The sequence below is a fragment of the Phocoena sinus genome, chromosome X, assembly GCF_008692025.1.
Source record: "Phocoena sinus isolate mPhoSin1 chromosome X, mPhoSin1.pri, whole genome shotgun sequence".
NCBI classification, from domain to species: domain Eukaryota; kingdom Metazoa; phylum Chordata; class Mammalia; order Artiodactyla; family Phocoenidae; genus Phocoena; species Phocoena sinus.
The window spans coordinates 39795885-39867973 of record NC_045784.1 but is presented as its reverse complement, the minus strand read 5'-3'; the positions used below and the strand labels follow the sequence as shown (position 1 = coordinate 39867973).

The following is a 72089-nucleotide window of genomic DNA, read 5'->3' as shown; positions in this document are numbered from 1 at the left end:
GTTTGAAGAGCAATGTGGATATGTCTATTGGTTGAGTTTACTTATTTTTATTGAAGTATAGTTGATTTACAGAGTTGTGTTAGTTTCTGGTGTACAGCAAAGTAACTCAGTTATACATATATATTCTTTTTCATATTCTTTTCCACTATGGTTTACCACAGGATATTGAAAATAGTTCCCTGTGCTCTACAGTAGGACCTTGTTGTTGATCCATTCTATATATAAAAGCTTACATCTGCTAATCCCAACCTTCCACTCTATCCTCCCAACCCCCCTCCACCTTGGCAACCACCAGTCTGTTCTCTATGTCTGTGATTCTGTTTCTGTTTCATAGGTTCATTTGTGTCATATTTTAGATTCCACATATAAATGATATATGACATACATTTTTAGATAAAGATATGGCCCTGATTTTCTTATTGTCTTAGCCCTTGGTGTGTTGGGATAGAAAGGGTTGCAAATCAGTGATCTTGATACTTTGCTTCTTTTAACAGGGCTCTGGTTTCATTTGGGTTTTAGGGGCCACGTCAAAGTATTGGCTCAAGTTGATCTTATATGGGAATAAATAAAATTCCTAATTCTTTTTATACCCAAATGACCTTGTCTTCTCCATTCTGAACTTGTATAATGGAATTATTTAAACTAAACGTGAAAATGTACATTGAATTTATTCCTCTTAAATTTCATCTTGCTTATGGGGCACATCATTTCAGTCTGTGAAATTCTCTCTATAACCTCACACTGAGGAAGTCTTTGTATCTTCATTTAAATTGCTAGTAAAAGTGCTGAAGATAACTGACCAAGAATAAGTATGATCTTAGAAATTTCCACCCTGGTTGGTGTTGATCCATTAATTAAAACCCTGTTGGTATCGTTACTTAATCAGTTACAAATTTGATAATTCTTCTTGAATGCCAAAGAAATTTCTACATTTTGTCCATGATATTATGAGACTCTGTCAAATGTCTTACTGAAATCAAGACACTTTATTTCCAGTGCTTACCAGTGTGCCCGACACAGTCTGGCACATAGGTACTCAGCTTAGAGTTAAATGAATGGATATACCATAGCATTTCAGGATGACTAAGTGCATTCTGGAACATTTTACGCATCCTGTTTCCATGTTCTTGTCTCTAAAATAAATTAAAGAATATCTGCTGAACACTGGTTGGTAAGATAAGTGCAAAATGTGACAGATGTATTACTCATAAGAATACAGAAGGTCTACAATATACAGGACAGTTATGGGTTCCAGTTAACCACAGCCCTTTGACTGTGTTACTATTGTTGTTTTGTATGGTCTTGAAAAGAATGAAATACTGGTTTGTTTCAAGCACATTGTGATTCTTCTTTCCCCTCTAGTTCCCTGAGTTTGGAAAACAAAAAGGAGTTCAATTTCAAGTCAAATGAGTTCTCTCATTTCGTTTGTTTTGTTTGTTTTTATTTGTTTTATTAGAGGGAGGGGCTTTTGCTCCTTAGTAAATTAGTTCAGTTCATTCTAGCTTTGGTTCACAGCTTATGTCAACATAAGTTTTATATGAAGTGGTTTTTTTTTTTTTTTTTTGCGGTACGCGGGCCTCTCACTGCCGTGGCCTCTCCCGTTGCGGAGCACAGGCTCTGGACGCGCAGGCTCAGCGGCCATGGCTCACGGGCCCAGCCACTCCGCGCGCGGCATGTGGGATCTTCCCGGACCGGGGCACGAACCCGTGTCCCCTGCATCAGCAGGTGGACTCTCAACCACCGCGCCACCAGGGAAGCCCATACGAAGTGGTTTTAATCTCAAGATTGCCCCAGCACACTTTAGGGTTTCACAGTTCTTCCATTTGATATTTGACTAGAAAATCCAGGTAACGTTTAGTGAAAACATGAAACAAGTTTTAGTAAGAATAAAATTTGATTCTTAAATATATTAATGGCTAAAAATAAATTCTCTTTTTCTTCCCTGTTTTGAATTTTCATGGTATTACATTGTGCATTTAATCAGCCAAATTGGCATTAAGTTCTGTTTGGGTAGCAATTTCTCAATGTGTGTGTATGTGGGAGAGAGGGGAGTGCACTCGTGGCATCTGAGGTAGGATAGTTCTTTACTGTGTTAGACTCCCTCTGGAATTGCAGCATTTTTAGCACCCATAACCTCTAATTACTAAATGCCATTAGCAACAGCAAGTCATTGTGACAACCAAAGCACTCCCATCTATAACACCTTTCCAAGTGTCCCCTCAGTGGGCCCACCTGTTGAGGACCATTGGGTAATACAGGAAATAATATACACAGTACACTGAGAGTTGTTATACCTGGTTTCTGACCTCCACCTGTCACTATTTCCTTTATCTATATTTCCTGTAGTACAATTGATTTCCTTTATCTATATTTCTCTGTAGTAAAATTATGGGGTTGAATTACATGCCAGGATGCCAAATACTGAAGCCCAGGGACATAAATGACTTATTTGAATCTGGGGAGCAGCCCACTTGAACCTTTTACACACACATGTCTTATCTAATTCAATAGAATTTTAAATTAATTAGTTGGTTCTGTTAAAAAACAAAATTCAACCAAGTAAATTTGAAGATCTAATTGATTGTATTCAATGATTCATGAATCGGGCAGTATCCCACTTTAGCAACTAGAAGCCTGCTCAGAGGAGTTGTGCAAAATGGGAGGTTTTTATAGGAAGAAGGGTGGGGCAGGGGAGCTATTAGCAAAAGAAAAGAAAGAATTATTTTTTAGGGCAAGACCTCTCCTTTTGAGAGGAAGGGAATGGCAAGGGTTTTATCATGTAGATTGCCTCTTTTTCCTCTGGGGAATGGAGAGGGCCCAGCTGGTAGATTACCTCCTCGGTGCTGACCAGAAAACTCCAAAGTGGTTGATAAAGATTACATTTGTGGGGAGGGTTGCAACTGCAATTAAATCAGGTGTTAAATCTAGGTTTGGTATCATGGGCTTTAGCATAAGTGATGCCATTTTGGGCCTGTGGTTTTCTCTTTAACAGTAGACATGATTAATAGCCCACCCCGCATTACTACTCCTTTCACCAGGTTCCTGTTAGATGGGATTAGCACTTAAAAGTTACTAATGAAATGGAACACAGATAATTATATGATTATAAATTGATCACCATTAATTTTATTTAAGTCCCATCATAAAATTGGGATATTATGAAGGATGAATAACAAAAAGGAAAACGAATGTGACTGAAGCTATCTTCCCAACCCATGGTTGTTTTCAACAAGATATCTATGGTGCCTCCACACAAAAGGATTTCTTTTATTCTCATTTTTATTATGATATACTTTAAACATACAGTGAAGGGGAGCAGAATCTGCCACCCCAGAAATATAAGAGGATTATCTTGAGCTGGTTGTTTTTTAAAATCAGCAGACACAAGAGAAGCTCTGAAAACCAAGTAGAAGTTGCCTTTTGTAAGAGACATTTACTTTTATAAGAGAAATCTCCATTTATAAGGATGTCTCCCTCTGTATACCTGGAAAAGGATGACTAAATCTTTAGAAACTCTTATCAATGGGGAAATCAAGGATTTAAATCTGCCTTACAACCATTCCCTTGTTTACTGTGCTTTGTCTGGTAACTGCCCATAACTGCCCCACTTCCCATTCCCAACATCTTCTTTTGTCTTTAGCTGGAGATAGTAGTTAAGGTGGTGGCTTGGGCTTTTTCAGTAACTCAAATTTTCCCGGGTATGTCCCAACTATGCAGGAGGTATACATGTTATTAACCTTCTCTTTGTTTTTCTCCTGTTAATCTGTCTTTATTTCAGGGGGAACCTCAGCCAAGAACCCAGAAGGATAGAAGGAAAATTGTTTTTCTTGCCCTACAACAGCAAAATAGGAAAGAATAGGAAATTGAGCAGTTTCAACAACTCAACCTTTTGCTCTATTGGCTTCATTTCTGAACTATTTTGAAGTATGGATACCATGATACTTCACTTCTAAAAACTTTAACATTCATCTCCAAATACATAATGTTCTCCCACATAACCACCATAATACTGTAAACCTATGAAAATAAGCAATAATCCCTTACTATCATCAACTATCCATTTCCTTTACAAATGTCCCCAATTGCTTAAAAGTTATCTTTTATCACCTTTTTTTAGAATCAGAATCCAGTCAAGAATCATTGTAATCATGTCTCTTCAGTCTTTTTAAATTTATACTTGTTTTTCTTTTTTTAATTTTCATGACATTGACTTTTGGAAGAGAATGATCAAATATTTTGCATAATGTCTCACATTCTGACTTTGTGTCATTATTTCTCTGTTGGATCCTTTAAAATGTTTCTTTTCCCATGATTGATCTGTAAACAGGAAGTTAGATTTAAAGGCTTGATTTGATTTAGGTTAAACATTCTTTATAACAACATTATATAGGGGACTTCCCTGGTGGCGCAGCGGTTAGGAGTCTGCCTGCCAATGCAGGGCACACGGGTTCGATCCCTGGTCCTGGATGACCCCACATACTGTGGAGCAACTAAGCTGGTGCACCACAACTACTGAGCCTGTGCTCTAGAGCCTGCATACCACAACTACCGAAGCCTGTGCACCTCGAGCCCTGTGCTCCTCAATAAGAGAAGCCACCGCAATGAGAAGCCCACGCACTGCAACTAAGAGTAGGTCCCACTCACCACAACTAGAGAAAGCCTGTGCACAGCAATGAAGACCCAAACGCAGACGCTATATAGGTAATGTTGTATGCTTCATATACATCACATCAAAAAGCCATTTTTTACGTGTCCATTATTAGTGATGCTAACTTTGTTTGCTGAGTTAAGATGGTTTCTGCTCGTTAAAGGACAATTTTTGAAAAGTGAAAACTCAGGACTCTCAGACAAATAAAAAATGAACATATGTCAAAGATTTTATTTACCTCCTTAATTAACGAGGGAACCAGTAAGATGTTACAACTGGTTCAAAGGAAAATCCAAAGAGCAAACACATATACAGGCTGAATAAATGCTAAAATGAATTTGCTTAAATTGGTCAATATCCATAGGGCAACAACCAACTGTATTTCTACCAGACAATTTCCACTTTTATAAACAAGAATCATTTGCATTATTCTCAGTATTCTACAACTTAAAGAGTCATAAAATAGCTCAAAGACAGTGAAAGACCCAGAGACCCAATGGAATCAGATAACCTGAACAACATCTACTTTTCCTTTGAAGAATGGAATCTTTGGTCCTTTTCCAAGTCTTTCATAATTTTTCCTACATTCTAGATCTCTCCATTATAAAGTTTACATGTTTTTTCTTTTTAACTAGAAAATTATCTGTGGTGTTATGTGACTATCCAGTTCTCCATGAGGTAACGGAGACGTGATGTTTTCATATAAGGGTTTTAGCATCCATTGATGATTTTTGTCTGAATCTGTTATTTCACTGAGGGTAGCAAAATGGTGATTGTTCTAATGTTATAATTTCTTTTCCATTTATTAGCAGATATTTTGCAGAAATGAAGGACTTTTCCTTACATCTAGGACTATTTTACTACTCCTGAGATATAAAATGGAATATTATTTAGCCATAAAAAGAAGGAAATCCTGCTAATTGCAATAACATGGATGGACCTTGAAGATATTATGCAAAGTGAAATAAGTCAGACAGAGAAATATAAATACTGTGTGATCTCAGTTGGAGAAATGGGAGATGTTGGTCAAAGGGTACAAACTTCCAGTTATAGGATGAATAAGTTCTGGGGATCTAATGTACAGCCTGGTGACTGTTGTTAACAATACTGTATTATATACATAAAAGCTGCTGAGTGAATATATCTTAAATTTAAGTTCTCACCACACACACACACACACACACACACACACACACACACACACACACAGAAAAGGTAATTATGTGAAGTGATGGATGTGTTAACTAACCTTATTGTGGTAATTATTTTGCACATATACCTGTGCCAAATCATCACGTTGTACACCTTAAACTTATATAATGTTATATGTCAATTATATCTCAATAGAGCTGGAAAAAAGTAAAATTAACAAATTTTTACTTGTATCTCTTTTCTCTTTCACTGAACATCTTGGTTCCTAATAATATTAACATAATTATTTATTTGCTCTATCTTATACATAAAATGGTTTTTAAACCATAATACTAATGTTACTACTAGGAAAATATGGAATGAAATTGAAGATTTGTTATAGTTTTTTTATCTTAGAATATGTACCAATAAAGATATACAGATTTCAGCATTATAATGTCACACCAAATAATGATTTTCTCTGTGAGTAATATTACCTGATGTAAAGTTAGGTTCATTTGCTCAAATTTGTTTTCAATTTTAGGATTTTAAAAATATTTAAGTTTATTTTTGAATAGGTAGAACATTTACATGTTTCAAAAGCCAAAACTATACTCGAGAGTATGCTCATAAGTCTGCCTTCTATTCCTGTCTTCTCACCTCCCTCCCCACCCACAGAGTTAACCACTGTGATTAGTTTCTGGTTTATTATTCCAGTGTTACTGTTTTAAAATATATACATGCGTATATACATATGTGTGTGTATGTATTCTTATTTCTCCAACTTTCTCGCACAAAATATAGCACATTATAAACAGTGTTCTGCCTTTTGCTTTTTTAACTTGACATATTCTAGAAATTAATTCATATAATTATGTGAAGATTATAGTCGGTTGAATTGTGGCCCCCCAAAGATATGTGCACCTGGAGCCTCTGAATGTGTTATTCAGAATAAGGGTCTTTGGAGATGCAATTAAGGTAAAGATCTTAAGATGAGATCACTTTGAATTAGAGTGGACCCTAAATCCAATTAGGAGTGTAGATGTAAGAGAAAAGAGAGGGGTATTCGAGACACAGAGGGGAAGGCCATATGAAGGATGAGGCAGAGATTAGAGTGAGACAGCTACAAGCCAAGGGACACCAAAGATTGTGGGCAGTGACCAGAAACTAGGAGAGAAACATGGAATGGATTCTCCCCCAGAACCTGCAGAAGGAACCAACCCTGCTGGCACCTTGATTTTGGACTTCTATCCTCCAGAACTGTGAGAGAATAAATTTCTGTTGCTTTAAGCCACCAAGTTTGTGATCATTTGTTAAGGCAGTCACAGTAAACTAATACAGACATCTTCCTTATTCTTTTTTTTTTTTTTTCAAATAACTGTATAGTATCCCTTGTGTGGCTGTACAATGGTTTATTCAGTCAGTTGCCTATTGATGGACATGTGGGTTGCTCCCAAACTTTTGTTTGTACAAATAATGCTCAGTAAATAACATTGTGCGTGTTCTTTCAAATCTGCTCAGGGGTAATTTACATTTGACTTTTAGAAGTGAGATTGCTGGGTCAAACTGTAAATGCATTTACATTTTTGCTAGACGTTGCCAAATTCCCCTTCATAGGGACTGTAATATTTTGCGCTCCCACCAGCAATAAATAAGAGTGCCAATTTCCCCACAAGCTCACCAACAGAGTGAGTTTTCAATCTTGAATGTTTGCCAATCTGATAAACAAGACATGGTGTTTCAGTGTAGTTGTAATTTGCATTTCTCTTATGATGAGTGAAGTTGAGCATTTTTTTTTATATGTTTGAGACTCTTTGCTTTGCTTTTCCTAGGAACCCTCTGATCTTTTACCTACCTATTTTTCTAGTTTTTCTACCTTCTCAATTGTTAAGAGCTTTTGCAATACATAATTTGCAAATATTTTTTCCAATTCTTTTTTTTTTTTTTTGCGGTACGCGGGCCTCTCACTGTTGTGACCTCTCCCGTTGCGGAGCACAGGCTCCGGACGTGCAGGCTCAGCGGCCATGGCTCACGGGCACAGCTGCTCCACGGCATGTGGGATCTTCCCGGACCGGGGCACGAACCCGTGTCCCCTGCATCGGCAGGTGGACTCTCAACCACTGTGCCACCAGGGAAGCCCCTTTTCCAATTCTTTTACTTCTTTCGACAATATCCATGGCTTTTTAGCCAGCAAACTTTTTTTTTTTCTCCTTCAATTTTTAACATACAAGGATTCTTCATGCTCCCAGTCTAAGGGGCCTTCCTGAGCTATATTCTTCTCTGAATCATTGCTCACCAGTGTCTGATTTCTTTCTTCCTCTGAGCACTTCTCAATTAGAATCAGAGATTTTAGCTACACTCTAGCTCCTATCACTCCTTTTTCCTTTTATGTCTTGGATTGATTTCCCCGGAAAGCAGAGCCTGAGGCAGAGGTCGTATATGCTGTTACCTGGGGAGTGAAGTGGGGAAGGAGAGGGAGTCAATACAAGGGTGTGTTATCAAGTTGGCCACCTCGAAGTGCAATAGTTGGCTTGATCAGTGGGAGTGTGCCCTGCAAAAGCCCTATCAACTGCGTCTTAGGACCTCCTAGCTGGTGGGGTCAGGAGGAAGGGGGGGGGTCAACAAAGAAAAAGGAATGAATTTATCCACTTGCTGATTCTAGACTCTTAATAAGGTCCTGAAAAATAGTTTTCCGGTAGGATTATGGTTAGTTTATTCAAAAACAAACATGGAGACCACTCTTTCACCAGGTACCAGGCCATATTTCCATGATCAGACTTGACAATACAGGAATTTGCTCAATAGGATCAAGTGATGTATCCTTTGTGTAGGCACGTGATTGGAGAAGACTGGGAGGGAAGCACTCAGCACCTTGTCTTCAAGCGGAGGAATGGAGCGTGAGCAAAACCTCCCTATAGAGCAGTGACTTGTCACTAGGCCCACCAGTAGGGTTGGTCCTTTGAGTAAAGCAGTGTTTAACTGAAATCCCCATTCAGTAATGCACAACGTTGTGGATTATTTCTAAATCTTCATACAAGGCCTCAGTGGGGGAAGTAAGAGATGTTTCTTGATGAAGTCAGAGGATCATTGTAAGTTACTGGAGAGAGGGCAGGGCTGGATGAGGCATCACCAGGGTGTGGGGGAAGCATTGGGGCCTCACAAAGGCTCTGAAGAGAGTGACATTGTCTTAGTCTGCTGGGGCTGCTATACCAAAGTATCATAGATTGAGTGGCTTATAAACAACAGAAACTTATTCATCACAGTTCTGGAGGCTGTGAATCCAAGATCAGGGTCAGGTTCTGCTAAGGGCCCTCCTCCAGGTTGCAGGTGGCCGTTTTCTCATTTTATCTTTGCATGGCTGGGAGCTCTCTGGTGTATCTCCTATAAGGGCACTGATCTCATTCATGAAGACCCCAACCTTAAGATCTAATCACCTCTCAAAGGTCCCGCCTCCTAACACCACCACATGGGGGGTTAGGTTTCAACATATGAATTTTAGGGGGACACAAGGATTCAGTCCATAAGAGATGCTGACAGAGGAAGAGAGCAACAGAAAAGAAGTGAAGACAAGTTTTGTCTATGTCACACTGGGAGTCATGCCTGCCTGTCCTTCCCAGAGGACTCTAACGTTATACCCCTGAGTGGCCACGGTGCTCTAGTATCACTATGGAGTGGGGAAGAACACTACATAGAAATCATACCCAAGAGTTGTATGTGAGGCTTAAGGTATTAAAAAAGTGTATATGCGTTGGGGCAGGAGAGTGGGCAATATCTAGCAAAAATGCCAATTCATTTATAGATTGACCAGCAACCCCACTTCTAAGAATCAAATGTGAATCACATCTGAACAGATTTGGAAAATCATATGCACAAGGTTGTTTATTGAGTTTATTTGAACAGACAAAAGTTTGGGAGCAACCCACATGTCTGTCAATAGGAAATTGATTGAATAAACCATCGTGCAGCCACACAAGGGATACTAATCAATAGCAGATATCCCACAGACATAGATCTGCATATTCTTGAGAAAACTCCTTTGGAAACATTTAATCCCTCTAAATTAGATCAACAAGAAGCATCATGTTTGGAGCTTTAGAAGTTTTAAACTTTTTCAGGACTTGAATGACAGTAAAATTGCACTAATGGAAGACACCTCTTATACCAATCTTGGCCTCCACCCCACAGCCTTCTGGGCTTTTAATGAGGCCAGAGGAACCTTAGCCTCAGCGTATCAAAGGCTTAAGTCAAGGACTTAATATGGAAGATATTTCTCAGCTGTGACTCTAACTTGGTGACATCACAATTCAATATACTGAGCAAGGAAAGTGATAGTTTAAGACTATAATGCTCAGAAACCCAGGAGCATAAGAACTGAAAACATGCAAAAATTGAGGAAATTAAAAACTTTATGATCTTCAGAAGCAGGTAATTCTGGTATATATTCCAGAAATCTAGCTATTTCAAGATTTGAGAGCATAATATGTGTATTCCCAAGAAGACCTTGAAATATTTTCAAAACAGCAGATGTATAAATTCTTTTTAAAGGGTAAAGAATAAATGTTTTGAAAGGGAAGAACTACAAAAAGAATAAGAAAAATCTAGTTTGAAGAATCCTCAAAGGGATGGGCCTCTAGTTTTTAAAAAACAACTTCATGTGTGTTATAAGAAAAATACTTTTTATTATTTTGTACTTAAATGGAACCTTCCTTTGGGAAAATTATATATGCTTATAAGTAGCATCAAAGATAAAATCAGTTATTAAATTAAAGAACAGTAAACACTTCTCAACGTTAACACTTAGTTCTCCTTTTCTTGATTGCATGGAAGGGAAATATTGATAATTTTATTTTGGGGTCTGACTGCTATATCAGCATAGAGTATAAAGATGGTCCCCAACTTACAATTTTTCAACTTTATGATGGTGTGAAAGCGATACGCATTCAGTAGAAACTGTTACTTTGAATTTTGATCTTTTCCCAGGCTAGTGTTATGTGATGTGATACTCCCATGATGCTGGGCAGCGGCAGCAAGCCACAGCTCCTCGTCAATTATACACAATCATGAGCGAAAAGAACCAGTACACTTACAACCATTCTGCACCCATACAACCGTTCTATTTTTCACTTTCAGTACAGTATTCAATAAATTATATGAGATATTCAGCACTTGAATATAAAATAGGCTTTGTGTGAGATGATTTTGCCCTATTGTAGGCTAATGTAACTGTTCTGAGCACACTGAAGGTAGGCTAGGCTAAACTATGATGTTTAGTAGGTTAGATGTATTAAATGAATTTCGGACTTGGGATATTTTCAGCTTACAGTGAGTTTACTGAGACATAAGTCCTTTGTAAGTCAAGGAAGATCTGTAGTTTGATTAGACTTACAGAGTGGCTATTATGTTCAGAATATGCAGTTATAGTCTTCTCAGGCACCAGATTATACAGAGTGTCTAGCTGTATAATAAAATCAGTTTCTGATTTGTTTTGTTTTGCTTTGCATTGAGACCCTAAATGTAACATTGGAAGTAAATGGAATAAAATAGATATTTGGCATGTCTAGGACTTCAGTTATTGTTTTGCTTTTTTATTGTACTTGGACATGCAATTAAGGCTTTTTGGGAGATGCCCTTTTTCGAACACTTAAAAGAATAGAAACACTCCTACATATGGCTATGTTAACATATGGCCTCGCTAATGACAGCACAAACAAGACACCTACTCATCTCAAACAAGTTTAAGTATAAGGCATGAACAAATGATACAGTAGTGCTGAATGTTCCTGGGTATACCTCAGTGGGAAATAAAGACTTACATATATCAGGCTGGATGGACACCCAGAAAATGTAGGAGCTGAAGTGAGAAAATACAATCTGCCAATGATGTATGCTATTCAGGAGTTGACTAAATGTTACCATATATTATAAACAAGGAAATTGGGGCTGATATTCAGAGATTCAGTACTTTATTTTAAAAGGAGAATGAATGTAACCACACTTGGTTTAGCACTGAAAAATTGTTAGCCTCCCTCCTAAAATACTCTGCTTTCTTGGTGAAGAAAACCCCATTACACAATTCTCCACCCTCAGTAAATAGTTAGAGTTCACTAAATCTTCTTCAGTTAAATATAGTTTTTGTGATCTAAGGAATTTAGGTAGCAATGAATAGTTTTCTGATCTCACCGGATCAGTAGCACTTGTTCCTGCGCACACTTGAACTGTGGACTTTAAGTCTTGTACTAGCTCACCCTTAGTGTTATTTCAAAAGTTCAGGGACTCAGACGAGGGCTTCCATGTTCCTAATTTAAAGATGCTAGTGTCTAGGCAGCTCCCTCCCCCAGCTCTGCCAACCTCCGAACCCAGATACATATCACAGTTCTTTCTCTCCAAGCCAAAATTTCTGTCTGAGGTGGGGACTTAGGTGCAAGATTCCTGATTCCTGTTTCTCCACCCCCATCACTACTGGGGAGAAGTGATGATCTCCCAGGAAGTCCTTTGCTGAGAGTCCATGAGTCAGCAGTAACCCTCCAATTACTTTCCCCTCTCCACACCAAGGAGTACCAACCTCCCCTTCCTGAATTTTTCCTCTTCAAGGATTCTCGCCACTGCTGGACAAAGATTTGTTGCTTCAGTTCACTCCTTGCCCATTTTCCTCTTGCACCTCCTGTGGAGAGGGACCCTCAATTCAGAGATTCCTTCTGTAACAAAAAGATTATGGCATACAGACTGCCAACAAACACACGAAAGAATGCTCAACATCATTAATCATTAGAGAAATGCAAATCAAAACTACAATGAGATATCATCTCAGACCAGTCAGAATGGCCATCATCAAAAAATCTAGAAACAATAAATGCTGGAGAGGGTGTGGAGAAAAGGGGACACTCTTGCACTGCTGATGGGAATGTAAACTGATACAGACACTATGGAGAACAGTATGGAGGTTCCTTAAAAAGCTACAAATAGAACTACCATATGACCCAGCAATCCCACTACTGGGCATATACCCTGAGAAAACCATAATTCAAAAAGAGTCATGTACCACAATGTTCATTGCAGCTCTATTTACAATAGCTAGGATATGGAAACAACCTAAGTGCCCATTATCGGATGAATGGATAAAGAAGATGTGGCACATATATACAATGGGATATTACTCAGCCATAAAAAGAAACGAAATTGAGCTATTTGTAATGAGGTGGATAGACCTAGAGTCTGTCATACAGAGTGAAGTAAGTCAGAAAGAGAAAGACAAATACCGTATGCTAACACATATATATGGAATTTAAGAAAAAAAATAATGTCATGAAGAACCTAGGGGTAAGACAGGAATAAAGACACAGACCTACTAGAGAATGGACTTGAGGATATGCGGAGGGGGAAGGGTAACCTGTGACAAAGCGAGAGAGAGGCATGGACATATATACACTACCAAACGTAAGGTAGATAGCTAGTGGGAAGCAGCCGCATAGCACAGGGAGATCAGCTCGGTGCTTTGTGACCACCTAGAGGGGTGGGATAGGGAGGGTGGGAGGGAGACGCAAGAGGGAGGAGATATGGGGATATATGTACATGTATAACTGATTCGCTTTGTTATAAAGCAGAAACTAACACACAATTGTAAAGCAATTATACTCCAATAAAGATGTAAAAAAAAAAAAAAGATTATGGCACCTCCTTAATCACTCCACTATCCTGAGTAGATTCCACAGTGGCTCTTTCTTTCACTTCTAACCTTGAGTTGGAGAACGACCTTAATGCCTTGCTCATACCATAAATTTAACACCTCTATTGAGAGATTCAGATTCCATTGGTTTCTGGATGGTTTGCTTCTTTTACAACATCAGAAGCCTTTGGTCTTGTGGTAACTTAGTGGGTCAAAAGGGGTGGGGGTGGGAGCACTGATGAACCCGCATCTACTCATCTCAGCCTATTTACCTCTCCAAGGCCACGGTCAACACCCTTGTCACTGTTGTCCTTCTCCACCCTCTCCCCATCTGCCATCTTTTAGGTCATCTGCTAATCTCCCCATCCTAGCTCCCCCAAGCCTAACTCGGGGGCTTGCTGCCTGAAGGTCCTCCGTACCACCTCAACCCATGTCTGGCAGCCCAGATTTCTCCTCATCCTTCCATGGCTGCAGCCTCCCCAAGCCTCATTACTTTCACCAGGCAGAACCGACCTCTTGCCTCAGTGGGCCTTTAGTATTTGGATGGTACTGCTCTCAAGACTCAGCCTGTGGCCTGCGCCACAGTCTCCGCATATACTTCATCCCCTGAACACAGTGTAAAGTCTGTGAGGGCTGAGATTGTTCCTGATTAGGGTTCCATATTAGAATATCTTGTTCTATTTGAGTTTCAGATAAATAACAAATATTTTTTTAACATAAATATGTCCCAAACCTTGCGTTGGATATACTTATAGTAAAAAATTATTCTTGTTTATCTGAAGTTCAAGTTACCTGGGTGTCCTCTATGTTTATTTGCCAAATCTGGCAGCTCTAGGTCTTATTTGTCCCTGACCTCCCAGGGTCATTATTTGCAAAGGGGGTATGGTTTTTGCCTAACTCAGGAAAGGCTGAGAGCCCTTTTCCAGAAAAATAATGTGAAGCCAGAGACCGCGTGGGCCAGCTTTAATGGGCTCAATGCTTAGACTGAAGGCTAGCTCCAGAGGCACTGAGGACAGGTATGCAGCTCAAAATCTGAGGACACGGCCAAGGCTGGCACTTGGCATCAGAAATTCTATGGATAACAGTAACTCTGGAGTCTGTCATAATGTCCTGGCTACTCATCCATGTCCTTTGTTGATAGATCCTAATGGATTGAAAGGCATACTGCGTTTTCTTTGTTTTCTTGAGTATCCTTCTGAGCACAACTCCTGTTGTTTCAGACGTTGCTAGAGGAACTTCTGTGAGACCAGGGGTAATGCATTTAATACCTCATGCATTGATTTTTGATGTTCTGATTATGAATTCCCACTAGACTTTCCCTCCTCTAGCCAGGCAGGTGTTTTATAATTTATTTTATAGATGATTTTTCCACACGGACTGCTTATTTGTACTAGTCAATTTCAGTAAACACTGAGAGTGATCAGACACACATGAATATACCTTTATTTGTTTTCTGAGGCTGTTGTAACAGATTAACACAAATTTGGTGGCATTAAACAACTGAAATGTATTCTCTCACAGTTTGGAGACCAAAATCTGAAATGTGGCAAGGCTGTGCTCCCTTGGGGAACTCCAGGGGAGAATCCATTCTTTGCCTCTTCCAGCTGCTGGTGGCTGCCGGCATTCCTGTGCTTGTGGCCACATCACCCCAATCTCTGCCTTCATCTTCACATCACCTTCTCTGCTGTATCTGCGTTATCTCTCATTGGCTCTCACATATAAGGAAACATGCGATCGCGTTTAGGTCTCACCCTGATAATCCAGGGTTGTTGCTTCATCTCAAAATCCTTGATTTAATCACATCTGCAAAGTTGCTTTTTCCAAATTAGGTGATATTTACAAATTCCAGGGATGAGGTCTAGGTATCTTTGGGGGAACATTAGTCAACCTACTACAACACTGTATGAGTTACTCCCTTTCTCTCTCACAGAAGAGTTAAAACTGTTCAGAAAAGTCCAGCTACAGAGACCCTTAGGGTGGAAGGAGGAAAATGATTTAGGAAAGTTCATTGAAGGAAGAATAAAGCAGCAATTCTTTGCAGTCAGTGGGGAGAGGTTAATATAAACCCAATGAGATTGAAGTCCTGGTGGAGGAACATGTTTTGATTTCCTGAGCACAGGTCACACATTCTATGTCAGACAGTTTATTTTCTTTTTTAAAATATTACCCTGGGCTTCCCTGGTGGCGCAGTGGTTGAGAGTCCGCCTGCCGATGCAGGGGATACCGGTTCGTGCCCCGGTCCGGGAGGATCCCGCATGCCACGGAGTGGCTGGGCCCGTGAACCATGGCCGCTGGGCCTGCGCGTCCGGAGCCTGTGCTCCGCAATGGGAGAGGCCACAACAGTGAGAGGCCCGCATACCGCAAAAAAAAAAAAAAAAAAAAAAAAATATTACCCTGAAAAAAATAAAATAAAATAAAAAAATAAAATAAAATATTACCCTGGATGTTAATTAGACTAATTGTGGTGGTCATTTTGCAATATATACAAATATCGAATCATTATGTTGTACACTTGAAAATAATATAATGTTATATGTCAAGTACACCTCAATTTGAAAAAAAAATCACCATACAAGATACTTGAAGACTTTAAATGATCTCACCCACTCATTTTTATCTTATCACTTTATTTGGAAGTGAATGTTGGCTTTGAAAATATTCATTTTTTGCCTTTGTCCAGAAGTGAACCTTTTCAGAAGACAAATCATTATGTCATGTTGACTAAAAATAAGCATGAAAAGGTTTACTTTCCCCTTTAAAAGGTCTAAAAGAGGATATTTTTAGTACGTACCGAATTCTGTTAGTTTCTAAGGAAAATAAAATCAAAATTTAAAGTGAGCGAAAGCATTCTGTGGCTCTAGCACTCTCAAGCCTTGATCTGTGCTTTGAAGTTGGTTCTTTGACCCTGGATGAACCATAAAACCTTCTGAATTCTTCTTCATCCTTAAAGTCAGAAAGCCTGATTTAATTTTTAATTGTGGTATAAAAAAGCACATAACATAAAATTGACCATCTTAACCATTTTTAAAAACATTTTTCTCACATAAGCTATATTCACATTTTAATGCAATAGGTCTCCAGAACTTGTTCATCTTGCAAATCTGAAATTCTGTATCCCTTGAACAATAGCATCCCTTTTACCCCTCCCCTCAGTCCCTGGCAACCACCATTCTACTTTCTGTTTTTAAGAATTTGACTACTTTAGATACCTTAATTAGTGGAATCATACAGTATTTGTCCTTTTGTGACTGTTTTTTTCCCCTTAGTATAATGTCTTCCAGGTTTATCTATGTTGTAGCATGTGACAGGATTTTTTAAATGGCTGAATAATATTCCATTGTATGTACATACCACATTTTGTGTATCCATTCATCTGTCAGTGGACACTTGGGTTGCTCCCACCTCTTGGTTATTATGAATAACACTGCAATGAACATAAGTGTGCAAAGATCTTTTCAAGACTCTGCTTATGTCAGACATATACACAAAAGTGGGCTTGCTGGATCATGTGGTAGTTTTACTGTTAATTTTTTTGAGGAACCTCCATACTGTTTTCCTTGGTAGCTTCGCCATTTTACATTCCTATCAACAGTGCACAAGGGTTTCAATTTCTCCACATGTTCACCAACACTTGTTATTTTCTGGTTTTTTGACAGTGGCCATCCTAATGGGTGGGAGGTGATATCTCATTGTGGTTTTGATTTAAGAGGGCCTGATTTTTTAAAAGTAATTATTATCTCAACAAATTTTGATGATGCACACAAAATGTTTGGCACAATGCCTGGAATATAGCACTTGCTCAGTGAGTGGTGGTTATCGATAATGTCATCTTCGGTCATGGTCCAGGCATTGTGCTGGACGCTTGAGATTCATAAACAGGAAGACCTGAGGCCATTGCTCTAAAGAACCTAGGACAGTGTACATGGAGAGTATACTGGGGCTCCAAAACCCAAAAAAGAGAAATCCAAATATTTTGAAGATGAAAGAAAAGTAGTGACATTAAAGACAAAATTGATTAAAATCAAAACCAATATATTTAAGGGTGAAATGTGAGCTGTTATTAAGCCAAGCCAAGAAAAAGGAAGACTTTTAATATACATACCTGTATAGTAAAGTTAAAAGAGCAGAGTTAAATTTTTATACGCAGTGCATGTGCAAGATTCATCCTGAATATAATGTATGTGGCAAATTGGAGGTTGATGTCTAGAGCCAAAATAACACTTAGCAAATTCATTAATTTTGTTTAGGTTTAAACTGATATCATTAAGGTTAATACTTTCCTGGCCCTAAGTAAGATATCTTTATTTGGAAAAAATACATATATCATACCTGATAATAACAAGTGTTAAAACATTATGTGCTGTAAGATCATACTTTTCAAGCTAATAATAAATAAGCAAGTAGGTCATTTGCTACCTTCAACACATCAGCTACTTTTGAAATTTTAAAATATTGACCAGGCATTACTTTTTAAATTGGAAAACAACAATAAAGATACTGAAAAATTACAAAATTAATTCCCAGGGGAAGAAAACAGACATATTTTTATGCAAAACACTTATGAAAAAGTTTTTTTACAAGATAAAGACAAATCTCTAGAAATACTGATCAAGAAAAAATGAGTGAAATAAAATTAAGAATAAAAAGTAACTATCATTGGGCTTCCCTGGTGGTGCAGTGGTTGAGAGTCCGCCTGCAGATGCAGGGGACACGGGTTCATGTCCTGGTCCGGGAACATCCCACATGCTGCAGAGCTGCTGGGTCCGTGAGCCATGGCCGCTGAGCCTGCGCGTCCGGAGCTTGTGTTCCGCAACGGGAGAGGACACAACAGTGAGAAAAAAAAAAGTAACTATCATCAAGTTACTGTAGCAATTTAAAAATAGTAAGATAATACTGTTAAAAAATTTGTGCCAATAAATTAAAGAACGTATAAAATGGGTAATTAAAAGAACTTCCTTGGCAGTCCAGTGGTTAAGACTCCATGCTCCCAATGCAGGGGACATAGGTTCGATCCCTGGTTGGGGAACTAAGATCCCGCATGCCACACAGTGTGGAACAAAAAAGAAACAAAAGGGGGTGGGTAATTTAAATAAATAAATATATATACACACACACACAAAGTTGACTTAAGAAGAAATAGAAAATTTGAGCAGACTACTAACCAATTTAATTGGTAATAAAATATATCTGCCTCCACCAAAGTCCCAGGTTAAGACAGTTTTACAGGTAAGTTTTATGAAATCCCCAAAACTCATTTTATGCAAGCTGTATCAGAAAATAGAAAAAGAGAGAGCTACCTAATTTACTTTATGGGATATAAGAAAAATTATAGACTAATGTTACATCTAATTGTGGATTCAAAGATTCTAAATAAAATAATAGCAACTAAATGACACCCTGCATAAAAAAGTATTACAACTATCTAGGCGTTATTCCAGGATTGCAAGGATTGTTCAAAATCAGAAAATTTTATCAATGGGATTCACATTAACAGAGTGAATTGGAAGAACCATATGGTCATGTTAGTAGAAAAGGTGTATGATGAAATTTAACACTTGATTCGGCCTTAAAATTTACAGCAAACCAGGAATATAAGGGAATGGCCTTAACTTGAAAAACCCAGAGGAAACTTCTTGTTTAATGGTGAAATTTAAGAAGCATTAACTTTTAAACAAGACAAATGTGTTCATTATAACCACATCTATTCCAAATTGTATTAGTGTCCTAACCAATGAAACAAGAAAGGGAAAGTAATTAGGAAGCATAGACTGCCAAGGGAGAGAAATGATGCTGTTATTTGTAGACAACATTATTTATCTGGATAGAAAATCTAAGGAAATCTATAGCGTTAGTAAGAAGGTTTAGCAGGATTACTGAATAGAAAATCAATATATAAAACAAAAGTAATGTTCCTAAACCCAATAATCAATTATAAAATGCAATTGTATAAAATATAGCATTTATAACAGCAAAAAATTATAAGAAAAAATACTAAACATTATTAAAAGACCAAAAGAAGATCCATATTAAATCTCCATTCATGATATTTAAGAATTCTATAACTCTATTTTTTTAAGGTAACAATTGCACTACAAAGACCATAGTTCATCAATTATAAACATACTTTTTAAAGCATCTCTAAGATTGGGATGTATCTTACAACCAATGGTTTCTTACATCTTGTTCCCCAGGAAAGACTGTGAAGTAGCTCTCATTGTCTGAGCATGAATAAACTTTTCATCATAGCTGTTAATATTCTTGTCACTTCAATTGAGTTATGTGCATTTTTGGACTACATGTGTTGAGTTTAATGGCTGTTTCAAATGTCCTAAAATGGTAATATTATTATTCAGCATTAAAATGAAAATTTATTGTGCATGCAGAAAGATACAGAAACAGAGCAGGAGGCATAAATTTGATATCAAGGAAGCAAATCTCTTTTATTAGAAGAAAGACTGAAACTGCATAATTTCTTGCCAAGAACAGTCAAGGACCCAAGAAAGGCGAGATACTTCAAAAGTAGGTGAAGCTGAATTATGTTTTGGTACTGTGGCTGGGAAGAACATTTCAGAAACAGCAGCGGGTGGACTATTCTTATAATAAATACTGCATTACCAATGTCCTTGATGGCACAGAAGCTATTATTGTGTGGAAAAAACACATATATTGAAGTTTTATAGTGATTCAGAAAAGTCAAACTCTGAATGCCAAGAAGTTTTAAGGATATCTTAACCAATTTATTTCACTTATATTTTCATTTTTATGGACCGACAAAAAAAATATACGATAAAAGTATGTATCTAAATAAGTCTAAGGGAGATTTTTCAATAAGTATAAAATAAAAAGTAATGTGATAAGAAATCATCATGTCATAGTTTAATGGGAAGCGATTTTTCTTTCTTAATGGCACATAAAATAATGATGTGTCTTACAATCTATGGCATTGCAGAATAGATGAAATCTACAAATGCAAGTACAATTTTAAACAAAACTAAACATGAATTTACTTGGAATTTGACAACCCAATTCTAAAACTCCTAGAGCTAAAAGGTGGAATGTTTTGCAGACAGATCACAGAGGGCTTTGCAGGTCAGGGTAAGGGATTTAGACGTTTTTCTAGGTGTGGTGAAAACTGATAGATACTTTTTAAGCAAGTAAGTGCTCATTTACAATCAAAGAACATTACAATAAAGAGAATAAATTCTCCTGTCTGCAATGAATGAATTTTATAGAATACCCTCAAATCTCTTGAAGAACAGGGAGGTAAGATTTGCCCTACCAAATATTGAGACTTATTACAAAGCTATAGTAAAATAAACCAGTGTGCTAATAGTCAGAGATAGATAAATAGATTGATTGAGCATAGTAAACATTTAGAAACAGGCCCAAACAATTATGGAAATTTGATATATAGCAGAAGTAACATTATAAGTCAAAAGCAAAAGACTGGCCCGATACTGGGGCAACTGGGACAAATGGAAATAAAAAAACAATTTGATCCTTAAACAAAAATGAATTCCAGGTGAATTAAAGGCTTAAATGTGAGAAGAAGACTTTTGAAACTTTGAAAAGAAAATGTAAGTTTTCTTCAGCAACACATAAAAATAAATACAAACCTTCAAAGAAAATATCAATAAATTTGACTGCATTAAAATAAACAAAATGAAAATACAAGTCAGAGACTAAGTAAAGGTTTTTACAATCTATATAACTGACTGAGGGTCAGTATACAGATATATAAAGAATTCCCATAAATCCAACAAAAAATAAAAATAAAACAGAGCAATAGGCCTTTCATAGATGAGGAAACCTGAATGATAAGTAAACATGCAGAAGGGTATGAAAAGATGCTTAATAAATGAAATGAGATATACTCTAACCTATGAAGTTGATGAAAGTTAAACAATCTGGCAACACCAAGTAAGGTCATGATAAAACAGGAATTCTCATGTATTGCTAACAAATCTATAAATGAATACAATTACTTTGGCAATTTCTAGTAAAGTTGAATATGCACATGCTCTCTGACCTTACAAATTCCCTTTGTTGATAGAAACCTAAAGAAGTCCTCATTCACAATACAAGGAAAAATGCACAACAATGTGCATTTCTCATATTAGGTAAAATTAGAAACCTCGCTTAATTTGTCACAGTCTCCCTTCAATACTTCCAGTATATGACTTCATATACAGTATTAGAACCTTACATTACATTCCTTTTTCTCCCCTACAGGGTTGTGTGCTATTGTTGCCATATATCTGAGTTTTACATGTTATAAATCCCATAACATATTGTTTTTATCCTTGCTTTAAACAGCCAAATATCTTTTAAAGTTATTTAAATAAGAAAGCAGTCTTTCATGTTTACCACTGTGATTGGCAGAACATTGGCCCCCGAAAATGTCCATGTCCTAATTTCTAGAACCTGTGAATATGTTACCTTACGTTGCAAAAGAGACTTTGTAGATGAGATTAAGAATAAGGACATTGAGATGGAGAAATTATCCTGATTATTAGGTGGGCTCAATCTATTAACATGAGTCTTAGAAGTGGAAGAGGGAAACAAAAGAGTGAATCAGAAAAATGGCAGTGTGAGAAGATTCTGAGATGTAGGGGGTTATAATATGCCAGGACTGAAAACTCTAAGAGCTCAGGGTAGTCCTTAGCTCTTAGAAGAAATGGATTCTTCCCTAGAGCCCCCCAAAGTGAAGTTGAATCCAGCCTATGTAGCCCAACACCGAATTAAATCTCAGAGACAGAGGTTTGGGTGAAGTAGAAAAGAATAACTTTATTGTTTTGCCAGGCAGAGGGGGCCACAGAGGGCTAATGCCCTCAAAACTGTGTGTCCAAAAAAAAAAAAAAAAAAAAAAAACTGTGTGTCCCAACTTGGAGGAGGTAGTGAGAAGTTTTATAGTAATGGTTCAAAGAGGAGGGCGTGGTCACTCGTGGACATTCTTCTGATTGGTTGGTGGTGAGGTAGGTGGCAGTCAGCATCATCAACCTTCTGGTTACAACCGGTCTGGGGTCTACTGATTGTAGGCAGCAAACAGTTAACTTCTCCCACCTGGTGGGGGCTTCAGTGTCTGCAAAACAGCTCAAAGATATTGTTCTGTGTATCCCTTGAGGGAGAACCAGATCCTGCCCCAAGGCTGTACTATTGTTTTTTGACTGTTCTAGCTTGTCTCCCTTGTCTCTGCATCCCCTCCCTTCCCTGATTAGCAACTGTTTGAACCTGCCCTTTGGAACTCAGGAAGGTCATGGAGGCTGAATGAAGCCTATTTCCTGTAATCAAGAAATGGGGGACACAGAAAGGCTTTTGTGCCCAGGAGCCCCACAGGGCCCTGCTTGGTTTCAAAAGGAACACAGATTTGCCAATGCCTTGATTTTAGCTCAGTGAGACATGTGTCAGATTTCTGATATACAGAACTGTAAAAGAATACATTTCTGTTTTTTTACATCACCAAGTTTGTGGTAATTTGTTACAGCAACAATGGAAAACCAGTATGCCCTCATTTATATATATATATATATATATATATATATATATATATATATATATATATGATTTTTGTGTTCTACATTCCGTTATGTAGATCCAACTTTCCACCTAGTGTTATTTCCCTTTTGCCTGAAGGACTATAACATTTCTCGTAGCGCAGATCTGCTGGTAATGAATTCTTTCAGGTCTTTATGTTCAAAAAAGTCTTTATTTGCCTTAGCTTTTGACAGATATTCTCAAGTGATATAATATTCCAGTACTTTAAAGATGTTCCTCTGCTGTCTTCCACCTAATATATCTTTTTCCCCCCTCTGGCAGATAAATAGGAGAAAATATTTGTGATCTTGGATGAAGGAAAGCTTTCATAGATACAGTACAAAAACACAATCCAAAAAAGAAAAAAAAAAGATATATTGTACTTCATCAAAACTAAGAACTTCTGTTCTTCAAAAGACATGGTTAAGAAGATGAAAATATAAGCCATAGACTGGGAGAAAATATTTAGAAATCACATATCTGATAAGGATTTGTATTCTGAATACATAAAGAACTCTCAAACCCAATAATAAGCAGACAAGCAACCCAACAAAAGAATAGGCAAAAGTTTTGAACAAACACGTCACCTAAAAAGACATATAGCTGGCAAATAAGCACATGAAGAGATGCTCAAAATCATTAATCATTAGAGAAATGCAAAAATCACAAAGAGATATTACTATTACATATTAGATGGTCTAAAATGCAAAAAAGTCTGTCCATATCAAGTGTTGATAAGGATGCGGAGCAACTGAAACTCCCATATACACTGCTGATGGGAATGTTGAATTGTACAACTGCTTGGAAAACAGTTTGGCAATTTTTTATAAAATTAAAACTATGTCTACCATATGACCCAGTAACACCATTCTTAGGTATTTACCCAAGAGAAATGAAAGCTTATGTCCACACAAAGACTTGTGCATAAATGCTTTATTTGTAAAAGCCAAAAGCTAGAAACAACCCAATTATCAGTGAACGTGTGAATGGATAAACAAATTAGTATAACCATAAAATGAAACACTAGTTAGTAATAAAAAGAAATGAATTACAAGCAACATGAATGAACCTCAAAATAACTATGCTGAGTGAAAGAAGCTAGATAAAAAAGGAGTACATACTGTATAATTCTATATATATAAATTCTAGAAAATGCAAACTAATCAATAGTGATATCAAGTAGATCAGTGATTGACTGAGGCTTGGGGCAGGGTATGAGAAACGGGAGGATAACAAAGAAGCACAAGGAAATGTTCAGTGATGATAGATATGTTCATTATTGCTTGCCATGATACAGCAATGGTTTTATGAGTGCCATCACTTATCAATGAAAACATCAATTTATACACTTTACATAATGCAATCTATTATGTCACTTATATCTCAATAAGGCAGTTAATAAGAAACAAAAGCCAAACAATGATACCATTTCAGACCCATTAGTTTGACAAAAATAAATACCAAATGTTGGTGAGAATTTGGAAAAAATAAACTTTTACACTGGTGGTGGGAATATAAAATGGTACAAACACTTTCCAGGACAATTTGACAACATATAATAAAATTTAAAACAGTATTTTAAGATTCAAAAATTTGACTTCTAGTGCTATAATCTAGAGCAACTCTTCACACAAACACCAGGATATGCAGTAGCTTGCTGGGCGGTATGTGACCACTGGCTCTCTGGGTGAATATAAAGTTCTGTTTTCTAACATTTCAGATTTCTCAGGTGTGAATACACTGGGGTTGATTTCTAGCTCCTGACATTAGTGATTGCAGAGTTAAGAAGGGACACATAAACCAAGTAAATGTCCATCAATAATGGAATGGATAAACAAATGTAGTGTAATTGTACAATGGAGCATACAGATGTATCTGAAACATATAACATTGAGAGGAAAATGCCAGTTGCCCAATATGTACAGTGTGATACCATTTATGTAAATCTAAAATGATAGAAAGTTCTTAGTTTAATTTTTTTAAACATCTTTATTAGAGTATAATGGCTTTACAATGGTATGTCAGTTTCTGCTTTATAACAAAGTGAATCAGCTATACATATACATATATCCCCATATCTCTTCCCTCTTGCATATCCCTCCCTCCCACCCTCCCTATCCCACCCCTCTCGGTGGTCACAAAGCACCGAGCTGATCTCCCTGTGCTATGCGGCTGCTTCCCACTAGCTATCTGTTTTACATTTGGTAGTGTATATATGTCCATGCCACTCTCTCACTTTGTCCCAGCTTACCCTTCCCCCTCCCCATATCCTCAAGTCCATTCTCTAGTAGGTCTGCATCTTTATTCCCGTCTTGCCCCTAGATTCTTCTGACCATTTTCTTTCTTTCTTTCTTTTTTTTTTTTAGATTCCATATATATGTGTTAGCACACTTACTTCACTCTGACTTATTTCACTCTGTATGACAGTCTCTAGGTCCATCCACCTCACTACAAATAACTCAGTTTCGTTCCTTTTTATGGCTGAGTAATATTCCATTGTATATATATGTGCAAAAATATGGAACACTTCACGAATTTGCGCGTCAGCCTTGCGCAGGGGCCATGCTAATCTTCTCTGTATCGTTCCAATTTTAGTATATGTGCTGCCGAAGTGAGCACCTTAGTTTAATTTTTGACACAACTTATTAATAATACCTGAGACATCTCTGCTTACATTTTTTCAGACTCTAATCCCCTCAGGACAGGGGCCATCTCTGCTTTTGTTTTTGTTTTAATTGCTGTAGAGTTAATAAACCATCTTTCAGTGGGTGACCCTGTAAAGCAACCTTTATTTTGGATGGGTTTCTATAATTCTTTCCAGTCTCTTGACTCCCAGATCTTGCAGCAGCTGCTGCGGTTGTAGTTATAGCTATGTGTACATTTCTACATGTACTCGCATAGAGTGTAGAATCAAGTTTATATGAGTTTTGTCATTGCATTTGAGTTTTAAATTCATTTTTCCTTTGGATAGGAATAAAATTCTTTAACCTAATAAGCAAAGTATTACTATTGCCTTCTCATGAGCCAAATATAGGAGTCTTTTAATTTGTTTACAGTCTGAAACTCATGATGACAAAATGTATCTTTGTATTTTCTATGTTTACTACATCTGTTGTCACTATGCAGTCTGCGTTTGTTGAAAGCACAAAACATCTTGTTGCATTAGAAGCAAAACAGCATGACATACAATGTCGGTTCTGATTTAAAATTCTACCGTTTTTCAACTTATCTTCATTAGTATGCTAGTATAATCTTTATTTTTTTTTAGAGGAAAGAAATACATTTTTACCTATCCATATTTGAAGTATTTCTTATAGAAATTAGATTAGAAATATAGAAAGCATCAAACCACATTATAGTTAGAATATAGCTCCACTGCCACAAAAAGGGAAAATTAATAAATTTATACTTCTCTGATGAAGGAAGACGATTGTTGGTTGGATCAGCTAGTGATATCAGTAAACATCTACTTAATTAAGTGCGTATTTTGTATTGCATTAGAAGAAGGCCAGATCCTATTGTATTCTCTTGTAGGGAAGGCTGCTGTTAAAACATATTTGCTCACAGTATAATAGTGTTTCGCCACAGAAACTGTAATGTTATGATCAATGGCCTATTTTACAAGCACCTAGTCATTTAACACATCAATATGGAGGGTCTACACAAAGGTGAGTGAGACACAGCCTGCCCTGAAGAAATTTATAAGCTAGCAAGGAGAGGATGTACATAACAAATGGCAACATAATGATAGCAGTTGCACAAGAGATAGAAACAAGAAGAGTACAGAAAAAGTTCAGAAGAGATGTAATGATAGCCACCATGTATTTATTATTTATGTGCCATGTACCTTACAAGGGTGATTACTAATACTAATACTCCAATAGTAGTACTCACAGATGTGAATTGGATACTTACTATGTGCCAGGCACTGTTCTAAGCCTAATACACGTGTAGGGGATCACAGTATGCCACCCCAAAATATGCCATTTTGGCATAGGGATAATTTTGAGCTGAAGGCAATTGAGAAACATCAGATGCCTGGGAAAAAAAGCTCTCTGCCCTCCCCTTCATTTACCCAAAAGCAGGCTCTGTCTCTCAATCACCTTCAGTGAAGCTGCTTATCAGCCCAGAGATTACACTGAGAGGAATCTACACAACAAACCTGATGGAAACAACCTTTATCTTCCATTAGTTTCCCCTATATATTTACCTTCCCACAGTCTGCTGCCCTTGGAAGCTTAAAACTCTTTTCCTTTGTCTTGTCCCTTCTCTACATATTAATTGTTCTTTGTTAAGATGCTATAGTTATCCCTTTGAGTTACTAATCACTAAACTTTTTTCCCCTCCCCTACACATGTAAGCTGGTAAATGCTTTTAATCCTCATGAAAATGCCTTCAGGTAGTTATAATTATTCCCATTTTATGGAAGAAACAACTGAGGCTTCAGAAAATTTCCGAAACTTACCCAAGGTCATCTAGCTAGTAAGTGAATGAACTAGGGTTGAACGCAAATTTGTCTGAATTCTGAGTTTATGTTCTCTGAAGTGGCTTTGGGTCTTGTCTTCACTATGCCAGTAACTCACTGTGTCAGCTATCTATCACGGGGAAGCAAAGTGCCCAAAATTTACAGGATTAAGACAATAATGATGTATTATTGCTCCTGATTCAGTGGGTTAGCCGGTCAGTGCTTCCGTTGATATGTCCCGAGTCACTCATGCTGTTGCCGTCAACTAAAGGCTCAACTGGGGCTGCCGTGTCCAAGATGGCCTCATTTACATGTCAGGTCCTTGCTGTGGGCTGTGGGCGAGAGCCCCTGGACTCACCTCCAGGTGGCCTTTCATCCTAGCTTCTTCACAGCATGATGATTCAGCACAGGGGTATCAGGGTTCCAAGAAAGCATGCCCCAGTCCATGAAGGCTGATCAAACCTCTGCTTGTGTCACATTTGCTAATGTCCAATTGATTGAAGCAAGTCACCTGATCAAACCCATAGTAAGTGCGGGAGGAGACTATACTAGAACCTGGATACCAGGAGAAGATGTGATTCATTGGGGGCCATTAATGTAACAATCTACGACATTTATCACATGACTTTAAAAAATCCTCAGAAACTGGGCTCTTCGTCTGTAAAATGAGATGGAACTGAGTTACCTCTGAGGTCCTTCTATCACTTGTGATTGGGAAATAGATAGAGGGCATCCTCTATAAGCATCCTTCCTGTCAGCTCCATAATCCCTTGACATGCTGCTCACTAACTTCCTCTTTTCCCTCAAAGAGGACCTTCCTAAATCTTCTAACAGTCTCTTCACATATCTCATTATGATCCTTATTGTCTACCTTAACTTAGGGAAAAGAAAGAAGAAAAGGAAAATGAGAAAAGTAAAAACTAAAGCACTATAGTGCAATGCTTCTAAAGCTGTGCATTGTAGGCCACTGAAGATCCCTGTGGAACAACGGGGTGAGGAGGGAGGGGGGAGTGGGTCTGTGGATGGGGAGGTGGGCTTCAGAGGAAAAAGTCCTGAAACAATTTTGTTCATCCACTTTCATCAAATTTGAAATGTAAAGTTAATTGTTATTTTCACAGTGATCCTATCACAGGTGACCCTTGAACAACAGCAGGGGTTAACCCTCATACAATTTATAGTTGGCCCTCCATATCCAAGGTTCCTCCACATCTAGGGATTCAACCAACCACAGACAGTGTAGTACTGTAGTGTTTACCATTGAAAAATGTCACCCTATAAGTGGATCCATGCAGTTCCAACCGGTATTGTTCAAGGGTCAACTGCATTTTCTTTCTTTTTTTTTTAAATTTATTTTTCATTGAAGTATAGTTGATTTACAATGTTGTGTTAGTTTCAGGTGTACAGCAAAGTGATTCAGTGATACATACATATATCCGTTCTTTTTCAGATTCTTTTCCGTTATAGTTTATTGCAAAATATTGAGTATCGTTCCCTGTGCTATACAGTAGGTCCCTGTTGTTTATTTTATATATAGTAGTGTGTATATGTTACTCCCAAATTCCTAATTTGTCCCTCCCTCCCACCTTTCCCCTTTGGTAACCATAAGCTTGTTTACTATGTCTGTGAGTCTCTTTCTGTTTTGTAAATAAGTTCATTTGTATCATTTCTTTTAGATTTCACAAATAAGTGATATCATATGATATTTGTCTTTGTCTGACTTACTTCACTTAGTATGATGATCTCCAGTCAACTGCATTTTCTTAATGAGCATTGCCTTTTTAGTATAGGTGGGAGATGGAAGAGTGGTGAGTAGGGAAGATGTCTGAGCAGATCCTTCCAAAAGGTTAACTTTTCAGCAATGTTTAAGGTACGCTGTTGGCTTGACAGTTGTTAACATTGTGATGAAAGGCTGTTAGATGAGGCAGTGGGGAAAAGCTAGACCTTAACACAAGGAGCGGGTAGCTCATTCTCCCACTAACCAGTGGCGTGGACCCAGTCCCTAAATCTGGCTTCAGGCATGCTTCCTTTCAGTTTCTGAAGTTGTATATCTTTGGATAAACATATTCTGCAAGTACCATTTTAGCTGGTTCATCACTGCTGACATTAAGTTAACAGCATTTTCAGGCTTGGCTAATATTATCTCGCATTGTTTCCAAGCTATTGAGTACGTTTGTAAATTTTGCATTTTTTCATAGTTACTGTTTTATTGATCCACAATTCATATAAATGGGTCAATGACTCACAAGTGGTTCAATGAAAATAGTGATATAAATGCTCCAACTTAAAATAATGTCATAAATATAATCAACAAACTCCAATTTAATTTTTACTGTGAGTCTGTAAAGGCCAGTACAAGTGAATCTTTTAGTGATGATTTCTGACAAGTAGTTGAAAAAGAAAAGTTTGATTTGGAACTATAATGAGCAGTATCTGAAAATTGGATTTTATTGGACCTGTGATCTGTTTAAACCTCCCCAGGACAGTCTATTATGTAACTTTGTTAAATAGTGGGATGAAGACATTGAAACTCTTGTCATTTTTCAAATCAGAGTGACCTCCCTGGTAAATTTATTGTGTTTCTTCAAGGAAAGCATAAAATAATGCTTCCCATTACATAAATTATGAATTTTATACCTCAAGATAGAGAAAAGACCAACCTAAAGAGGCACAATTCAAAGTTGCCCTTCTTGTGACCAACACACACATAAATCACATTACTTCTGGAAGCTTATAAAAGCCAGTTCAAAATTGATGATACATATGTTGCTCGAAGAAAAAGCAGATTCACTACTGGTAAGAATAATATCACGTACTAGGTTGGTATTTTGCTTTACAGTGAGGTGAAACCACTGAAGTGTCAAGTATGACTCAGTGCTTAGCAAATATGCAGCACATATAGGAAGAGGAAGGGCTGCCTGACAGCTTGCTCGGGTTCTAACTGATAAGTCATACTATAGGAGGAGAGAGGTTTTGTTCACTAGTGGTTATTTGATGAGCCACGATGTAGCCTAGCAAAGTGGGAGGGGTGTACCTGGAGCAGGTTCAACCTGATGCCAATCCACACCCTCCTGTATTTATAGAAAATAATCCGTGGGAAACAACCAAACTACCAGAGTTCGGCTGCATTGCAAGAAAATCAAAAGCTCTGTGTGTGATTAAATCACGTGGTTTTTTGGCACCATGTGGGAAGAAATGAGCAGTATGTAAAAAACTAGAAGCCTGCTTTTCCATACTGAAATATGCTCTCTGGTGAGGGGAAAGTTGCCCACATGAGTTTGGGAAACAAGGAATGTGATTACAACAAAAAAAGTCTTTGACACAGCTATAATGTCAGTAAAGACCATTTCGATGATTTCAAATGGCGTGTTCACATAGTGTACCTTGGTCAAATAATCAGTGTCTTGAACAGACTGAACTTGTCACTTGAAGGCCTGTGTTTAATCATTCATTCTACAGCTATGTACTGAGTGCCAGCAATGTGCCGGATGGATGGTCAGACAAAAAGCTCTCTCAAATTCCCAGTCTTTGAGTAACACAGTATACAGATGAATGACCTACATTTCCAAAGTGGCCAGTGTAAATTATTTTTTTTCCTTCAAATTGTAAAGCAAAAAATATAATCTTCTGTATACAAAACCACATGTTCAGTGGTCAGCAGGACTTATATAGTCATAGGGATGTAAATACCTAATTGATCTAGCCAAAATGACAATGTGACTATATTGACAAAATGGCCATAAGTGGAATGGGAGTCATGCCTGTATGAAAGAGGTAAATCCTCTTTTACTATAGAGGGAAGTCAATAGGTAGGGCCTGAAACTACAAAATCAAGAATATTTGGAAATATCGGGGTAAATACAGTCAGTTAAAAGAGTTGAAAATTGTTGCCTCTGGAGATACGGGCTTGTGGGACTGGGGAATTGCTGTTCTTTGCAACAAACCTTGTATAACTGTTAAATTATAGGAACATGAACTTTGCTTTAAATTTTTTTTAAATGTCATAGAAAATTTGGAAAATAGAGAAAATCATAAATAAGATAAAAATCTCATTTCACCCAGTCATTTAAATCCTATACAATAGCTTCAAAATGGTTTTAAAACAACTCTCAAATTGCTTTAAAATAGCTTTTTAAAATCAGAAGATTGGTATGTTTATCTTTTTCATTTTTCAGTGATAACAAGAATGATACCTTGCATGTCAACATTTGAAATCTTTTTTATGCAAAAAGAAACAAATCTGCCCCACCACGAAAGTAGAGTATCTGTTAAAAAACAAGCTGCTAACTACCTTGTTATAAGAAAGTAAAGCATAATGGCACGAAGTTAGATATTTTTTAATGCTTGCAACGATTTTCAAAATTCATCTAATGCTAGAATAATTATGAGTATGAGAAGATAGAAATGAACTCTACTAACTGCACCTTATAGAATTGAGGGATCTGCATTTCCTCCAATATGACTTTTCAACTGAGAGACTAAACCTGCACAGTTCAACTTCCTCCTCCCACCCTCCCACCTTCTCCCACCTCCATTTGTGGAGTATCTGGATCCAACTATAGGTGAAACAAAGACTCTGAGTTTATATCGGTCTTTAGACAAACTTCCTTCTTAATACTTAGTTTTCCCAGTGCAGATGACAATGGCTTAAACACACACACACACACACACACACACACACACACACACACACACACACACACGCATGCGTGCTCTAATTTGGGGAAGGGTTCAAATCCAGAGGAAATGAATTGGCTGCCTGCCCCGGGTGGGGTATGATCCCATTTAGCTCCTAGCCCTGGAGACACAGCCAGGTGATTATAGCATAGCAGATTGCTGAAAAGGCTGGTCTTTTTTTGTTTTGTCTTGTATGTTTGTTTTTAATGGTCTGATGTTCTGGATGTTTCTCCATTGAATGTAGGGTCTCAAAACTCAGTGCAAGAGATGTACTCTCAAAACACCCTCAAAGAACAGACCCACTTCCACCACTCCATGAACTGTCAGAATGCACTAGATATTCTGGAGTGAGAAATGTTATTTTGAAATCTGCTTAGGGGCAGGAAGACTGACATCAGGGAATGGGGCTGTTGGCAGCTTTCCTGTCTCCTGATATACTCAGGGCTGACTGTGCTGGTCACATGCTTGCTTTTAGTTCCCTGAGGAAGTGTGTTGAGTTATAGAGAAACTAGCCAGAAAAGATAAGCCACAGACGGAGTTTTCCCGGGACCGACAAACAAGCTTTGTATAGCCTCTGATTAGCCAGGTGCTGCAGCAAATTTTGTCTGTGACTTTAAGGATTCATATCTGATTGAGAGTTATTTCCTTACTCCACCATCTCTGACTCATGTGAAAAATGTTCTCTTCTTTATACTCTTTAACAATAGCGTGTTTACTGATCTGAGAAGACTGTTGCTTTCATTTTCCTTTTGTTAAATGATTGGGTGACATTATTATGAACCTTGTCTTCTTCTGTGTTTTTCTTTGAAAAATGAATGATTTCTCTCTTGCTCTCGGCCTTTCTGGTTACAATAAAAGGGCTTCCCAGTCTCCTTTTCCTGCTCCTGGGCCATTAAAACCCAACATTTTTGGAAGGAGGTATGAGACAGTGTGAGTTTAATTTCTCCAGCAAGGCTATCTACTCCAGACAGAACCAGGGAAATTTGGCTTTATTTTTTATTTCATTTATTTCCTCGTGCAATTGACTTTCTTCAACCACTGTTCTCCTATGGAGATTATTTTATTTTATATCCCGGGATACTGTAATTTGAAAAAGAGAGAGAGATAGCATTGTTAAAGAGAAAAACCATAGGTCCAAAATGGCATCACTTGTACTAAAGCCCATGAAACCAAACCTAGATTTAATACCTAAACTAACTATCATTTCCACCTTCACCACAAATGTAATCTTAATCAACCAGTATGTAATTTTCTGGTCAGCACCAATGAGGTAATCTACCAGCTGGGCCCTCTCCATCCCCCAGAGGAAGAAGAGGCAATCTGCATGATAAAACCCTTGCAATTCCCTTTTCCCCAAAAGGTGAGGTCTTGCCCTAAAAATAACCATTTCTTTTCTTTTGCTAATAGCTCCCTTGCCCCACCTTTCTTCCTATAAAAACCTCCCATTTTGTACAACCCCTCTGAGTGTATTTCTAGTTGCTAAGTGGGATGAATCATTAAATAAGACCAATTAGATCTTCAAATTTACTTGGTTGAATTTTTTTTCTAACAATATTATTAGTAATGCTGTGTGCTATTTACAACTATCATTATTTTAATATAAACATTAGAGGTAAAAAATAATCAGCATAATTTGACATTCCTGTCCTTTGCATAAAGGAAAAACTTAATAAACATGGTTTGAAAGAATGAATTAAGTAACTAAATTATTTTTACTCAATTTGGACTTATAGAAATAGTTCACTAACTGCAGAGTGGATAACTTATTAGTCATGTCTACTTTGTCCCTTCACCCTTCCACATATGTAGGTTTCTACCTTATTAATGGGTCTCTTGCTGTAAGTAAATTTAGAACATCATAAGACTTGAATTTTTTGCTTTGGCAATAAATTTAAAATGGTCAAACATTAAAAACAATATAAAAAGTTATACCTAATGAGAAGTCTTACTTCCCATATCTACCTACCCTGTTCCTCATCCTCAACAGCTTTTATTAGTGTTGAAGAATAGCAGAATATGCCTCTTCAAAATATGCCTCTTAGGCCTAAAGATTATTTTCATCTGGTTATTTTTGAGAGGCTGCAGACACAGGAGAAACTCTGAAAGCAGAGGAGAATTTACCCTTTTTTAAGGGAAATTTACATTTATAAGGGAAATCTCCATTTGTAGGGGTATCTTCCTCTCTGTACCTAAAAGAGAAGGATGACTCTAAATCACAAGAAACTCAGTGGAGCAGGCACCTGACTTGAATCTGCATAACAAACTTCCCCTTGTTTACTGTGCTTCTCCTGATAACTTCCTATAACTGACCTCCCCAGTCCACAACATCTTTCCTTTGTCTTTAGCTGGAGATGGTATTTAAGGTGATGGCTTAGGCCATTTGGGGGGATTTTACTCAGTTTTCCTGGGTATCTCCCATGTGTACATGAGGTATATACATCTTATTAAACTTCCCTTTTTCTCCTGTTAATCTTTTTATTACATGGGGTCTCACACAAGAACCTAGAGTGCTAGAGAAAAATTATCCTGCCCCTCCCCCCACAGTTTTGGCAACACAGATGGGACCCACTGAGATACACTACTTGCTTCAGAGCCTGCAGATGGAATGCTGGAAAACTGGAAGAAGCCAGTGAAGGGTAAGAATTCTTACCAAAGTCAGCTCTCTGTCTGTAGTTCCCAGTCTAGAGAGAAAGGTAAAAATTTCATGTTGTCCCTTCCTCTCCAAATTCAGATTAGCAGGAGGAAAGCATTTGTAAGACTTAGTTCTTTGGATTGTGATGCTGGTTAAAATTTGGTTTGGGGGTACCTATTAGTTATTGAGCTTTTCCCTCCCAGGGACAGCCACTGTTCTCCTGTTTTTCTCATTGTATGTTCTGAGAACTTGGCTTGGCTTTCTGCCTGCTCAGGGCATGGAGATTTTGGGTTCTGCATATGCAGGTGGCTCAGCTGTCAGGTTGGGGGCACTGAAAATATGGCCAGACAGAATGTGGGTTGCACCCCATTTGCAGCTAGCATGTTACTGACTTGCCAGCTCTCAGGGGAATTGTCTGTATCTTTCTTTTGGTTGTCTTTGGGCATGACCCTAGATCTTGGGGGGATGGTATCTTTTGCGCTCTCTATGGGGTGGGGACACCTCTTGCATCCATGGGTAAGTCATAAAGAGCTAATTGGTTTTGGTTTTGAGTCATTTGATAGATATGCCTTTGGTTTAAAAGAAAAAGGAAAAAAAAAGTTGTTCAACACTTCCAGGGATATTTACTGTTTGTCCTGACTGAAAGTGATAAGATGTTTGACAGAATATTTTTAACTAGCTCTATGGTCAGAAGTTGGCCATATTGGAAGCTGATATTCAGAGTTTGATAGGAACTGTTTTTTTAGAGCTTCCACCCTAAGATAGGTAGACCAGAAAATTACATACTGGTTGATTAAGACAGGAATCTTTTTTTTTTGTCTTTGTTGCTACATGCGGGCTTTCTGTAGTTGCGGCAAGCAGGGGCTACTCTTCGTTGTGGTTTGTGAGCTTCTTATTGGGGTGGCTTCTCTAGGCACGAGCTCTAGGCATGTGGGCTTCAGTAGGTGCAGCATGTGAGCTCAGTAGTTATGGCACACGGGCCCTAGGGTGTTCAGGCTTCAGTAGTTGTGGCACGTGGGCTCAGTAGTTGTGGCTCGTGAGCTCTAGAGCACAGGCTTAGTAGTTGTGGCACACAGGCTTAGTTGCTCTGCAGCATGTGGGAACTTCCTGGACCAGGGATCAAACCCATGTCCCCTGCATTGGCAGGAAGATACTTAACCACTGCACCACCACGGAAGTCCCTGATAGGAATCTTTTGATTTCCATCTTAGTTGGAAATCTCCCTGATTTAAAGAAGCAAATTGAAGACAATGTAGTTGGATCAGCCCCTTATATCACTCAGATTGCAACCCAATTCTTTGAGGAATTAAAAACAACTCTTATTGTCTTACTAATTGAGTATAAGAACAGAAATGCAGCTCTAAAAGCAATTTAAAGCCCATCTATCCTTTTTACCAAACCCAAAACCTCCCCTATTCATCTCAAAAGGCTTGTAGATATCATAAAAGATGTGGACTAAGGAAACAAAATCCTTCTTGGAGAAAGTTACATCCTTCTTCTGTGCCTTTGAGATGTAAATATTCTACCTTGTCTTCTCTAGGAACCCAGAGCCATCTCTTGGAAATGCCAACTACAGGGAGGTAATTCTTATAAGAAGTGGAAAGAAAAAAAAAAGAAAGAAAAGAAAAGAAAAGAAAAAAAGAGGGGCTATTTGGATACCAGGGAATGAAAATCTTAAATGTCTTCTCCATTAATATTAGTAAAAAACTTTAGCCATCTGAGCAGGTAACTTTAACTTATGCCATCTGCCAAAAACACAATTCGGACCCAACTGTTCTTTTATAAACTAGTGAGTTTTGCATTGTTGTACGTGTCTAATGGCTAAAATTTTACAGCAAAAGCTATAGTATCTCTGTTTGCATCTGTCTTTTTGTTTCTGTATGTCAGATAGGTAGATACATAGACAGATAGATAGATAGATAGATGGACAGATATGTTATAGATGTGTGATTTTTCCACCTCTGGATGGTACTGCCAAAATTAATTTGTGAACTTTATTTAATTGGCTTAAAGAAAAAGGAATACTTATATAAATTAAGTACGCCTAAAACTCTCAAAAATATAGAAACTAACCTAAATGTTTTTCAAGTTCATGTGATCTGGGACAATCTTAAGTAAATAAAAGCTGGTTTAAGTTTGTTGATTTGATTAAAATAGGCATGTCTTCAGAGTTATCAGCATTTAATATAATGCAGACACAGAACTTTTATTCTACCCAAGTTCACTAGTAAAATAAGTTCGTGTTATCCCTGTTAGAGAATTCATTAGCAAGAAACAAAAAAACTTAAGATGATGGTTATCTGTTCAATGTCTCATGAAATTTTTATGAGTAATCTAAACATAATTGTTAAGAACAAGTGAATTAAATGAATGTAATTAAGATAAAAGTTTATAAATTAACTTTTCTACAACAATTATGTTTTATGGTATGTCTACTTAAAAATAGTTTCTAAAATCTTTTTGGCAACTTGAAACCTTAGAGCAAGACTAAGTTAAGTTAAATGATGGATGTTCATTGAGTATACAGATTATTTCCAAATAAGATTAAATATTGAAATATTAATTACTGAACAAAGGTTTATCTACTTTTGCTTTTTACAAAGGAATGAAAGATATTTGGGTTTTTCAGTAAACATGCTTTGTAACTCATTGAAAAATTTACTATGAGGAAGAACATGCTTCTAGAAATCATGAAATGTATCTGTAAATTTGCCAATATAGAGAATGCTGGTGTAACAGATAGTTCACAAGTGCTTACTTAGTTTTCACTATCAATTAAGGTTTCTAAGGGTTAAGAATTCTAATTAGTATATGTAATTAAAACTACTAGAAATACAGGCATAGCTTGTTTTATTGTGCTTTGCTTAATTGCGCTTCTCAGTTGTTGCATTTTTTTTACAAATTGAAAATTTGTGGCAACCCTGCCTCGAGCAAGTCTATTGGTGCCATTTTTCTAACAGCATTTGCTCACTTCATGTCTCCATGTCACATTTTGATAATTCTCACAATATTTCAAACTTTTTCATTATTATTATGTTTGTTATGGTGATCTGTGAACAGTGATCTTTGATGTTAGTATTGCAACTGCTTTGGGGAGCCACAAATCAATGATGAACTTAATCTATAATTGTTGTGTGTGTTCTGACTGTTCCATCAACCAGCCATTCCCCCATCTCTCTCCCTCATCTTGCGCCTCCCTATTAACTGAGATACAACAATATTGAAATAGGGACAATTAATAACCCTACAATGGCCTCTAAGTGTTTAAGTGAAATGAAGAGTCCCACGACTCTCACTTTAAATCAAAAGCTAGAAATGATTAAGCTTAGTGAGGAAGGCATGAGATACGCCAAAAGGTAGGCCTCTTGCACCAGACAGTTAGCCAAGTTGTGAATACACATGAAAAGTTCTTGAAGGAAATTAGAAGTGCTACTCCAGTGAATATACGAATGATAAGAAAGCTAAACAGCCTTATTGCTGATATGGAGAAAGCTTCAGTGGTCTGTATAGAAGATAAAACCAGCCACAACATTCCCTCAAGCTAAAGCCTAAACCAGAGCAAGGCCCTAACTCTCTTCAATTCTACAAAGCTGACAGGGGGTGAAGAAGCTGCAGAAGAAAAGTTTGAAGCTAGCAGAGGTTGGTTCATGAAGTTTAAGGAATGAAACCATCTCCATTACATAAAATTGCAAGGTGAAAAACCAACTGCTGATGTAGAAGCTGCAGCAAGTTATCCAGAAAATCTAGCCAAAATAATCAATTAATAAAGGTGGCTACAGGGACTTCCCTGGTGGCACAGTGCTTAAGAATCCACCTGTCAATGCAGGGGACACAGGTTCCATCACTGGTCTGGGAAGATCCCACATGCCACGGAGCAACTAAGCCCATGCGCCACAACTACTGAGCCTGTGCTCTAGAGCCCACGGGCCACAACTACTGAGCCCAAGTGTCACAACTACTGAAGCCCGCATGCCTGGAGCCTTGCTCTGCAACAAGAGAAGCCACCGCAATGAGAAGTCTGTGCACCACAACAAAGAGTAGCCCCCGCTCACCACAACTAGAGAAAGCCTGTGCACAGCAATGAAGACCCAATGCAGCCATAAATAAAAAATATAATAAAATTAATTTTTTAAAAATTAAAAAAAAACCAAGGTGGCTACACTAAACAACAGATTTTCTATGTATAAGAAACAGCCTTATCTTGGAAGAAGGTGACATCTAGGACCTTTATAGCTTGAGAGGAGAAGTCAAGTATATCCATACAATGGAATATTATTCAGCTATGCAAAGAAATGAAGTTCTGATATATGTTACAACATGGATAAACATAGAAAACACTTTGCTAAGTGAAATAAACCAGATACAAAAGGTCAAATATTATATGACTCCACTTATGAGGTACCTAGAATAGGCAAATTCATAGAGACAGAAAATAGAATAGAGGTAACCAGGGACTGGAGGAGGAATGAGAAATTATTGTTTGATGATTACAGAGTTTCTGTTTGGGGTGATGAAAAAGTTTTGGAAATAGATAGTGGTGATTTACAATAGCCAGGACATGGAAGCAACCTAAGTGTCCATGGACAGATGAATGGATAAAGAAGTGGTACATATATACAATGGAATATTACTCAGCCATGAAAAGAAACGAAATTGAGTTATTTGCAGTGAGGTGGATGGACTTAGAGTGTGTCATACAGAGTGAAGTAAGTCAGAAAGAGAAAAACAAATACCATATGCTAACACATATATACGGAATCTAAAAAAAAAGATGTTTCTGATGAACCTAGGGGCAGGACAGGAATAAAGACACAGACATAGAGAATGGACTTGAGGACACAGGGAGGGGGAATGGTAAGCTGGGACAAAGTGAGAGAGTAGCATTGACATATATACACTACCAAATGTAAAATAGATAGCTAGTGGGAAGCAGCCATATAGCACAAGGAGATCAGCTCAGTGCTTTGTGACCACCTAGAGGGGTGGGATAGGGAGTGTGGGAGGGAGGCACAAGAGGGAGGGGATATGGGGATATGTGTATATGTATAGCTGATTCACTTTGTTATACAGCAGAAAGTAACACAACATTGTAAAGCAATTATATATACTCCAATAAAGATGTTAAAAAAAATACATAGTGGTGATGGTTGTACAACCTTGTGAATGTAATTAATGCCATTGAATTATATTCTTAAGATGGCTAAATGGAAATTTTAATTATATATGCATATATTTACTACAATTTAAAAAATTAATAGTGTAATATACTAAAAGACACTGAATTGTACACTTTAAATGGGTAAATTATACGATATATGAATTATATCTCAATAAAGCTGTTTTTTTAAAAAAAAAGTAGCACATTTTTCTGCAACTTGCTATTTTACTTTTAACAATATATCCTAGGGAACTTTCCAAGTCAGGACATAGATAAATTCTTTGTTCTTATTTTTTTATTTACTACAGCTGTGGTTATGCAGATATACTATGGTTTATTAAGCAGTCCAATAAGGCTGGACACATGGGTTGTTTTAAGTCTTTTGCTATTTCAGACAGTGCTACAGTGAATAAGTTTATACAAACAAGTGAATGCATCACATGAACATATCAAGTCTGTTGTAATACTTACGAATTTTAATCTGTTAAGTGAGAATTATACTGTCCAATTATTATAATTGTTGTTGAGAGTATTTTGTGTGTTTTAGGGCCATTTGTAGTTCTTTTTTCTGTGAATTGTGTATGTGTCTGTTGCTGTTCTATTGGTGTGGTTGGTCTTTTATAAATTCCCTTTTAAAGGAGCTTTTATATATTAGGGAGGTTAGTCCTTTGCCTTCGATAAGAATTGCAAACATTATTCTGTTTGCAGTTTGTCTTTTGATTTTGCTTATTTTTTTATGCTTAAGTTTTAACTTTTATATAGTCAAATTTATCATTTTTTTTTTTTTTTTCCGGCATGCGGGCCTCTCACTGTTGTGGCCTCTTCCGTTGTGGAGCACAGGCTCCGGACGCACAGGCTCAGCGGCCATGGCTCACGGGACCAGCCGCTCCGCGGCACGTGGGGTCTTCCCGGACCGGGGCATGAACCCGTGTCCCCTGCATCGGCAGGCGGACTCTCAACCACTGCGCCACCAGGGAAGCCCAAATTTATCAATTTTTGAGTCATTTATAAAAGGTCATCCCTGCTGCAAAGTTATAAAGGAATTTGTCCAGTTTTCTTCAATTAGTTTTATTATTTTAATTTCTACATCTAGGTATTTGAGCCATTTGGAGTTCATCCAGGTACATGTTGTAAGGAATGGATTTAGCTGTATGTTTTGCCAGATGTCAGATATCAGCCTTAGTTGTTCCAACAGCAGTTTTTAAAATAAAGTTCATATTTACCTGACTACTTGAGATTCCACCTTTATTGTATCAGCTCTGGTATATATTGTTTTTGTTTTGGGGTTTTTTTTTTGACCGTGCCACACGGCTTGCAGGATCTTAGTTCCCTGACCAGGGACTGAACCTGGGCCCTGGCAGTGAAAGTGCCAAGTCCTAACTACTGGACTGCCAGGGAATTCCCTGGTATATATTGTATTTATTTCTGGACTTTCTATTTCAGTCTTTTAGTGTGTCTGTCTGCTCATACACCAGTATCACACTGTTTTAATTAGTAACTTTAAAAAAATTACGTTTTCATGTGTGGTCAGGCTAGTCCTCTCTCATTGCTCTTCCTTTTAGCGTTTTCCTGGCTATCTTTGCTTATTTTTCTAACCAGTACTCTTTTATCACTACTGTGACCAAGCAGGCCCCTATGGTGTCTTCCCAGGACAGACCCCTCCCCCATATCCTCTGCTTTAGCTCCTGTCTGAAGTACCTAGATAATAGTATCTGCTGCACATTTCTGGAGTTGTTTTACAGATGCAAAAACCCCCACAAAATGGAACAAATTAACTACTTGATGACCATGAGCATGTAGTCCCCAGACCTACTGGTGCCTAAGGATTGATAATGTTAACCCCTGTTACCTCACCATCAACCAATCAGAGAACTGTGCACGAGCTGATCACTTACCCTGGGACTCCTCCTCCCTCACCTGGCCTTTAAAAATGCTTTGCTGAGACCCATTGGGGAGTTTGGGCTTTTTGAGCATTAGCTGTCTTAGACTACTTGTATGGCACCTTACAATAAATGCTGCACTTTCCTTCACCATGTTACCAAGTCCAAGTTCGCTCTGCTCACCGCGTGACAGGCCAATAAATCGGGAGACAAGGTGTTGAGGCAAAGAGTAGTGACTTTATTCCAAAAGCCGGCAGACCAAGATGGCAGACTAGTGTCCTACAGTGTCTTATCAGTGTCTGGATGCTAGTTTCTTTTATAGAACAGAGAGGGGAGGAGGTGAGGAAGTAAAGTAAAAAGGCCATAAGTCTTGCAAAATATCTCCTGGTTTTGGCCAGCCACAGGGAGGGGATATGTTAATTTCTTCTTTTCTGCAGCCATTCACAGGTGGGCAGGGTCAGGGTACTTCCCTGTGAGCTGAACAAAGGCACTTTAGTTTAACATTCAGGCAGAGGGGCAGGGTTTCCCGAGGAAGGCCATTACATATGCCAATAGCTATAGATAGAACAAAAGCAATGGAAAGCAAAGGTCAAAGTAAAAGAAACAGATCCAATATGGAGTCAGATTTTGCTCTTCCCTGTTACAACCACAACCTGGTGTCAGTCGATTGGCTTTACTGTGTGCAGGTGAGCAGACCCAAGTTTGGTTCAGCAACAATACCTTATAAACCATTTAGTTCTGAAACCAAGCAGGACCCTGTGCGGCCCTCCATGGTACAAATCCTTTCCATGTCCCCCATTTCTTGTTTGTAGGAAATAGGCTTCGTTCAGCCTCCTTGACCTTCCCTGAGTTCCAAAGGGCAGATTCAAACAGTTCGCTAATTAGCGAAGGAAGGGGATGTAGAAACAAGGGAGGAGCGGTCAAGAAACACTAGTGCAGACTTGGGGCAGGGTCCTGACTCCTCCTCAAGGAATATACATAAAAATACCTTTGAGTTCTGCAGGAACTAATGCCCCCACCCAGGTGGAGGATGGTAACTTCAGGTAACTTTTGCCTATAAAAACCTCTCCCCTAAGACCATTGGGGAGTTTGGGGGTTTTGAGCACAAGCCACCTGTTCTCCTTGCTTGGCCCTGCAATAAACCTTTCTCTGCTCCAGACTCTGATGTTTTGGTTTGTTTGGCCTCACTGTGCGTTGGGCACACGAACTTGTGTTCAGTAACAGCCAGCAGGCTAGAATCAAGTCTGCAACATAATCCATTCCAGTTCTGCAACATAATCCATTCCAGTTTATCAAGTCTTAATGCTTTTTTTTAGCAGAAATTGAATAAATCACTTGCAATAAAACTGTAAATACAATTTGGTAAACAGTTTTTTCATTTAAGCACTTTCCTGTTATTACAGTCTTTTTAAACATAACATTCCATAATTTCCATAACTATTCATCTACTGTTGGATACTTTCCATTTTCCCTATTGTTTCTATTCCTTTTCGTTATGAAAAACAAAACAACAACCCTGCAATGAGTATCTTTATGCATAAGAACACTTTAAATAGTTTTCGGCACTGATCTTTAGTGGGATTATTGAAGTGGCATCTTTAAAATTGTGGATACACATTACAAAACCTTCTACCTGTTTACACTCCAACAAGCTAGTTCATGCAGCATCAACTTTGCCACACTTTTCTCATCAGCAATTGATTACCTCAGTACTTTGAAAGGTCACTTACAGCATTTTAAGTGTGCAAACGTGGGGTGAGTGGGCTCCATTGTGTTGGGATTAGTTGTAGCCAATGGGGGAGGTTAGATTGCCCAGGGACTGAATTGTTCTTCTGTTCGTTTTTTTGTCTGCTTTTTGTTTTCTCAATTCTGACTAAATTGTTTTTAACAAATGAGGTTTCCAAAGACAATGAGGAAAAGTGGAGATCAGGAAGGAATAGTTTCATTATAGTTTCATTATGGAGTAAATAGAAAATGTTTTCTATTTCAAATAAGTTACTCATAAACTTTTGGAACACTACCCATTGAAAAGCTGAAGGCTACATGAATTATGTTTTGGTACAGTTGGTACCAGTGTTAAGATATCAGTGTTCACAATGAAAATGTTTATTACTGCTGACTGAAAAAAACAGAAAACAAAAAACAAAAAACAAACCCACTATTCAAAGTGGGAATTAAAAAAAAAAATCACCCGCCTTGAACCCATCAGGAGGATCAAAGCACCTTTTAAAGCCTGTGTACACAATTTACACATTAAACCACTCGTCATTGAGCCAACAAAATGACAGCTTTTTCGATACTGGGAAAGAAAAAAACTCACACTAGAAAAGTATATTATACAACCAACTTCCTTGAGGTAATGGCAAGGGCATATCACCGCAAGAAAAAAGGGAAGAGCATTAAAAAGTTCCTTCTCAGCCCTTAAGTCCTTTAGAGAAATGATTGCCTTTTAACTCATTTTTGGACATGTTTTGGATGCATTTTGGATACAAAGGTCTATTCTTTGTTATCTTAAGAGCACTGTTTTGTTTCCATTTTCTCCCCATTTCTCCATAATCGTTTGATTCTAAGTACCATTTCCATGACAGGAAAGTGGCTTCTTTTTGTACTTGGCAGATATTGCTATAAGTATGTGAAAGTGTCATTTGGATGTCATTGGCCCAGTCAACCCTCTTCCAATTTGTAATTTTGCTCTTTCAGTTTGTATTTTTCATTTCTCTTTTCTCCTTTCTTCCGTTTCAGTGGCCCATCATTTGCCGTTTCTCTTATTCTTTAGCACCTCATTAGGAGTGGGTAGGCAATGGGGAGGAAGGAGTGTATAAACTCAAACCTGTTAACTCTTGGAAAAAATATTTCAGTGAAGATCTCTGAAGTTATGACCCTTAAAGTTACTTTGTTTCCGAAACGTGTAATCTTATGCAAATTGAAGACTAACATCTCCAGCCAGTCCTAGAATTGTATTTTGGGGGGGCACAGGGTGAGGAACTTGAATCAACCCTTGCATTTAGAGCACCAGGACTTGAAAAGCCAAGTGCAATTATGTAAGTCAGTATTTTAAATAATACAACCTCTACCAGAATTTCTTGTTTTTCCTTCATCTCCATATTCTCGGAATAGGAATACTGATAGGGCTGTTTTAATTGTACAGCGAATGCGGGTGCAATGCAAGTTCAAAACAAGTTTGGGGGCTGGTTTATGTGAACCTGAGTTAGCTGCTTGGCAATCAACACGGTTTTTCATTCAACAGAATCTCGTGATGCTTCTGGGTGAAGAACTTGCCCTTGTTCCTGTCAGATTTAAATAATAAAAATGATGCTTAAAAATTATGTCCTCTTGAATAACTCGTGTCAGGTCAGTTCTTAGGCCTCCCTCTTCCTCCTCAGGTTCCTGGCAGGAAACGCGTGGAGAAGGAGAGGATGAAAACGTTCCAGTTCCCAGCTGCAGCGCGTTAGAAAAATTTTCCATTCGTTAGTTGAGCCCTTGACTGCTTGAAAAGTGTGGTTTGAAACAGGGCTTCTCTTATCTCTTTTTAAAAGCCTCTTTCTGGTATAGTGTTACAAATAGCAAGCGGGTTTCCGATTTAACCACCAAGTGACGCCCCCTCCCCTCCAGCCCTGAGGCTCTTTAAAACAAAATAACCAAAATTCAGGTTCTGTAAATTCTAGAGGGGGAGGGTGGGAAACCAGGCTTGTGGAGGGCAACGGACTACAATTCCCACAAACCCTCGCAGGCTGGTATCCAGCCTGTCTCTCCCCTCTCCCCTTCCCCACGCCCCTGTGCCCTGCGCTTGCGCGGAAGGCCCTCCGCTTAGAGGAGGGGGCGGGGACAGAACTACGCGCCTGGAGGAAAAGGAGGAGGAGGAGGAAAAAAAGAGACCATAGACTTCCACCTGGGCCTAGAGCGGTTCTTAAAGTAGCGGGGAGAGGCGGGCGGGTTGGGACCACCTTCAATACAGGCCGCCGGCGGTATCATGGCGACCCGGAACGCCCCTCCCCAAGGTGAGCGGCCGGGGCCCGAAGTAGTATCTTGGAGACGGCTCACAGCTCTCGACCTTGGCTCGGGGGTGCGTCTTTCTTCCCCTGTCCCAGGGTTCCTGGGGGCTCTGTTTGCTTGAGGCAACCCTTTGAGCACCCACTTCGGACTAGACTCGCTGTCCCCTCTAGGACCCTCGCCCTGAACACAGCCCCACCTCCTGCCTTACCTTCACCTCCGGCCGTTCCTGTCCGTCTTCTAATGTTTTTTGGTTGTTGTTTTTTTTAAGTCTTGGTTTTGAAATCATTTCTTCTTGTCGGGCCTCTAACCGGTTCCGTCAGTGGAGGACCCCCCTTCTTTCTCCCACTGATGAAAACGGACCCTGCACTGACCCTGAACCTGAGATTTGGGGGTGACCTTTCATGCTGTGAAACTTTGAACTGACCCGCTGAGATTGGGGGGAGACCCTGCTGTGAAACTCTGACCTGTCCCTACTGAGATTTGGGGTGTAGGGGTGACCCCTCTGCTGCGTAACTGACGTTGCCCCGGCACCCAGGCCGGTCTCTGGGCCTTTGAGAAGGAGATGCATGGCCCTTTACTCTCAAGGCCCTAGTCTCAGGGATTGGGTATAAGAAACTTTGTTTCCATCTGGGCGTTTTTAGCTGTATGCCAAATGTAACAATGAGTTGTAACAGATGAAAATGTACAGGGCATTTTTAACTTTCGGTTGACTGTAAATTTGTTGCTTTCATTTTTTGCTTTGAAGAATATGAAAGTGATGATGACTCTTATGAAGTGTTGGATTTAACTGAGTATGCAAGAAGACACCACTGGTGGAATCGAGTGTTTGGCCACAGTTCCGGACCTATGGTAGAAAAATACTCAGTAGCCACCCAGATTGTAATGGGTGGAGTGAGTGGCTGGTGAGAAAAACATCTTTTTTTGTTAAATTTCATTGGGAGCCTGACTACTGCCCTTTTGTATCTGGGCCAATTACGTGCTCAGTCAGTGGCTTTACACTGTTAATCCCAGAAGAGCTGTACCTTGAGGCTTTTCTCTGTGGTATGATTAGTGTAATCAACACTTAGAGACTGTTGGGTTTTGGTGATCATCCTCCGCCACCCTCCACTGTTCCCTCCTCACCCTTCCTTTGATTCTTTGTATATTTTCGCCCATTTCAGATTTCGCAGACATAGTGAATCTGATTCAGTGACAGTGGGTAAGGAGGGAAAAATATAGAAGACTTAAGTATATGTAAATAATTTTTACTTGTTCAGTGCTAACAACCGGAAAACCCTGTGAGAATTCCCGCAGTAAAACTGGTCTCCAGGATTATCAGCCCTGTGGAGAGCAGTGTAAAATTTTCAGTAAAAAGTACTGATTATGATACAGATGATTCTAATTTGGATTATGATAATACTTTGAAGAAGAGTTGTAGATTGGGTCTTGGTTGGAATTAAAGGACTGATTGCTTACTCAGTAATAATACTGTGGAGTACATTAAGGGGGAGAGGTTAATAAGCATTAACCTAACCAGTTAACATTTCAGATCACATGATTATATAATTGCTACTGTAGATATAATTCTGTTATTCTTAGACTAAAAGATTAGCCAAATAACAAGGGTCAGAAACAAGTTTGACTCTTTATTTTGAAAATGTTCATGACCCTAGAGAATTTCTGAAGTTAGTGTACGTGCTTAACTTGTGAGTAATCATTTATTTCTTAGATTCTAAGTTAAATTCATCTTACATTAATTTAAATATTTACATATTTAAACTGAGTATAAAATGATTTTTTTGATTTGTGTTTTACTTGCACCTTGGAACAATGGTGCACTCTTTTATGCCTTTTTTTAATAAATGCCATTTTATGGTAGAAACACTCACTGTGAAGATTCTGTGACAAAGAGGTGCAGTATTTATTCATGATGTGTACTTATTAGTGCTGCTTATGAAAAAAGCCTGCAGTTAGAGAGATGCCTGGTCAGAGCCCTGGTTATTCAGATGATTTTTCACAGGCCAGTGGTACCTTGATGCCCACAATTCAGGGCCTGGCTTTCTGCTTAAATAAGCTCACAATTTGGTGCCATGGGTGATGGGTTAATGTGAGTCAAGGCCTAAAGCCCCACCTTAAAAGAGACTAAAAAATAATTGAGCAATAGAATTAAATTGCTGTGTGTTTTCTCCTTGTAGGCTAAGCTTGGTGAGAAGCCCAATGATTGGCAGAAGTTTGCTTGGAAAGCCTAGAGACAGAAGAGGGGAAGTTAGTAGACTCATTTTAGTGGCTCATGCCGTCAAGCAAAGGATAGACATGCTTGTGGAGCACATTCCCCAGGATATTGTTAAGACCTGGCTGCTGCTTGCCTCCTCTGTTCCCTTTTCTGAGTCTTTGTTGCTGTCTCCCTTACTGAGGGACCCATATGTTTGAACTGTAGCCAGGTGTCAATCCAGGAGCTGTGTAATAGGACTCTAATATTATACAGGTGATTTGTTGCAATGACTTTAGATTCAGTGTAATAAATTTTTGGAATTTTCTTAGGGTATGAAACTGATGTACTGTTGTGGCATACATTAAGGAGGAATGGTTACTAGATGTTAACTTAACAAGTTAATAATTCAGACCAATTCAGGACATGAATGGGAAACTGAGGAGATTATGTTTAGCTGTAGGTAGCTATAGGTTCTTGATCATAATAAGAAATTAAAACTGATAGCAGGATGGGTGGCTGCTAGGCGAGATGGGAGGTGTGAAGATTAGCTAGAGTGTCCTTAGTGTGGTCTGGAAGCAAGGTAGTGATGCCCTTGAGGATGGAAAGAAGACAAAAGACAATCAAATGATGTTTTGGCAGTACTCGAGTATATACAATTGGCCGTCAGTTGGACCCCAAAGGCAATGAAGAAGGCAGCCTGAGATGCATGAGGTAACAAGCCTAGAGAATGATGCAGTCACTTACAAATTGGGACCTTAGCAACAGCTGGTTTGGTTGGAAAGATGTTTGCTTTGGGACATTTTGAATATGTGGTTCTGGGTGGCAAGAGAAGCTCATCATTTAATTGGAAATGTAAATTTTCCATTTATGAAGGTGTATGTGTATTAGTTTCCTAAGGCTGTTGTAACAAAGTACCACAACTAAGTAGCTTAAAATGAGAGAAACTTATTCTCTCACAGGTCTGGAGGCTAGAAATTTGAAAGGTGTCAACAGGGTTGGTTCCTTCCTGGAGGCTCAGGGAGAATTTGTTCCATGCTTCTCTCCTGTCTTCTGGTGGTTGCCAGCAATCCCTGGCATTCCTTGACTTGTAGACATATCACTCCAATTCTGCCTCTGTCGTCACATGGCTGTCTTCCCTCTGTGTATCTCTATGACACATTGGATCTGGGGCCCACCCAACTCCAGTATAGCCTCATCTGAACTAACTACATCTACAATGACCTTATTCCAAATAAGGTCACATTCTGAGGTTCTAGGAAGGACATGGATTTCGGGGGTGACACTCTTCAACCCAGTACAGAAGGCTGGAGTTGGAAATCTGAGATTCTTTTGCGTACTGGGTCTGGAATACTTAAGGGAATAATGAGCTCACTGAAGGAGAGAATCAAAAAAGAAGTATGGGTTGACATCCTTACAGGATAGATGAGACAAAACAGGTTTAATATAGAGATAGAAATAGATAAGGAAGCCATGAGAAATATGGGCTGAAGTATAGTTGTGAAGGTGGAACTCCAGCTGGACCTTAAAGTGTAGGAAAGTTTTAGATAGGTAGAGCTAGGTAAAAACCCCTAGAAAGAGAGAGGTTAATAGCTTGAGCAACAGTGGTGACATATTTGGAAACTGGGTTGGAGCAGAAGGTTTGGGTAGAGTGAGAGTCGGCCAGGTGTGTGGAATATCTTGAGTGTATTAAAAAAACCAAAACAAAACTAAGCACTTTTATTATGAGGAATTTCAACTTAATACAAGTATAGAAGGAAGAGTATAACGAACCCCTGAGTACTCAACATTCAGTTTCAGTAGCCAGTCTTTTTCCTGTAAATTCCCCTCTTCTTCTCTCCATCCCTTATTTTGAAGCACATCTCAGACAATTTAGATTATGCACTTTTGACTAGTCTATATAACTGACGGGAAACATTGTGGGTTTCTGAGCGGGTAAGGGGCATGATCAAAAGAACTGGGAAGACATTAAGATTTTATTAGGGGCTTCCCTGGTGGCGCAGTGGTTGAGAGTCCGCCTGCCGATGCAGGGGACGCGGGTTCGTGCCCCGGTCTGGGAGGATCCCACGTGCCGCGGAGCGGCTGGGCCCGTGAGCCATGGCCGCTGGGCCTGCGCGTCCGGAGCCTGTCCTCCGCAGCGGGAGAGGCCACAACAGTGAGAGGCCCGCGTAACGCATAAAAAAAAAAAAAAAAAAAAAAAAAAAAAAAAAAAAAAAAAAAAAGATTTTATTAGGAAAGCAGTGAAAAGTAGAAGGGAGAGAGTTTAGTACATCATTGATTGTTCTCATCCTTTGTCATTTCTTCCATTAAAGGTGTGCGGGATTTTTGTTCCAGAAAGTTGGAAAACTTGCAGCAACTGCAGTAGGTGGTGGCTTTCTTCTCCTTCAGGTATGTCAGAGCTTTTGGTCCTTGCCTCTGCTTACATATGTAGCCCTTAGGAACTGAGAAAGTCAAGTTTAGCCATTTCACTCCTGTCCATTTTAATAGAAGATGGAATTTCTCTTTTAGGCATCAGTTTATGGAAAAACTAAAATGAGTTTTAAAAGCTGGCATCTGTCATGAAAAGCATCAATTTAAATACTTCTGAGGTTTTTTAAGCATAGTTTGATCCCAGCTATTAAAAACACAACTGTTAAAATTTGAGGTATCTCATTTTTTGTTATTTACCTAATTTCCTTGAAGCATCTCCCTGGAAAAATAAACATTTCATCAATAGCATAACCTGTTCATGCTGACCATTTAAAACATATTTAAAATTCACACACACTCTCAAGAACCTGCTGTATAAAAAAATAAATAAAATATAATTCAAAAAAACATTCACACACACTCTCATACACAATATATAAAATTCAAGAAGTCTCTTTCCTGTTTCCTAGCCAGTTTTCCTTCCTAGGGGAAAATGCTGTTAGCAATTTCTAACATGTTTTTTAAAACTAGGGAACCATAGTAATATAGAAAGTGGAAAATTGGGTTTAAAAAACCATTCATAATCCTATTTCTGAGGCAGGTGGACTTGAAGTTTTAGTCTTGTTCATGTTCCTCTAAGTATAAGGTTCAAAAATGCTTTGCTGTTAGAGGATGTTTATCAGGATATTATCTGGCATTCATGTCTGTTTGGCATATATTTTCCCCAAAATATCATTCCCTGAAGATCAAATATAGTAAATCCTAAAATTGAAAATTTCTGGGAATGAATGTTAGCAACAATTTTAAAGATACAGAAATCTGTCAGATTTTAAAAATGATTGATGGTCATAGCAACCAAAATCTGAGTTCAGCACCTAAGCCATTGATCATGTAATAACCAGTGTCATTACCTGAAGTACAAAGGGACTGGATTCATATGTGTTAAGCACAGATTTTAAGTTGTTTACTAAGCAGTTTAAATATATACATATATATATATTTTTTTTTTCTGTTGGTGGTATTATTAGGGGTAATTGCTTATGACTTGTGGTAAGAGGTAAAAAGGAATATGGTTCATATCAAAATTTAGTCCTTTGGATGAATATGCCAGTATTTGTACAAAGGAGAATTTTATTTAAGCTGATTTTTGACTTGGGTTTATATAGAACCAAGAATTAAGATATTTATATAGTTATCAAGAATCAAGATAGTGAATTCTATAGCTATTTTGAAAACTCAGTTGTCATTTCTGTTTAGTGGAAAAGGGTACTGGACCAAAGCAGAGTTCCCTAAAATGTTAACAGATAGAATTATACATTTCTGTGTACTCTGCATGTCAGTTTTTCAGAAGTCCATTTCAGTCCACTTGATATGTACCCTTCAAACCCACGTTTTGCTGTTGCCACCTTCTACTTCGTGTCTAGTCCACATATTGTTTGAAGTCACTGATTAGAAGAGCATGAGACCTGTCAGCATCAAACCAATTTTTCCCACAAATATGACTTACCTTGAAAACTCAGTAGAAGGAAACAAAGAAGAAAAAAGAAACAAATGGCATTTAGGCTAATTACCTATTATTTAGTCTCGCTTCCATATTTTTATTAAAGATAAATATTAGTTTGCTGACAACTTAAAGCTTTTCTAGTAACTCAGGTGTTTTCCAGTAGATATTTACCACACTGCCATCTTAAAACAGACAGTGGTATATAAATCTTTTCAATTTATTTATTTATTTTTTTGAGTTGTACATGCTCATAATTCAGAGGGTCAAGTACATGTATAATGCTTATTACAGATTAGGGTAGTTCTTTGCCTCCCTCGCTACCTCCCCGTTCTTCCCTGCCTTGAGGTAACCAGTTTGAACTACTAGCTGATTCTTAAGGTATTTATTTCCTTTTTCCTAAACAAGTGAATTGGACATTTCTTTATCTTTCAGTTTGAGGTATTAACTGTTGTCTTCCCGTTATGGAATATGGGAATTTAGCTATGACGTATTGAATGTCTGTGTGCCCCACCCCCCAACCCCCACATCATCTGAGTATTGTTATTTCATAATTGTATTAGATCATTACCTGGAGTTCACTGAGCTCTGGAATCTGTAAAGTAATGTCTTTAACCATGTTCAGGAAGGTTTTGGCCATTATTTTTTGAAATATTTTCTCCTATTCTTTCTTCTCCTTCTGAACATGACTCTGATTGATGAATGTTGGGCTCTTTGATAATGTTCTGAGGTTTTGTTCATCTAGTTTTTCAGTCTTTTTTTTCAGATTGTGTAATTTCTAGTGATCTAGCTTCAGGTTCACTGACTCTGTGTCATCTACCTTCTGCCGTTAAGGCTATCCAGTGAATTTATTTCATTGGAATTTTTTGGTTCTTTTTATATTTCCAATTCTAGAATTTTCCAATTCTAGAATTTTCATTTGGTTCTTTTTATATTTTCTATATCTCTGATGAGATTTCTTATCTTTTCATTGATTACAACTGTAGTTTCCTTTACCTCATTGAGCATAGTTATAGTACTGCTTTAAAGTCCTGTAAATTTCAATACCTGGGTCATCTCAGAGTTGGCATCTGTTGATTTTCTTTTGCGACTAGGCCACATTTTCTTGTTTTATCATATCAAATAACTTTGTATTTTATCCCTGGGCATTAGGAATGTTACATCGTGGAGAATCTGGATTCTGTTTTATTCCTCCGAAGTTTGTTAATGTTTTGATTCTAGTAGGCAGTTAACTTGGTTAGACTCAAATTGCAAACTCCATTTCACCTGTGGTGGATAGTGGCTCAAATCTGTTTATTATTTTTTATTTTTATTTTTATTTTTTTTTGCGATACGCAGGCCTCCCACTGTTGTGGCCTCTCCCGTTGTGGAGCACAGGCTCCAGGCGCGCAGGCTCAGTGGCCATGGCTCACGGGCCCAGCCTCTCCGCGGCATGTGGGATCTTCCCAGACCGGGGCATGAACCCTTGTCCCCTGCATCGGCAGGAGGATTCTCAACCACTGCGCCACCAGGGAAGCCCTCAGTTTATTTATTTTTTAAGCCTTAGCCAGAGTGCTTCATTATGCCCCATGAATGTGTGGTTCAGAACTTGGGTAGAGTTTACACATAGGATTTGGGGCTCCCCTTCTCTAGCTGTGTCCTTTCTGGCAGCTGTTATTGTCCTGGGCTCTGCCCTCTGGTTCTTCAAGCCAGAAAGGTGACATGTTTTCTATTGAACTTTTAGCCACCCTGCAACTGCATCTTATCCTCAGGATAAAGCCAAAAAAATGGGCAACTTACCTTACATTGGTCTCTTCCTACAAGTTTCACCTCCTCTTCAAAATCTGCTTCCTTTTGTTAATTCTGGAGCCCTTGTGTTTTAACCAGGGTTTATAGTCGCTGTCTATGGGAGGGACCTTAAGGTTCATTATCCCCTCCATGTCTGTGACCCAAATTGCCATGTCAGGTATTGCCAGGAAAAGCTTTCACTTGCCATTTGGTTTCATTACCACTCTGTTTTGCTGAGGCTAGAAATCTAAATGTTCATATATCGTATTAGCAACCTAGTTGGTTTAGAATTAACCATTTTTATCACATTTTTGCAGATTGCCAGTCACAGTGGCTATGTGCAGGTCGACTGGAAGAGAGTTGAAAAAGATGTAAACAAAGCAAAAAGACAGATTAAGAAACGAGCAAATAAGGCAGCACCTGAAATCAACAATATAATAGAAGAAGTAAGACAATGTACATTTTTGGCTCCTTTTTTTTTTAATGAATCTCAGTAGAAAATGTGACTAGGGATTATCTTCTTTAAAAAAAATTGGTGTTTCTGGTCATATCTAGAGCATTAAGTAAAATTTGGGATCAAGCCGCCATTTAAATCACTCATTTTTTTTTTACTTGTTAACTAAAACTACCTTTTTCCTTTTTTTTGAAGTGGAATAGTTTGAAGATGTATATATTTATTTTATTAATATATATATTAGTTTTATTCATGTTTTTATGTGAATTTTGCCTGTTTTCTTCTTATATTCTGTTTAGAATTGAATTGAATGCTCCTTTGCCTTTATTTTAATTCTGTCCTTTTACTTCCCCCAACTTTTATTTTGAAAAATTTCAGATCGGTTGAAAAGTTGAAAGACAAAAACAGTGAATACCCAAATACCCTTCACCTATTCATCAAATTGTTCATGTTTCACCACATTTGCTGGTGTGTGTGTATGTGTGTGTGTGTGTGTGTGAGTGTGTGAGTGAGTGAGAAATTTACCCTTTTTTTTGTTTTTTCCCGAACTGTTTAAGACATCAGGTCTTTTTATTCTTAAATACTTCAGCACATATGTCCCAAGAGTACGGATATTCTCCTATACTATTACCATTACCCTTATTAATCCCCCAAACTTAACATGATACAATAATATTTCCTAATATAGAGTTCATATTACAATTTTTCCACAAAATATCTTTTACATCTTTTCCCCCCGATTAAGAATTACATATTGCATTTGGTTGTCATGTCTCTGAAGTCTGCTTTAATCTTAGATGGTCCCCTCGTCTGTTTTTTTGTTTTTGTTTTTCTGTCTTTCATGACACATTTTTGAAACATCTAGGCAGAGTATCGTACAGTCTGGCTTTGTCTGATTGCATCTTCATGATTTTATTTGGGTTAAACATTTTATCAAGGTGTTATTTTTTTGATCCTGTGCATTTTTTCTTACTGGCTAAGTGAACTGACTGTTAATAAGTATCATTGTGCATAGGCTGTGGGAATTTATTAAATCATCTACGTTAAAAACTTGCTGAATGGACCATTTATGCCAGCTTTATAGGGAGATTTCTTTTTACCTGTGAGAATTTTGCTGTCCATATGCCTGTTATCTCAGAAGCAGGAAGTTTACTGGGCCTGGCTGGGGGCTCTAGGCTCCTTCAGTTTGTAACGGACAGCCCTGGCATCTTGTCTGGTTGTTGGCACCTACAATAGTAGGTACACAAGAATTTTTGCTGAATATTTACTGAATTGAGGAAAACATCTGAAAACGATACTTAGCTCTGGATTTAATAATTAAGAATATTTTTAAGAATTTATATCTTTTCTTTTTCTTATTGTGGTAAAATATACATAACATAAAATTTACCATTTTAACTATTTTTAAATGCACAATTCACTGGCATTAAGTACATTCACACTTTCGTGTGACCATTACCACTATCCATTTCCAGAACTTTTTCATCATCCCAAATAGAAACTCTAACCATTAAGCAGTAATTCCCACAATCAACCCCTCTCCCCAGCCCTTGGTAACCTCTGTTCTACTTTCTGTCTTGATGAATTTGACTATTCATATAAGTGGAAATTATAACAACATTGTCCTTTTTTTGTCTGTCTTATTTCACTTACTGTAATGTTTTCAAGATTCATCCATGTTGTAGCACAATTCAGAGTATTTTTCTTTAAACTTTGTTTCAGGCAACAGAATTTGTCAAACAGAACATTGTGATATCCAGTGGATTTGTGGGAGGCTTTTTGCTAGGCCTTGCATCTTAAGGATATGAATGTTCTATCACAGTGGAGTCACCTCTGAGAAGAGAAATGGTGGTGACAAGATGGTCTCAGCATTACCCATTGACAGATTCTCCAGGATGACAAGAAACAACTAGCTGGACAGTACCAAACTCACTGCTTAGCATTTTGCCATCTGAAATTTGGCAGACTGGTATCTGCTATAAAACAATCTATATGGTCTGTGTATAATAGTATTCCTAAGCAAATCATGGCTTTCATTATTTTTTAAAAACTTGCATCTGTTTAAAATTTGCCTATAAAACACCACCGTTGGATGTAGATATGGAGAGAGAAAAAAATTTGTTGGCTGTATTCCCCAGTGAAGTATCATCCTCATTTTATTTAAATAGGATGTTCTCCATTGTGCTTTTTAGTATAGTGCCAATAATTTAAAAATTTGTATTATAGCTTCAACAGTAGGGCTGACTTTTTTTTTTTTTTTTTTTTTTGCGGTACGCGGGCCTCCCACAGCTGTGGCCTCTCCCGTTGCGGAGCACAGGCTCCGGACACGCAGGCTCAGCGGCCATGGCTCACGGGCCCAGCCGCTCCGTGGCATGTGGGATCCTCCCAGACCGGGGCACGAACCCGTGTCCCCTGCATCGGCAGGCGGACTCTCAACCACTGCGCCACCAGGGAAGCCCGGGCTGACTTTTTTTTTAAGGATATGTTTGCAATAAATTGAAGAACTGTAATGCCCTTTTATGGAAGGATTTACAAATAATAGAATTATTAAGGTTATTAAACAAATTTAATACCAATTTTTAGGGTTTTTTTCCTGCAATTCTTTGCTTACTATGTAATAACTGTAGTAAATGCTCTTCTAGGGAAATACTACATGTCTAAAGCTCTTCTTTTTTTTTGATGTCTGTAGTTGTAAAAATATCTCCTTGCATATAAGCTTCTAATTTTTTTATTCATTTGTTTATCTTGGCAGCCTGGGTAGAATTAATTATTTTGAGGGTACATATAGTTGGGTCACTGATTCGTTTTACTAACTTTGAGTGAACCTTGTTTTTCATTTTAAAAAATCCTAATTATTATTCTTTATAAAGAGGTAAAAATCACCTTAAAATACTTAGTAGTATAGTATGAATTTATTGTCTGAAGAACAGTGATTTTCTATATAATCATGAAATGGTAGTTTAAAGAGAATCATCTCTTTGATCAAGTCTTGAGATGTAAATGCTGAGGCTTTCAGCTTTTTAGGTAGCATTTTATGTTGGTCCCAACACTAGGCCAGTTGACTTGTTTCTCAGGGCAAATATCACACTCCCTCAGAGGGTCCTTGGCCTAGAAAAGCTTTTTGTATTGTTTGTTTTGTCCAGAGTTCTACGTTGGAATTGGGAAAAATAGCAGAACAACGTGTGTTGGAATCTTCAGATTGGAAAGACTTTGCATATACTCAGACTATCTCCTTTTGATAGGAAGTCTCTATAGTATTTTTTGTGTATTGTAAACATAAGGCATTTCATGCTTTCAAGATTGTTATAGTCTGTGTGCTTTCATTTTTGCAAGACTCCTTAAAATTGAATGTGGGATTGATCTTCATTTTCTTCCTTTACTCTCAGCGCCTCAGATAAAATGCTAAATAAAACTCAGACTTTCTTAATATGAAGTGATGTTGCTTATAAATACTTAATTTTTCTTCTTTGAGCTTTTCTCTCTTTCTGCCTTGCCTAGCTTTTCATGACTGTGGAATTAAAAGGGAAAAATATTCTACGTTAGGTAGAACCTGGGCCACGCTTCTGTGTGCCATATCTGCCTGATACCTTTCATCTGATGCAGTGTGGCAGGCTACTGTGGCAAGCTCTAGGAGCTGGCTCAGTTTGTTCATTTTCGAAATATTTATAGTGTCTATTCTGTGTGTGATACATTGGGAAAGTGGGGGGCACAAAAATGTCTGCCCTCAAATAAAGACTAAATATTCCTATATGAAAAGTTACATACTACTATAGGAGAACTTGGCGTATGATTTAGTGGCAAATGAGTTGTAGAGGTAACTACTTTCAGAGTCCAAACATGAATGAAAAGTGAAAAAGAGCACTTCATTTTTTACCTATACGTTTCCAAGTATTTTTTGCTTTGTTTGAAAATATTTGTATACCAGTGTAAAATATTATCAGCTCTCTCCATACTCTCTCCTCTCTGTTAGTGCCCCTTGTTCTGCCTCGTGTCCGTGCCGTTTCCCCACGAGGCTGTACGCTACTTGAGGCAGTCGTGTGCGGTGTTAATTAATCTATAACTTGTGACACAGCCTGTGTAATGCTTTGCTCACCATAGGTATTCAGCTGATGTTGTGAATGAGTATGTGAAAAGCATATTTTTACTGTGCTAGAGTTGGTGTCAACCTATAGGAAATCTTCTCAGTATGGCAGCCCCGTGAATCAGAAGCTCTGTTAGAAATGACTTGGTGGGGCTTGGCCTGAATGAAAAGCCTATAGCCTGCCTTTGTCTAAAATGGGGATTTTTATGTTTGAGGGCATAAAGGTTGTTTGCAAGATTTATAAAAACTTGAGTATGTGGAATATAGATATTTTGTGGCTTAGAAAATTTGTAAGGACATTTTGACTGATTTTTATTTTTTATTCTTAGAACCCTCCCCAATCTCCCTCACAAAAAAGATGATTTTTAACATTTTCTTATTTCAAATGCAATATGAATGAAATATGTCTATTATAGAAAATACATCAGCATAAAGAATATATAGAACGTCGATAATGTGATGTACCTAGAGATAATGATTGTCCATATTTTGATACATAGCCTTTGGAATTTTTTCTGCATATATATGAATACATATTATGTGTATTTTGTATAAAAATTGTCAGTTTATGTACTGTTTTATAAATAGCTATATTCACTTATAAATATCTTTTTATAATAGGTACATTTATGATGACAGAAAGATACAAGTGCCCACCCTCATCCCCTTTTATGAGACAACCATTATGAAAAGTTCTTTATACATATATTTTAATATATTTATACTTATATTATTTTTATTGTCCAAGTTTGGATAGTATTGATATACACTGAATGTTCACTCTGAAAGGTAAGGAATTCTGTGCACATCCACTGTTTCCCCCTTTTTTTTTGATTGCTAATATATTTTTAGTTTTTCTAGTAGATATCTTTATTACTTTAAATATTATGCTTTTTCTGTCCTTAGGTACCAGCTTTAGATAATATCTGCTAACTCCCTGTTATTAAAGATGAGGAAAATAAGTGTACCTCTTCCCTGTTACCCTCTGGCCTCCTGATTTTTGTTAAATTATTATTACTTTTTATGGCATATTCAAATGATAGAATTCTATACAATTATTAAGAGGAATGTAGAGCTGTATAAATTGATCTAGAAAGATCCACATGTTAGTGATAAAATCAGGTTACAAAAAGTATGACCCCACTTTAAAAAAAAGTACACAGGTGAGCATGAGTGCACACAGATACCCATAGAGGCTGTCTCTGAGAGGTTGGTATATAGGACTTTCATGTTGCATTTTCAACATTTTTGTGTCATCTGAAGTCTTTACAATAAGTACATGTTACTTTATAGGAAGCAAACATTGTTTTTTTAGAACCAGGACTAGGAATTAAAATTAATAGGTTATTGCTATTTTAGGGGGCTATTTCTGCTTTATTCAGTGAATTTATTTTTCAAGTGGTTTTTGTCAAAATAATACATATAGTCCAAGAAGTCAAATGGTATTTGACTATAAATAAGGCTTCTAAGAAAAGGAGCACTTCTCTGTCCTACCATTCCTCAATTTAGTGGCTTTTTCCCCACAGAAGTTTCAACTATATTAGTTGTTTCTCTTGGTATTTACTGCAACCATATTTCTTGGACTTCCTATTATGATAAATAACTTGGCTTGTACTTCCTATTATGATAGATGTGGATTTAGCTCTATAACGCCTTCCTTTTCATATCTTTGTAGTAACAATTTATTAAATTCTATGAAGTTTTATATGTCACTGTGACAAATATCGTTTACTGTTGAATAAGAACACAACTTCCTGTAGGTCCATCTATGTGGGTTCAGCTGGAATCTAGCCTTAGCCTGATCCTGCAAGTAGCTCTGGAGCATGAAGGGCACTGGGGCCGGCAGAATAATCCCACCCCTGCCCCCGCACTGCCACAAAGATATTCCTGTCCTAATCCCCCAAACCTGTGAATACCTTAGGTTACATGGCAAAAGAGAATGAAGGTTGCAGATGGAGTTAAAGTTGCTCATCAACTGATCTCAAAGAGGTTATTCTGGAGTATCTTGGTGGGCCCAATGTGATCACAAGAGTTCTTAAAAGAGAAGGAAGGCAGAAGAGAGGCGAAGATGTGAATATGGAAGAAGAATGATCAGGCCGATGCTGTTGTGGCTTTGAAGACTGAGGAAGGGGGCCATGAGCCAAGGAAAGCTGGTGGCCTCTTGAAAGCTGGAAAAGGCAAGAAAACAGAGTACCCTATTGCTTCCAGAAAGGAGCACAGCCCTGCCGACACCTTGATTTTAGCTCAGTGAGACCCGTGTTGCACTGCTTACCTTCACATCTGTAAGATAATAAATTTGTGTTGTTTTAAGCCACTATGTTTGTGATCATTCGTTACAGCAGCAATAGAAATCTAATACTGGCACCACTGAGTTGTGTCCCCTTGTGGCAAGAGAGCTAGCTTTTTGTATTCCCATATCAATCAGGCACTGGCTGCAGTCTGCCCTTAGGGATTGGGGTGGGTAACCTCCAGGCTAGGGAGGCACTGTCCTGCTGAGGGCAACTCTCAAGAGAATGGTGTGATTGTTAGCCGTGAGCAGTTAATATACAGCTGGGTAGTAGGCATATTGGCCCAGTAAAAGGGATCTGGGTGGGACACCAACAGTCTCCACTACAGTGGGTAAATCTAAGCCAACATTGCTTGTGTAAAACAATAGTTAAGTGTCTTCTGGAGCTGGGGGGGGGGCAATAAAACAAATGTAGAACTGAGATATTTGGATTCTTAATGTAAAGTCCCTGTATTCTTCCAAAACATATTGATTAACCTCACACTTTTGAGTATGCGTGCATGTTAAAATTTTAAGAGCAATCCCTAAATGAATTACTATTGGCTGAGGACAAATATATTTCAAACATACAAATAAGCAATCTAAATGAAGCCAGGAAAGGAAGAAGAAAGAAGCATAGAGAAAGAGTAAATAGGAAGCATAAAAGATGGTAAAAATAAATCCAAATATATCAATAATCACACTTCAAAAGGAAAAATGAACAGAATTCACAATGTGATTCTATAGAAACATCATCCTGTGTAGACCTAAGTAGTGGGATTAGAGCCACAGAAAGGAAATGTTTATAAAACATCACCGTTCAGTGGAGAATTCTCCAAGCTTCAAGATGTAATAAAGTCTCTTTTAACTTTCCTTCTAATCCTCTCGCCCTCACCCCCAATCTGGAACAAACTCAGTTTCTTTTACGTCATGTGCTCTTTCTCGGATTACTTATATTTTTGGTTGAACTATTTTCTTGAGTAACTCTTATAAGTGTGGGAGGTAAACTTTCCGAGTTCTCGTATGCTTAAAATATCTTTTGTTCTCATACAATTCAAGATTGACAATAGTTTTCCTTTAGAATTTCGAAGACATTGCTCCATTGTATTCTACTGTCTGATGTTGCATGATGTCAGTCTGATTTTGAACTTTCTGGGTAACCTTTTCTTTTGTAATTTTTTTTGTTTTACTTTGAAAGCCTTGTAGATTTTCTTCTTTTATCTGGAGTTTTGAAATTTCATAAATTTGTCTCGAAATGTGAGTTTTTACAAACTGAATTAGAGAACTTTAAAAATGCATGTTAGTGTCCTTTTGCTGTGTGTTCTTGTCATTACAGAGAAGATACATATTAGCTAACATTTAAAAACCAAAGCCAGCGGGAGGGTCTAAACTCACTCCCTAGATTGTGAGTTTGAGAGCCCCAAAATAAGTGCTCAGTAAATATGAGAGGGAGGGATTCAGAATCACGGAAATGAAATACAGTGTTCTTCTTTCGTTATACGCAGCATTCTTTAGATCCTTTCATTCTGAAGATTCAGTTTGCCTCAAGCAAATTGTGCTTTTTCAATAGACTTTATTTTTTAGAACAACTTTAGGTTTACAGAAAAATTGAGCAGATAGTACAGAGAATTCCCATGTATCTCCCTCAGACCCACACACAGTTCCCCTTATAATTAGCGTCTTACATTAGTGTTGTACGTTTGTTACAATTAATGAACCAGTCTTGGTATGTTATTATTAACTCAAGCCTATACTTGATTCAGATTTAGTTTTTACCTAATATTACTTTTTTTAATCCAGGATCCCATCCAGGATATCATGTGACATTCAGTTGTCATGTCTCCTTAGGCTCCTCGTGGTGTGACAGCTTTTCAGACTTGCCTTGTTTTTGATGATTTTGACAGTTTTGAGGAGTAATGGTCAGGTATATTGTAGAATGCCCCTCTGTTGAACCTTTTCTGATGTATTTTCATGATTAGACTGGAGTTACAGGCCTTGAGGAAGGATATCACAGAGGTAAAGTGCCATTTTCATCATATCCCATCAGGGTACATACTATCAACATGACTTCTCACTGTTGACGTTGACCCTGGTCACCTGGCTGAGCTAGTGTTAGTCAGCTTTCTCTTTTTTGTAGTTATTCTTCTCTCCACTTCCCATTACTGCATTCTTTGGAAGGAAGTCACTATGTGTGAAATATCTATATAAATTATTTGTAATTCTGCACAGGAGGTATGTATTTTCTCCTTCATTCCTTAATTTGTATCAGTTCGGATTAATGGAGATTTAGTTTGCATTTTGGGCTATAATCCAATATGACTTTATTTTCTTGCTCTTATTCCAGCTTTGTTCATTGGAAGCTCTTTCTGTTGGCTCCTGTGTCCCTTTGAGATACCCCCATCAATATGTTTAGCAAATTGTATTTTAATAATAATTTTGATTATTTCTTCCCTGACATAGTGTCTATCCTCTACTTCTGGAATATTGATCAGTTAGATGTTGGAGCGCCTAGATTTTTCCTTCATAACTTTTATATATATATATATTTGGCCACACCACGCCGGCGTGTGGGAATCTTAGTTCCCCAACCAGGGATCAAACCCATGCCCCCTGCAGTGGAACCATGGAGTCTTAACCACTGGACTGCCAGGGAAGTCCCCTTATTAGTATTTTTCATCTGTTTTTTTTCTTTCCCCCTCTGTTTTCTAGGTTAGTTCCTTAGTTTTTTTTTATTTCCAGCCCACGAATTTGGTCATTCATTTGCTAAGAACCCTTTTTGTGTCTTCGGTTGTTTCTTTTTCATTGCAATCTGTTCTACTTTTTGTATTTTACTCTTCTGTTACGGGATTGGTTTTTCTCCAAGATCTGGCAACTCTTGGCTTTCAGTTTATTTTTATGAATAAAAGGATTGTTTTGGTTAATATAGATAGCTGGAGTGGGTTTTCTTGGCAGCTCTGTAGGTCTGCTTTCCTGGCAGGGGCTCCTTTGAAGAGGAGGGCTGGGTGCAGGTTCAGTGTGAGGCCAGGTTGTAGCAGCAGGAGGCCTTCCTTAGAGATAGGTAGGGGCAGGGAGTAGTAGGCAGGTGCAGTTCCATGGAGGACTTACCGGAAAGCTAGAGGGATGGAACCTGTTTTCTATTTTCTCTTCCCTGACCCTAGGATAGTGCCATTGCTACTTTCTCAGGGTTTTACACCCTCATTAGGGCCAGTTAGAGAACTATCTTGGACTTTTCCTGCCAACAGTTCTGTTCAGGTGAGGGGGGAAAAAAGGGCCAGATGGAGTGAAAGGAGGCTAATTGTCCCTATTCATGCCACTAAATTTTGAAAATACATAACTCTGGGAAGGCATACTTCCTCACCTGCTTTTCTCAAGGCTGCTTTGGCAAGAGCCCTTGTGATGACTTGATCTGTGGTTTCCTGTCCTCTGACTTCTCCTCTGGTCCCCTCTGCTGTCAAATGTCTCGAATTTCACAAAAAATTTGGTCTTTGAATGGCACTATTATGTTTTTTTAAAACTTTTTATTCTGGAAATTTCTAAATATATATAAAAGTAGAGGGAATAATATAACGACCCCCCATGTACCCATCCCTCAGCTTCCACGATTAACACATGGCCAATCTTATTTCAGCTACACTCCCCCACTATCTTTAACCACTGCCCCCCCCATTATTTTGAGATATATCCCAAACGTATAATTTCACCAGGAAATACTTTCGTATGTATCCCTAAAAGACAAGGACTCTTTTAAGAAAGCTATATTACTATTATCACACCAAAGAAATTAATAATAATCCCTTAATAGTATGAAATATCCTCTCGGTATTCAATTTTCCTCAATTATGTCAAGTTTTTTTCTTTTTATCATAGTTGTTTTTTTCAAATCAGTGTCTAAACAGGGTCTACACATTGTATGTGGTTGCTGTTAAGTTTGTTAATTCTCTTTTAATTTATCGAACCCACTTCCTCTTTTTTTTTCTTATAATTTATTCTTTGAAGAAACCAGGTCATTTCCCTATTGAACTTACTATATTTTGAATGTTGCTGATTACCTCCTGTGGTGTCATTTAACATGTTCTTTTGGCCCCTATGTTACCTGTCAACTGATAGTTAAATCACCAGACATAATTAGATTCGAATTTGATTTTTTTTTTTTTTTGCAAGACTATTTCATAGGTAGTGGTATATACTTTGTGTTGTATTGCAAGAGGCAACACATAATGTCTGATTACTTCTCTTTTGGGAGCATTAAAACTGATCACTGGTTCAAGTGGTGTCAGCCTAAATCAACCATTATAAAACTTCCCAGCAGCTTATCACTTAATGTTTGAGCAGCTTTTAATGATTGCCTATTTCCATGATTTCATTTGGGATTACAAAATAGTGATGTTCTAACTTAATTATTTGTTCTTGAACAAATAATTTATAAGCTTGAATTCTTTTAGAAGAAAGAACATTTTCCCATCAACTATTTGGACACTTTTAGATTTACTTCGTTATAGGGAAGGCAGGATATGAAAATTGACATGAAATGGATAAAGTTTTCAAAAAATACAATTTACCAAAATTTACTCAAGAAGATACAGAGAATCTGAATAAAACCTGAAGAGTCTTATATCTTTTAAAGAAATCGAATCCACAATTTAAAGCCTCCCATAATGAAAACTCCAGGCCCAGGTCACTTCAATGGTGAATTCTTTCAAAATGTTAAAGAAGAAATAACGGCAGTCTTATTCAAATTTCTCCAAAGAACAGAAACACTCTCAAACTTATTTTATGAGGCCATCATAACCTTAAGACCAAAATCTAACAAGGAAATTACAAGAGGAAAATGAAAGTGTAATATCTCCCATGAACATTGACTCCAAAATCCTAGAAAAAATATTACAAATCAAATCCAGCAATACGTAAAAATGGACAATATATCATGACCAGCTGGGATTCATTTCAGGAATTCAAGACCAGTTTAACATTTCAAAATCACTGTATTTCATCTCATTAACAGAATAAAGGGGAAAAAACCACATTATCACTTCATCAGATGCAGAAAATCTTTCTTTTTTTTTTTTTTTTTGGCCACACTGCGTGGCTTGCAGGATCTTAGTTCCCTGACCAGGGATCGAAACTGTGCCCCCTGCAGTGGAAGTGCAGGAGTCCTAACCACTGAACCGCCAGGGAATTCCCCAGAAAAATCATTTAGTGAAATTAAACAATTATAAAAAATATAGACTCTCAACAAACTAAGAAGGGAACTTCCTCAGTTTGGTAAAGTGTATCTACAAAAAGTCTATATCACATTTAATGGTTAAATATTGAGATCATGGGACCAGGAAGTCAATTTTAACTGCTTCTTTTTCAACTTTGCACTGGTGCTCCAGCCAGTTTGTCATCAAACTTTTGGATTTTGCCAATCTGATAGGTGAGAAATGGTATCTTTGTGTAACTTAATTTGCATCTCTTTTATTACCAGCGAGGCTGAGCATCTTTTCATGTTTAAAGACTATTTTATTTGCATTTCTTTTTCTTGAAATGTGTGTTCTTTTCTCTTTCCCATTTTTTTTTATGGGGCAGATGGCCTTTTAGTTATCTATTTTTAAACAATTACATAAAGGAAATTAAACCTTTATCTGTGATGAAAGTTGCAAATATTCCTTATTTGCCATTTGTCCTTTTCCTTGGTTTGTGATGTTTTTTGGCATGCAGTTTTCTTTTTTCAATTTTATGTGGTCAAATTTAGCAATATTTTTCTCTTCTTGTTTCTGGATGCGTCCTAGTTAGGAAGGTTTTTACATTCCTGATTTATAGAAGAATTCACATATGATCTGTCCTAGACATGTGGCTTACTTTTTTACTATTAAATCTCTGTTCTATTTGGAATTTGTCAGATCCTATTTTATCTTTTTCTGTATAGCTAACAAGTTACCCCACTACCATTTATTAAAGGTCCATCTTTTCGCCACAGTATTGAGATGCCACCTTTATATGCCAAGTTTCCATACTCTGCTTATGTGCCAATACCCTACTTTAAATTATTGAGGCTTTGTAATATGCTTTTTTATATGCTTTATTTATTTTTTCAAATGGAAATATAGGAGATTGCTTTATTATCTCAATAGGATAGATTTTTCAAAGGAACAGCACAATGTATATGCCATAAAGAAAAAAAAGATAAATTTAACTACATCAACATTTAAAAGTTTTCTGTCATAAAAGACACTATTAAAATGGTTTAAAAACATTGGACACTTATATAATATACAAATGTTCTAAACTATATGAAGAGCCAGAAATCACAATGTTAAAGACAACAGGCAACTCATTAAATAGGAACTTGGTCAAACTTAACAAACATGAATACACAGAAGAGAAAGGCCTAATGGTCGAGAAACAGGAAAAGATAATCGACCTCACCAGCAACGGCAGAAATGCAAGTTAATACAACTATCCCTGTCAAGTTTCCACCCAGTAAATTTTCAAAAAATTAAGTCTGAAAATACAAAAATCAAAGAGTACACAAGTGTTATGGGGGAAGGGGGGGTGGAATTAGATTTCTTATACACTGATGGTGTGGATGAAAATTGGTACAAGCATTTTAAGATCAATTTGACAACATCTAGCAAAGCTGAATTATATGACCCAGCATCTTCACTTCTAGGTGTATTCTCCAGTTAACCTATGGCAAAGGCCAAAAGGTGACATCTACAAAACTGTTTTGTGCAGCATATTTTTCAATAGACCTTTTTTAGGACAGTATTAGATTTACAAAAACATTGAGAAGATTGTAGAGAAAGTTCCCATATACCCCACACCCAGTTTCCCCTATTATTAACATCTTAAGTTATCATGGTACCTTTGTTACAATTAATCAACCATTACTGATATGTTATTATTAACTACAGTGCATACTTCATTCAGATCTCTTTAGTTTTTACCTAATGTACTTGTTCCATTCCAGGATCCCATCCAGGATACCACACTGGATTTAGTTTTCATGTCTCCTTAGGCTCCTCTTGGTGTGACAGTTTCTCAGACTTTTCTTGTTCTTTTTTTTAAAATTTATTTATTTTATTTATTTCTTTATTTTTGGCTGTGTTGGGTCTTTGTGGCTGTGTGCAGGCTTTCTGTAGTTGCGACGAGCTGGGGCTACTCGTATTTGCGGTGTGCGGGCTTCTCATTGTGGTGGCCTCTCCTGTTGTGGAGCACGGGCTCTAGGCATGCGGGCTTCAGCAGTTGTGGCTTGCGGGCTCCAGAGCGCAGGCTCAGTAGTTGTGGTGCACGGGCTTAGTTGCTCTGCAGCATGTGGGATCTTCCCGGACCAGGGATCGAACCCTTGTGCCCTGCATTGGCAGGTGAATTCTTAACCACTGCGCCACCAGGGAAGCCCAGACTTTCCTTGTTTTTGATGAGCTCTACAGTTTCAAGGGCCACTGGTCTGGTATATTGTAGAATGCTCCTCTATTGGGGCATTTGTCTGACGTTATTCTCATGATTAGACTGAGGTTATGAGCTTTGGGGCAGAAGAGCACAGAGGTAAAGTGCCATTCTCATCACATTATATCAAGGGCACATATCAACACGATTTGTCACTGTTGATGTTGACCTTGATCACTTGGCTGAGGTAGTATTTGTCAGATTTCTTCACTGTAAAGTTACTCCTTTTTCCCCTTGTTTTCTATTTCGTCCTCTTTGGAAGGAAGTCACCATGTGCAGCCCACACTTAAGGAGTGGGGAGTTAGGCTCTATTTCCTTGAGGTCAGATTATCTACATAAATTAAATGGAATAGTGCACGAGAGATTGGTCTCGTCTACATTTATTTATTTATTTATTTATTCAATCACTTATTTATATCAGTGTGAACTCTTGGATGCTTATTTTTCACTTTGGGTTATGCGCTATTTGGATTATTGCCCTATCAGTATCTGATAGGGCAAGCCCCCATCACTGCCTATCTTTTTCAGGCGTTTCTTGGCTATTCTTGTCCTTCCTAAAGCACTTTATAATCAAGTCCAGGAGACAAAAATCTGATTTTTCTTTTTTGGCCACGCCCTGCGGCATGCAGGATCTTATTTTGCCAACCAGGGATGGAACCTGTGCCCCCCACAGTGGAAACACAGAGTCCTAACCACTGGACTGCCAGAGAAGTCCCTCTGATGATATTTTTTATTGCAATATATTAAATATATATACAGTCGATCCTTGAATAATGCAAGGGTTAGGGTTAACTACAGTGCGTACTTCATTCAGATCTCTTTGGTTTTTACCTAATGTCCTTTTTCCATTCCAGGATCCCATCCAGGATGTCACATTGGATTTAGTTTTCATGTCTCCTTAGGCTCCTTTTGGTGTGACAGTTTCTCAGACTTACCTTGTTTTTGATGAGCTTGTTTTTGTTAGGTACACAGTTGAAAATTTGTGTATAACTTTTTTTATTTATGTACTGTGACCCTTTGGAGGACCACAGGATTTTCTTAAATTAATTTTTATTGGAGTATGGTTGCTTTACAATGTTGTGTTAGCCTTCACTGCACAACAAAACGTATCAGCCATACACATACAGATATCCCCTCCCTTTTGGACTTCCCTCCCATTTAGGTTACCACAGTACACTAGGTGAGTTCCCTGTGCTATACATCATGTTCCCATCAGTTGTCCATTTTACATATAGTATCAATAAGGTTTATGTGTCAATCCCAGTCTCCCAATTCCCCCCACCCCACCCCTTTCCCCCTTGGTATCCATACATTTGTTCTCTACGTCTGTGTCTCTATTTCTGCTTTGCAACTAAGATCATCTATACCATTTTTCTGGATTCCACATATATGTGTTATTATATGATATTTACTTTTCTCTTTCTGACTTACTTTACTCTGTATGACACTCTTTAGGTCCACCCATGTCTCTACAAATGACCCAATCTCATTCCTTTTTATGGCTGAGTAATATTCCATTATATATATATGTACCACATCTTCTTTATCCATTCCTCTGTTGATGGACATCTAGGTGGCTTCCATGTCCTGGCTATTGTAAATAGTGCTGCTGTGAACATTGGGGTGCATGTGCTTTTTTGAATTATGGTTTTCTCTGGGTATATGCCCTGTAGTGGGATTGCTGGGTCGTATTGTGGTTCTATTTTTAGTTTTTTAAGGAACCTCCATACTGTTTTCCATAGTGGCTGTCAATTTATATTCCCACCAACAGTGTTTGAGGGTTCCCTTTTCTCCACACCCTCTTCAGCATTTATCATTTGTAGATTTTTTGATGATGGCCATTCTGACCTGTGTGAGGTGATAGTTCATTGTAGTTTTGATTTGCATTTCTCTAATAATTAGTTCATGTGTTTGTTGGCCATCTGTATGTCTTCTTTGGAGAAATGTCTATTTAGGTCTTCCACCCATTTTTTGATTGATTGTGTTGTTTGTTTTTTTGATATTGAGCTGCATGAGCTGCTTGTATATTTTGGAGATTAATCCTTTGTCAGTTGCTTTGTGTGCAAATATTTTCCCCCATCCGAGGGTTGTCTTTTCATCTTGTTTATGGTCTCCTTTGCTGTGCAAAAGCTTTTAAGTTTATTTAGGTCCCATTTGTTTATTTTTGTTTTAATTTTCATGACTGTAGGAGGTGGGTCAAAAAAGATGTTGCTGTGGATTATGTCAAAGCATGTTCTGCCTATTTTTTCCTCTAAGAGTTTTATAGTGTCTGGCCTTACATTTAGGTCTTTAATCCATTTTGAATTTATTTTTGTGTATGGTGTTAAGGAGTGTTCTAATTTCATTCTTTTACATGTAGCTGTCCAGTTTTCCAAGCACCACTTATTGAAGAGGCTGTCTTTTCTCCACCATATATTCTTGCCTCCTTTAGCAAAGATAAGATGACTATATGTGCATGGGTTTATCTCTGGGCTTTCTATCCTGTTCCGTTGATCTATATTTCTGTTTTTGTGCCAGTACCATACTGTCTTGATTACTGTAGCTTTGTAGTATAGTCTGGAGTCTGGGAGCCTGATTCCTCCAGCTCCGTTTTTCTTTCTCAAGATTGCTTTGGCTGTTCGGGATCTTTTTTTTTTTTTTTTTTTTTTTTTTGCGGTACACAGGCCTCTCACTGTTGTGGCCTCTCCCGTCGTGGAGCACAGGCTCTGGACACGCAGGCTCAGCAGCCATGGCTCACGGTCCCAGCCGCTCCGCGGCATGTGGGATCTTCCCGGACCGGGGCACGAACCCGTGTCCCCTGCATCGGCAGGCGGACTCTCAACTACTGCGCCACCAGGGAAGCCCTGTTCGGGGTCTTTTGTGTTTCTATACAAATTGTAAAATGTTTTGTTCTAGTTCTGTGAAAAATGCCATTGGTAATTTGACAGGGATTACATTGAATCTGTAGACTGCTTTGGGTAGTATAGTCATTTTCACAATATTGATTCTTTCAATCTAAGAACATGGTATATCTCTCCATCTGTTTATGTCATCTGATTTCTTTCATCAGTGTTTTATAGTTTTCTGAGTACAGGCTTTTCACCTCCTTTGGTAGGTTTATTCCTAGGTATTTTATTCTTTCTGTTGCAGTGGTAAGTGGGATTGTTTCCTCAACTTCTCTTTCTGCCCTTTCGTTGTTAGTATATAGGAATGCAAGAGATTTCTGTGTATGTATCCTGCAACATTTTTGTGTATAACTTTTGACTCCCCCCCCAAACTTAACTACTAATAGCCTACTGTTGACTGGGAGCCTTACCAATAACATAAACAGTCAATATATGCTTTGTATATTATATGTATTATATGCTGCATTCTTATAATAAAGTAAGCAGAGAGAAGAAAAATGTTATTAAGAAATCATAAGGAAGAGGAAATACATTCGCAGTACTGTACTGCATTTACTGTAAGTTTACATTATCTGTTTACAAGATGAATTGTCTGCCTGTCAGTACCTATATCAATATTGTCCTATCTGATACAAAACACTGAGATATGTGTTATATGTGTTACTAATGCTAGACATCAAAAACGAAAAGATAATATGAAAAAGAAATTCATATTTATTTACAGGTGTAACGATTCATGCATTGATAATGAAGAAGCAGTAATATGATTGCTTTAAGGTAGCCTAGTGTAATCGATACGATTGCTTCATGGTAGCCTAGCCTATATACTAATGAATGAATCATTATAAAATTTTATGGCATACAGTATTACAGTCATATTCATTATACAGTATTGGGAAAATTGTTACACTTTTTAAAAAACCACTTACCTGTGATGATAGGCTGATATGAAGCTTCTCCCATTATGAGAGGGAGAGACATACTGTACAATAATGTAATTCTTTGAGAGCAAAGTTATAAAACAGTAAGAAAACTAACATATTAATTTTATATTAAATATCACTCACCTTTATGGCTATGTAAGGCTGTCCACTGCAATACAAGTTTTGCATATGATGTTCTACTCGTGTATTTTTGTATATTTATTGAAAAAAAATCCACTTATAAGTGGACCTGTGCATTCAAACCTGTGTTGTTTAAGGGTCAACTGTACTTAGAATTAGTTGACATCCTTTATGATGTTAGGTCTGCCTATCCAAATATGGTCTTTTCCATTGTTTCAAGGCTACATTTGGTCTTTTAGGAGTTTTGTCATTTTCCTCATATAAGTTT

The 72089-nt window shown here is 37.9% G+C and overlaps 1 protein-coding gene and 1 non-coding gene across 2 annotated transcripts; one reads left to right on the top strand and one right to left on the bottom strand.

Annotated features, from left to right (window-relative positions):
• Positions 1-25488: 25488 nt before the first annotated feature.
• LOC116748205 lies at positions 25489-25595 on the bottom strand. The gene has a single exon (XR_004348216.1). It is a non-coding gene; the product is annotated as a U6 spliceosomal RNA (small nuclear RNA).
• A 19981-nt stretch (positions 25596-45576) lies between these two features.
• Positions 45577-57530, top strand: FUNDC1 (FUN14 domain containing 1). Its single transcript, XM_032620646.1, has 5 exons — positions 45577-45783; positions 46524-46680; positions 50279-50354; positions 53961-54089; positions 55820-57530. The coding sequence occupies exons 1-5, from the start codon at positions 45756-45758 to the stop codon at positions 55895-55897; spliced, it is 468 nt and encodes a 155-aa protein (XP_032476537.1). The 5' UTR covers positions 45577-45755; the 3' UTR covers positions 55898-57530.
• The last annotated feature ends 14559 nt before the right edge of the window (positions 57531-72089 follow it).

What these genes read in the sequence shown, in the direction of transcription:
- FUNDC1 (XM_032620646.1), top strand. Translation starts at nt 45,756, where the DNA reads ATGGCGACCCGGAACGCCCCTCCCCAAG. An exon ending in GTGGCTTTCTTCTCCTTCAG is followed by an intron (nt 50,355 to 53,960) that starts GTATGTCAGAGC and finishes ACATTTTTGCAG; the next exon opens with ATTGCCAGTCACAGTGGCTA. An exon ending in TCAACAATATAATAGAAGAA is followed by an intron (nt 54,090 to 55,819) that starts GTAAGACAATGT and finishes ACTTTGTTTCAG; the next exon opens with GCAACAGAATTTGTCAAACA.